Source organism: Sorex fumeus, unplaced genomic scaffold, assembly GCF_029834395.1.
Source record: "Sorex fumeus unplaced genomic scaffold, SorFum_2.1 ptg000061l, whole genome shotgun sequence".
NCBI lineage: Eukaryota > Metazoa > Chordata > Mammalia > Eulipotyphla > Soricidae > Sorex > Sorex fumeus.
In genome coordinates this window covers 33,066,121-33,138,209 of record NW_026606118.1, presented here as the reverse complement: position 1 = coordinate 33,138,209, position 72,089 = coordinate 33,066,121, and the positions used below count along the sequence as shown (strand labels likewise).

General features: G+C 39.9%; 2 protein-coding genes across 4 annotated transcripts; both read right to left on the bottom strand.

Annotated features, from left to right (window-relative positions):
* Positions 1 to 16,770: 16,770 nt before the first annotated feature.
* TAAR1 (trace amine associated receptor 1) lies at positions 16,771 to 33,891 on the bottom strand. Its single transcript, XM_056126363.1, is given in 6 exon segments — positions 16,771 to 16,920; positions 16,922 to 17,235; positions 17,238 to 17,520; positions 17,522 to 17,786; positions 32,823 to 32,898; positions 33,876 to 33,891. Coding segments are annotated over 6 exon segments (1,104 nt in total).
* Positions 33,892 to 46,976: 13,085 nt separating this feature from the next.
* VNN1 (vanin 1) lies at positions 46,977 to 67,376 on the bottom strand. Of its 3 annotated transcripts, none has more exons than XM_056126117.1 (9): positions 67,226 to 67,376; positions 66,958 to 67,124; positions 63,477 to 63,699; positions 61,389 to 61,519; positions 53,400 to 53,592; positions 52,238 to 52,529; positions 51,192 to 51,553; positions 48,073 to 48,243; positions 46,977 to 47,207 (listed from the first exon to the last, which is right to left on the bottom strand). In XM_056126117.1, exons 3-9 carry the CDS (start codon positions 63,687 to 63,689, stop codon positions 46,998 to 47,000), a joined length of 1,572 nt encoding a protein of 523 aa, XP_055982092.1. In that variant the 5' UTR covers positions 63,690 to 63,699; positions 66,958 to 67,124; positions 67,226 to 67,376; the 3' UTR covers positions 46,977 to 46,997. The 3 variants fall into 3 exon arrangements, with proteins under 3 accessions (XP_055982092.1, XP_055982093.1, XP_055982094.1); XM_056126118.1 differs by having other exon boundaries at positions 67,241 to 67,373; XM_056126119.1 differs by lacking the exon at positions 67,226 to 67,376 and adding an exon at positions 67,169 to 67,187 and having other exon boundaries at positions 66,958 to 67,025.
* Between the last annotated feature and the right edge of the window lie 4,713 nt (positions 67,377 to 72,089).

Here is a 72,089-nt window from a genome sequence, read left to right as displayed (position 1 = left end):
ATAATAGAAGTGAAGAAAAACATTTATTTTTAATCACTTAATTTCCAAGAGCAAAATCTGAGAGAAATAATTTTATTTTAATGAAAATGGCACATAGACAAAATTCTGTGCTGAAGGAAACTCTGTTACAATATAATGTAAGATTTAATGACAAACTTAGTATTCCTAGTTTAGCGACTTTGATATTATTAATTAACCAACCATCTCACCTTTACAAAAGTCGCATTCAGTCCTTATAAGCTTAAAATGAAAGTGCACAACTTGATTCCTTTCCCTTTCAGCATTCACAAGATTTAAGTAGTCAATGAACTATAAGAACTCTAAGAAAGTTCTTTGAAACACACACTGTGATGCATACATTATATTATTATTCCTCACATAATCACCATGCAGCAGGAAGAGGCACATAGTATGATACTTTGGTGAGTTTAACTAACAGTATTTTAAAATGAATTCCACTTAGATATATATTTAGACCAATATATAGTATATATTATAAATAGTATTGCTATATAATATTATATATTATATATATTATATAATATAGTAAAATATAGTAAGAGTATAATGCTCTTTATAGTAATACTATTCATCTGTCAAAAGACATAAAATCCTACCATTTCTAACATAGATAAACCTAGAGGTCATTAAACTCAGTGAAATAGGAGAAACACCAAAAGACAAACATATGCATCATTTATATGTGGCAATTAGTGGAAACAAACAACAGATGAACTAAAGAAAACAAGAATGAACTTTGTACTATAATTCCAATTAGTGGTTACCAGAAGATAAGGGGGAAAATGATAAAGTGGAGGTATAGGAGATGAGTATACATTGAAGGTAGAATTGGACTTTCAGTGGTGAACTTATTGTAGAAGAGCACACATTTATTTTCAGTGATATGTACCTAAACTTACATAACAATATAACTTAATGATTCCTTAATCAAAACAATAAATGTTAATGCCACTTAAGCACAATGGCTCTGCATGAATATTTAGCATATTCCTTACACAGGGCATTCAACCACAAACATAAATCTTTCAATAGCTATATGTTCCTCTTCCTTCAGACTGATTGCCTGTGAAAGCTAAATGTTTTATTTATTCAATAGATTCAGTTTTCTGCAAGTGCTATTTTTTCCCATTTTTATACTCTTAATCTTAGCATAAGAATTCTTATGAATCATAACAAAGTCAAATGCCTTTTATGTTTCCACAAGAAGCTCAGTCACAAAAATAAAGGATTTTAAAACTAGTGAATTTTTTCCATTCAATTCATAAATACCATGGTTCAAAACTCGATTGTACTAAATTGTGGAGAAGATGGGATTTCTATATCCCTAAGAAAGAAGAAATGGAGAATCACAGTAACAAAGTTTTTTTTCCCCTAGTGTTCTCTCATTTGTTTACCTAGTCATTGAAGTTCATTGGTGTTTCTATATTATATATTCCTCTGCTTTATCAACCACTCTTATTTTAGTTTTAGATATATAATTGAAGTTTATTGATGGGAGGGATACTGGGATCCGTGGTGGTTGAAAATGGGCACTGGTGGAGGGATGGATATTTGATCATTGTATAATTAAAACCCAAGCACAAAAAATTTGTAAGTCTGCAACTGTACCTTATGGTGTCTCACTAATAAAGGTAAAGGTAAAGGCCCTCCCGTTGATCGTCGATTTGCTCGAGCGGGCCCAGTAACGTCTCCATTGGAGACTTTGTTGTTACTGTGTCTGGCTAATAAAAATAAAAAATAAAAAATGTATATAAAATACCATTTTGCTGGCTGGAGCGATAGCACAGCGGGTAGGGCGTTCGCCTTACATGCGGCCAACATGGCCGACCCGAGTTCGATTCCTCCGCCCCTCTCGGAGAGCCCGGCAAGCTACTGAGTGTATTCGATATGCCAGACACAGTAACAATAAAGTCTCCAATGGAGACGTTACTGGGCCCGCTCGAGCAAATCGACGATCAACGGGAGGGCCTTTACCTTTTACCTTTTAAAATACCATTTTAATAGGTAGTCTGAACATTAGGATTATGCCTCATTTGCGGCTGTTTAATGTCAACCACTTTTCACCCAAGAATGGCCGAGATTAATACCAGGAATTTTACTCCATGGCCAACCACACATGCTAGGGGAAAAGGGAGCTCAGATAGAGAAGGGAACACCAAATAAAGGTGTTGGGAGGATCCTCCCAGGATGGGAGAAGCATGCTGAAAGTAGACTATAGACCAAACATGATTGACACTCATTGCCTCTTTTGCAAACCACAACACCCAATAGGAGAGAGAGAACAAAAGGGAATGCCCTGCCACAGAGGCAGGGTGGGATGGGGGGGGGTGGGGGGTGGTAGGGATACTGGGATCCATGGTGGTGGGAAATGGGCACTGGTGGAGGAATGGGTATTTGATCATTGTATAATTGAAACCCAAGCACAAAAATTTGTAAGTCTACAACTGTACCTCATGATGTCTCACTAATAAAATATATATATAAAAGTAATATCAACCACTTTTTAGATTTAGTAGGGACTTCATATATCCCTTTTTTCTGCTAACTTTTCTTCACTAAGTTATTTGCTAGGACCAGGTATGAAACCCAGGATCTCACATTTGCAAGAAGTATATTCTACTAGTCAGTCACATTCTTGACACCCTTTCTCATTTTCTAGAATTATCTTATCCACCCCTTGGCTATTTCTTTCAGTTGTTCAATTTCTAACAAAAAATTCATCTCAATGAACTAAACATATTAGTAATAGAAATAAATAGTCCTAACACAATATCTGATGCTTTATGAGCACTATCAAAGGTGGCATTTGGATAGTGCCACACCCTACCTTTTTCCTTGTTGTGTATGAGCACCATCATATGCAAGAAATATTTGACCAGAATAAAATTTTCTTTAGATTAAAGAACATCACTGTATCACTGTATCACTGTCATCCCGTTGTTCATCAATTTACTCGAGAGGGCACCAGTAACATCTCCATTCGTCCCAGCCATGAGATTTTAGCAGCCTCTCCTTGCTCATCTTTCCCGAGGCTGCCGTATTGGGGGCTCTTTCAGGGTCAGGGGAATGAGACCGGTTATTGTGACTGTTTTTGGCATATTGAATATGCCACGGGTAGCTTTCCAGGCTCTGCCATGTGGGCGGGATACTCTCGGTTGCTTGCCAGGCTCTTCAAGATATATATATATATATATATATATATATATATTTAAATATATATTTCCCTCTGTGATTTGTTGCCTACTGTCTGAACCCCATCAAATATGGTGTGGTAATTATGGAAAATGGGTAGGGAGTGTCTTATGGTGTGTGCAGAAATATGTTCACTCATATGTGAGGCTCAGCCCGAGCATGTGGTTAAAGAACATAATTGTTGTAAAGAGCCCAGGTAATATTCCAATCCTCGCCATTTTTAGGTGAATTCCTATGAAAAGTAATTAATTTATTCACTATATGAAGAGATAATTTATTCCAGAATTCTAAATCTTTTCAAGAACCATGTAAAACTGCCAAAAGATAATACATTATCTTGCTCACATCTTTAAATTGCTCTGCCTTTTATTTTGCATTTACTTAAAGATCTGCACTTCTTGACCTGTTTGATGACAGATTTTTTGATCAAGTCCTGATCTTCCACATTCCTTTATATTCTCTCTGCATATGAACAAGATATATTTTTTTAAAAAAGGAAAAAGAATCAAAGCTTCCACAATGCTACTGCATTCTTAGAGTAACAATTTATTTCTTCTAAAACCTCACAGACAACACAGATATATCTTTAATTTTTTCACATACCTGTTGCATTGTAGAAGACGCCATTTTTAATGAAACTCTCTACAAAAGGAAATTTCTCTTTTATCACTGTAAAGGCTATGTATATATATATATACACACATATATATACACATACATATATATATCTAGTTCTCACTCTCGGGAAGCCTGGCAAGCTACCAAGAGTATCCTGCCCGCAGGGCAGAGCCTGGCAAGCTCCCCATGACATATTCGATATGCCAAAAACTATAACAATAATGGGTCTCATTCCCCTGACCCTGAAATCGCCTCCAATGCGGCACAGTTGGGAAGGATGAGTAAAGAGAGGCTGATAAAATCTCAGGGCTCGGACAAATGGAGATGTTACTGGGGCCGACTCAAGCAACTCGATGAACAACAGAATGACAGTGATACAGTGATATACATTTATATGGTAATGGAAGACCTGAACAATGTGAATTGTGCTATTCTATAACTTAACCATTATTCTCAAGAGATTTGGGCTTGGATATCTCATTTTTTTTTTAAGAAAGAGCAACAACAGCAACAACAAAAAACCCATCCTCTGCTATTCTAAAGTTTAATAGCCTCATGAGCTGAAGCCTCTCCTCTGTCCTCTCAGGAGTCTCTGCTTACCTAGGCTTGCCTCACCTATAGCACTTAGCGTGTTAACTCTGCTATTAAGTACCACTATAAAAGCATATCAGGACTGGTGAGTAACGGGCAACCCTATGAAACCTGATCCCAAGCACACATGGATGGGATCAGTGTCTCAAATAGAAAAGTGTGTGTGTGTGTGTGTGTGTGTGTGTGTCTGTGTGTGTGCGTTTGTACGTCCCCATCTGGACAAAATGTGAGACTGCACAGTCCAAAGTATGTCTCATATTTCAGTTACTGAGAAACAGGACTTCCCTTTAATGTGTACTGCAAATGTTACCAAAATTCCTCAACTCTCTTAGACTAGGAGCAATGGACCTAATTCTTTTTCTCTTTAAAGAATTTACACACTTCTGTCCAAATCCCAATTGCTGTTGACTTCAAAATATTCAAATATTAAATGATCTCATTTTTTATGTTATTTTTATTTGAAATCCATTTTGCACCAATGAGACAGCCTTGGGAAACAGCGTACCCCCAATGGGTAATATAATACTATCACTATAAGATAATAAAATTGCTTGATTAAGATTATAACTGCTCTGTATGATGTCAATCAGCATGGCTCAAGCCTCCTCCAGCATAGGCATAAGTTGGCATACTCAGGGCACCCTGAGCTTTGAAAAACTTGCATAAATTAATGCTCTTCTGCCCCCCTCTTGAATTCTTTGATAATTTTTATTGTTAACAGACAAACCGCTATTTCTGTTTTACAGTGGAATGGCCCCCACAAATTAAACAGCAGGGCCTGGATAAATCTCTTTCAGGAACTCTTTTGAAAATAGGAATGAAAATAGTAACCAGAACCTTTCTATTTAAGAACATCTTCATATTTGTATTATGGTAGAATTAGAAACAATAGATGTGAAAATATTTTTAAATAAAATTCTATCAGAACTAGTAAAATTATTTGCAATAATTTTAGACTTTCGTTTTGCTTCTGGAGCCAGAAATCAAACAAAATCTCAAATATCAAGGCATGTGCTTACCACTGAACCACATTCTTGGTCCTAAACTTAATTTATATATAGCAAGTCATGAGTACTTAAAGAGTGCACCAACTCTTGTCTCTTTAATAGAAAAACATCAATCATTTCAAATTAGATTGCCTCATTTTGAAAATAAGTACTTAAACATTCTCTTATAATGATGGAGATGGGAAATGAGTAGGAAGGAACGACTGAAAATCTAGTTTTCACTTTTAAGGAGTTAAATAGTCAATTTAAAGTGAGTATTACAGTCTCGGAGTATTATAGTCTCAAGCTTACAGAGCCTGGCAAGCTACCCATGGTGTAGTTACCCCTGACAAGCTACCCGTGGCATATTCAATATGCCAAAAACAGTAACAATAATGGGTCTCATTCCCCTTACCCTGAAAGAGCCTCCAATACAGCAGCATTGGGAAAGACAAGTAAGGAGAGGCTGCTAAAATCTCAGGGCTGGGACAAATGGAGACATTACTGGCACCTGCTCAAGTAAATCGATGAACAATGGGATGACAATGATATAGTGACAGTGATAGTCTTTTATGATTCAATGCTCTTAAGATAGGAGCATGGTACTGCAAGACTGGCATGTATCAAATAAATTGAAACATGACAGTGGTGTTGGGCTTCCTCAAGACTATACCTAGTAGTGCTTGAGGGACATATGGTGCTGAAGGTTAAAATCGGGCATTATATGTAAAAACATCCTCTCCAGCTCTTTATGCTATTTCCCTAGCTCCTAAATTTATCTTTATAATAAAAAATAAAAGCCATAACAAACTATGGCAAATTTTTACTCTACAATAAAAGAAAAGGTTTGTAAGCAGACAGCCTATTTCACAAGAAAATATTAAAACCATTCCCTTTGATCTTATAAGTAAGGTCAAATAATCCTATGAAGTTACTCTATATTTTTCTACCATAACAATATAAAATTCCTTCTACTGTATAAACCCAAAATGAAAATATCCAAGGACTAAAAAAAGTGTAAAATGGCTATTATTGACTAATGATATTAATCCTTATATAAATATAAAAAATATATAATTTTGAGCTGGAGCGATAGCACAGCGGTAGGGCGTTTGCCTTGCGCTCAGCCAGCCTGGCCGAGCCGAGTTCGATTCCTCCACCCCTCTCAGAGAGCCTGGCAAGCTACCGAGAGTAGCTTGCCAGCACTGCAAAGCCTGGCAAGCTACCCGTGATGTATTCAATATGCCAAACACAGTAACAACAAGTCTCAAAATGGAGGCATTACTGGGCCTGCTTGAGGAAATCGATGAACAACAGGAGGACAGTTTGTTTGTATATAATTTTGGAATTAATATGAGTGAATAAACTGAAGTTTGTAGAAACGAGTATGCAGAGATATATTGCTTTTCTATATAACAGCAGCAATTTGCAATAAGACATTTTAAAAGTTCATCTTTATAAGTAAAATAAAAAGTTAAAGGTCGTAAAAGTAGAGAGAGAGTATGAGGAAAATTGCCTGAAGTAGAGGCAGGGGGAGAGTTGGGATGGGGGGAGGATACTGGGAACATTGGTGGTGGAAAACGTGCAGTGGTGGAGGGATGGGTATTCGATCATTGTATGACTGAAACTCAAACATGAAAGCTTTGCAACTGTATCTCACAGTGATTCCATTTTAAAAAGAGTTAAAGAGCTTTTAAGAGATATAAAAAGTTTTATGACAAAAATATGTAAATGAGGATATAAATTTAAAATTTATATCATGCTCACAATGATGGGTCTCATTCTCCTAAAGAGCCTTGAATATAATCTCAGGGCTAGGATGAAGGAGACGTTACTGGGGTCTGCTCGAGGCAATCGACGATTAACAGGATGATTTGTGATTGATTGTGATCATGCTCAGGAATAAGAGGAACCATTGTAGTAAATGTATCAAATGTCCTCAAAATAAATAAAAACATTATGGTACAAGCAAGATCAAAAGTACCACAGATGTTTTGAGGGTGTTTAATAGCACACTGGTATTTTAAAAGAATCAGTTGTTACTATATGAAGAGTGAGCTGTAGAGCTTTACACTGGAGGAATAAAACCAGTTGTACGATTTACCCAGTCATTGAGAAGGAAATTTAATACTAGTATTAAGAGGTATTTGCCACTTTAAGTTATGTGAAGAGTAAGGGAAAGAAGAAGTTAAAATTTATTCTGAGACTGTCATCTTGAGCAATTATATGGATGGTGGTGTCAGTCAATAGAGAACACAGGGTCAGAGAAATGGCCCAGAGAAATTAAGTAGAAGCCCACTAGTTCAATGAGTGAAAATAATAACACTGAAAGCCCACCTGGCACCTCCCTGGTCAATAAATCCTGAGGCCATGACTTCAGCAACACTACTGCAAGATGCATGTTGTAATTAGCAATATAAAGTAAATTAATTACTGCCTGCTAAGGGAGCAGGCATGGTGGGTAGGTGGGAGATTAGAGACATTGATAGAGATAAGGGCACATTGGGGCTGGGAAGGTGTTGGAATACTGAATAACTGAAATAACTGTATTTGAAACAACTTTGTAAACCAATACAATTTGAATAAAGTTTTTTAAAAATTTAAAAAAATAGAGAACACAGGAAGTAAATGTTGAATAATGAGGTAGTTTACTTAAGCTTGGTACATACAGATTTGGGATACCCAGTGAAAACAAGATTCTTTATATACTGATAAAAAAAAAAAACCTGTGTTTTAATTATCTAGACAGACAAGAAGAAATACCAAAAGAAAGCAGTCTGACTATAACTAGAAACATTGGTATATCGCTGTATAGTTAAATGGAAAGAATGAAGTAGTTCTGCCAATTAATACTATCCCTGAATAGCTCACAATTGCTATTCAGGGATATATTATTAAATTCTGTCTTTGCAACTATGAATGAACAAAGTGAAAAGTAACAAAATAGGCTGCAAATAATAATACAATGTTAGCTCTTAGACTATAGTCTAAATTTTGTGTTTATGCTATACAAACAACTTAGATATTATAGCATTTTACTCAAGAAATCTAGTTCCATGAAAATGACAGAGTTTAATAACATGGTCTTGTTTATGTCTTTATCCTTAACTTCCAGGTAGCACAAAGATTAGTATATAGTAGATAATCAATACTGTTACATGAATGACTGATTTAATAATTGAATGAAATTAGCAACCATGAAGGTCATAAATCTTGCAAAGGAAAATACTGGGGAATTTAAGGATGTTTAGTAAGTGGTCTTCAGGTGAACATTGCTGAGTTGCTAATAATCCTGGGTATCTGAATATAAATTCCTACCAATGTTTCCCAGGAACATCACAAGCAATGATATTTGGGGGTTTTGTTTGTTGGGGTATTATCTGATAGTGGTAACAAAAGTAAAGAAGCAATCAAATGATTACTCAGGTAATTAATTACCAGGTAATAGTAACCATTTTTCTCTTTCCTTTTTAAATGGAACTGATATGTGGACTAGCTTTAAATATTCAACTTTTACTTTGAGATAATCTCACCTCTAGTCTACCACAGTACTGTGATGCTTTGTTTGAATGGATTTTATTTGATTGTTTTGCAATATGAACCACAGAAGGGAAATCAATAGTCAATGTGACCTTCTTACCTCAACAAATTATAATTTTTGGTGCTTAGGAGACCATAGAGACAATATTTCAAACAGTAGGGCATTTTAAAATAAAGTTATTATGCATTTTGAGTATATAATGTCATTGTTTGCAAACTTGACTGTTTAAAATAGTCTAAAGAGAATTGTTAATAACAGTAATTAAATGTGTTGATTGGACATTTACTAATGCCCACAGCACTTCATTTATAGTGTGATACTTTGAAGTTATAATTCAAGTCCATGGTCCACGTCTCATGCTTTGCTTTTACTTGCCAAACTTTCCAGTAAATAGAGACCAGAGGGCATCATTAACACCTCTGATCTTCTGCCTTGGTGAGAATGGGAAACAATTTCACAAAAGTCTTTGGGGAAATAGCTGTCCTCAGTGGTGATAGGAAAACATTTATTCCAGAACTTTATTTGCAGAACCAAATGCTTGGGGAATTCTCAAATTATTAATCAAAGGCAAAGTGCAAATATAAAAAAGAAAACTTTAGCTGACGCAAGAGAAACAAAAATAGTGATCTCTATCTCAGTTTAACTTATTATGTGATGTAAATATGTTTACAGTCAGCATCAAGAGAAAAAATAATCACCAAAACAAAACAAAACAAACAAAAAATAAAACAAGTGAACACCTATTCTTAAAATTTTATGCCAACTCTATATAGCAAATAAAGATCTTCTAAACATTGTACAAAGTCAACATTTTATCAGCAACTAGACTTTTTATGGGGGGGGGGGGGCGGTGAGGGACTAGTGTTTGATTGAGCTTTGCCATTTGTTTCCAAAGGATTGTTGTGATTGTGCATTATATTCAGTTATTGCCTTTTTGATTTCTTCAGTGATTAAACTGACTAGATACACCATTGGCATACTTATAAATTACCATTAAAACACTGATGACAAAAGCACTTCATTTGTTATGGAGTTATGGAAAAGTTAGAATTGATTTAGGGCTTTCATAACTATAAGTTTTGTAATATAGAAGCAAACACAGGTTTGTTAAATAAGACCATTGTTATAACTTTTCATCTATTATTGTTGCATGCGATGTATGTGAAGTGGTAAAAGTGATAATAGCCTTGAGAATGCAGTCTACCACCTTCTAATTCACACAAGAAAATGCCTATGAGGTTTAGGATTGATGATGTTGGCCTTGAGTTAGATAGACTTTAGCATAATCCCACCAGCTACTGAGTCCCATTGATAATGTGGATATTAATCCTTGCCACCCAATTTCATAGAGAGAAATTTCCCCCTGGAAACAGGGTGATGGAGTACGGAATTGCTCTTTGTAAAAAAAGGAAAATCAGTAACGTTCTGTTTAAGATTTTTATTTCTTCAATCTGTTGTCTAACCTCACATTAAATAATCTTAGAAGGAGAAGGAGTCATGGAATAATTTAATTTGGGAAACATTTGAGAAGAGTTTCTTTTATTCTTTCTTCCCACATTCTTTAAACACTGTAGTTTACAAATGTATTTGCTGATGTATTTGCTGCAGGCTTTCAGTATTCCAACCCCAATCTCATCATCACTATGATCTTCCTTCCCTTATTGTCTCTATTTTTGCAACCACTACATTCCCATCCAGTGTAGTGAGCTCATATTAGGGTGTTATATTGTAGAATTTGTAGATTTTGCTCCAAAAATATCCAGAATAAAAAAACCTGAGTGCCCAAGAACAGATGGCTGGTTAAAGAAGCTTTGGTACATTTACACAATGGAATACTGTGTAGCTGTCAGAAAGGATGAAGTCATGAAATTTACATACAAGTGGTACTACATGGATAGTATCATGCTAAGTGAAATGAGTCAGAAAGAGAGGGACAGACATAGAAAGATTGCATTCATCTGGGGAACATAAAGTAACAAAATAGGAGACTAACACCCAAGAATAGCTGAGATAAGTACCAGGAGGATTACTCCATGGCTTTGAGGACAGCCACACACGCTAGGGGAAAAGGCAGCTCAGATAGAGAAGGGAGCACCAAATAAAGGGTGTTGGGAGGTTCCTCTCAGGATGAAAAATGTGTGATGAGAGTAGACTATCGTCCGAACAAGATTGCCACTCAATGTCTCTTTTGCAAACCACAGCACTCAAAAGGAAAGAGATAACAAAAGGGAATGCCCTGCCACAGAGGCAGGGTGGGATGGGGAGAATTGGGAAGGGGAGGGATACTGGGATTGGTGGTGGTGGAGAATGGGCACTGGTGGAGGGATGGGTATTCGATCATTGTATAACTGAAACCCAAGCACAAAAATTTGTAAGTCTACAACTGTACCTCATGGTGCTTCATTAATTAAAAAAGAAAAAAAGAATCATTGAGGTAACAAAGAGGCAGGAGGAAAACCCTGATGAAGAAGTAATTGTCAAAGTCATCATTCCCAGAGCTGAGAAGTGCATGAACCCAGATTCAGGAGACTTGAAGGGTACCAGCTAAAAGAAATTTGAGTAAAAATACCACAAGAAACATCTTAATCAGAATGGCAAGAACCATGAAATTCTGAAAGCAGCAAGATCAAAGATGTAAATTACTTATAAAGGAACTATGGTGTGAGTTCACAACATGTAGGTGTGAGATAGTGCATTTCTTGGCTGAGAACTCTCTCCCCAGCCTCCCAGCAGAAAGACAAAGAGACTGGGGACCATGGATTGTTGGTAAAAGTGGCCAATTTAATGCAGAGCTTTTAGCATACTTATAGAACATCTGAAAGGGTTTGAGTTATAGGACTGCACATAGATGTGATTGATCATTTACAAAGGTAAATTTCCATTTCAGTGGAGGCAATTGTCTTGGAGGGATTAACTCAAGGAAACACTCTGTCTCCCAGGGACATCTATATTGCTTTTCTCTTTCCCTTAAGTTGTACATATTAAACAATTAAGTTTACTGCTTATGAATACTTGCAGTTATTTTAGATAAACACAATAAGAGATATAGATTCCAAAACTTAGTTCTCTGGGCTCCAAGGGCAAGGCTGCTGTGCTTCTACCATAAATTCCAGACTAGGTACTCAGGCCAGTTCAGCTTGCCCTTTCTCTTCGGGTTCTTGTCTCTTACATCATAACAACTTTCATCGACTGTCCTTTTATGCATTCTAGACTGTCCCATTTTGATGCTGGGGTAGCTTTGTCGCTTGCCTTAGGTCCATCCCAATCCTGCAGTGGGGCCTCCCTTTTGGAGCATTATGATCTACACCAACTGAAGCCTGAGTCAAGTAATTGTGACAGATGCCCAGGAGTAGATATATTTCAGAGTCAATCAACTTCCAAATATTAGGAGCATAGCATTAATGATCTTTCTGTGTTTAAGCAAAGAACATTGCTTTACAGTAAAATATGAAAATGCTGTAGGGGAAGTAGAAAAGCAAGTAATTCACTACAAATACAAAGTCCAGAGTCACCTAAGTAACCAAGCCTCTCTTGAGGAATTATAAAGCAAACAGGTAGCTCTTGAGTCAGAGAACCAAGAATCCTGACAAGACTAAGATCAGTCTGGTCATGATCTTCCCACACCAATGAATGAAAACCTGTATATTATCCATATTTTCTGCTATCAGTTCTACTAAAGATCACAGTCTTCTTTCTCATCTGAGTATTTAAATTCTAGAAAACGACTGAATATCATAGTGTGGGTTATTCACTCACTTCTTTAAAAGAGAAAGGTCAAGGTTAATACCATCATTACAGTTCCAATAGACTATACTATAGCTATATTGCATTAATATATCACATTCCATTGCATTAATGTATTACGTGACAGAGGGGCAGATGGTTTCATTAAAGCTAATTTTATTAAAGCTCCCAGAATACTTTTAGTTAGAATGGAAAATTTCTCAAAATCCTTTTTGGACTCCAGTTCAGAAATTGACTCTGAATAACCAAGAAACAAAAATACTTCCTGAGTAGTAATTTAAAATTGATACAAGACAATGATGTCTCTTACTAGTATTATCACTATGCTTTAGAAATTCTGACTAATGGAATACAAGGAATGTCAATGCAAATGATTACTGAAAAAGAGATAAAAGCAGTATTGTTAGAAGATAATATGACTATATATGGAAACCAAAACAAGGCTGGAGATATAGTACAATGAATAGGGAACTTGCTTTGCACAGTCAATATGGTTCTATCCCCATCACTGTGTATGATACCCTGAGGACAGTCAGGAGTGATTCCTGAGCACAGAGTCAGGAGTAAACCATGAACACTCCAGGGGTGACCTTAAAATTGAATAGGGGGAAGGAAGAAAACAAAAAGAAGTCAGCAGTAAAGCTAAAATAAAATTTATTGTACACAAACACTAATGGTTATATAGAAAATATGACTTTGAATGATTTATTCATAGTAGGCAAATATACACTAAGAAGTACATATACCAAAGAATAATATTAAGAGAAATATGTGGGAGCGAATGAAGAAAACCAAAGAAACATCCTGTAAAATACAGAAAACAATTTACTTTGACAAATTTGACAAAATGGTCTCAAGGGTGGGAAAAGTCAGCTAGTTTTTTTGATATTAGGAGTAATTGGGCCAACTTGTTCTACACATATTAACTGAAAAAATAAGTTATGATTAAAAATAAAAGTAAAGTAAAGTAAAGGCCCTCCCGTTGATCGTCGATTTGCTCGAGCGGGCCCAGTAACGTCTCCATTGGAGACTTTGTTGTTACTGTGTCTGGCATATCGAATACTCTCGGTAGCTTGCCGGGCTCTCCGAGAGGGGTGGAGGAGTCGAACTCGGGTTGGCCATGTTGGCCGCTTGTAAGGCGAACGCCCTACCCGCTGTGCTATCGCTCCAGCTTAAAAATAATTAGAACAAAAATCTAGTTAAATACATCAGTGAAATTAAACAGACCTAAAACAGACTATAATAAATTAATGATTTAATACACATTCACTGGACTGGAGTGATAGCACAGTGGTAGGGCGTTTGCCTTGCGCACAAACAGCCCGGCCGAGCCAGGTTTGATTCCTCTACCCACCCCTCTCGGAAAGCCCAGCAAGCTACCGAGAGTATCTCGCCCGCACGGCAAAGCCTGGCAAGCTACTCATGATGTGTTCGATATGCCAAACACAGTAACAACAAGTCTCAAAAAATGGAGACGTTACTGGGCCCACTCAAGCAAATCGATGAACAGCGGGAGACATTGACAGTGATACATATTCAATGGATCATTTGTGAACAAAAATTTATGTGGAAAAAAGAACATTTAGCTTATTTGAAATTAGCTGTCCAATCCTAACATAATTATGAGCATAAATTACTATTATTGAATAAATATAAATCTTTTGTACTACTCAACATGATACAGACTATATAAAGTTTGTATATGAGCTATTTCTATTTCTAATTAATACTTATAATTAAGAATTTTTAATCACTTTCTCATCTGAAACTATTATTTGCTCCCATTTTGCTTTTATCTTTATAGGTATGGTATGTCTACTCTGATTATATATGATTATATTTTGCATTTATCTGCTTTAATATACAACCACTTCTCTTTTGGTGTGGTACAAAACCCAACAAATGCATATATTTCATTGAGCTTATGTTTTTTTTTCCTTCCTAACATGGCAGGTATAGAAAAACTTCAAACACTGTCTTGAGTTTCAACAGCAGGTAACAGTGAAAAAAAATTTAATCTATACTATTTTTATTAAGAGAGTTTTAATTTCCTTAGTGAATAATAATTATTATTTTTAAAGTATTTGTATATCTGTACAATGTGAAATGATAGTCATCAAAAACATCATTCCTAACAGTTGTACCTAATATAGTTCATTAAGGAAATGAGCTTTGAGTGGTATATTCATTATGTTTGTATAATTTAATTAATGTTTATTATTCCTTCATTTTCCTAACTACAAATGAATATGAGATCAGAAAAATCTGTTCTAAAAGATAAAAATTAAGCTATTTAAATATTGGAACATATGTTATTAAGCATTGGTAAAAATTAGAAAATTATATACAATTTAATAGCATTTGATATGTATGGTTGGCCACATTACAAAGACATACATTCTAGCAAATTAATGACAAACTTACTCTAATTTGAACCACCCAAAGTTGCCAATATTTTACACTACTAAACTACTGAATAAGGTACCACTGTCAATTTCAAGGTAAATCATATCCAGGCAAGAAATATTCTTTAGGTTGTAGGGATTCATCTGGGAGATGCAAATCAAAACAACAATGAGATATCATTTTAGACCACAGAGACTGGCACACATTCAAAAGAACAAAAGCAACCAGTGCTGGCATGGATGTGGGGAAAAAGGGACACTCTTTCACTGTTGGTGGGAATATCCACTAGGTCAGCCTTTCTGGAAAACAATATGGACAGTCCTTCAAAAACTAGAAATTGAGCTTCCATATAACCCCGCAAAACCACTTCTGGGAATATATCCTGAGGATGCAAAAAAGCACAGTAGAAATGACATCTGTACCTATATGTTCATTGCAGCACTGTTCACAATAGCCCAAATCTGGAAACAACCCAAGTGCTTAGAACAGATGACTGGTTAAAGAAACTTTGGTACATCTACACAATGGAATACTATGCAGCTGTCAGAAGAGATGAAGTCATGAACTTTGTTTATAAATGGATAGACATGGAGAGTATTATGCTAAGTGAAATGAGTCAGAAAGAGAGGGACAGACATAGAAGGACTACACTCATTTGTGGAGTATAAAACAATATAACATGAGGCTGACATCTAAGGATAGTAGATACATGGGACAGATAGATCGCTCCATAGCTGGAAGCCTGCCTCATGAGCAAAGGGGAGAAGGCAGCTGGAATAGAGAAGGGATCACTAAGAAAAAGATGCCTGGAGGAATTGGTCAGGATGGGAGATGTGTGTAGAAAGTAGATAAAGGACAAAACATGCTAACCTCTCAGTGTCTGTATTGCAAATCATAATGCCCAAAATTAGAGAGAGATTATGAGGACTCCTGTCTGCCATGGAGGCAGAGGGAGGGTGGGAAAGAGGGGGGCATACCGGGGATATTGGTAGTGGGGAATGTGCACTGGTGGCGGGATGGGTGTTTGATCATTCTGTGATTGTAACCCAAACACGAAAGCTTATAACTATCTCACGGTGATTCAATAAAATTTTAAAAAAAAGTTGTAGGGCTTCAGAGAGATATACCAGTAATTAAGGCAATTTCCTTGTGTGCAGTTACCCCCTGTCTGAGACCTGGTATCACCTGCTCTCCTGAGCATCACAGGACATGACCATGAGGATCTACCACGTAAGATTCCCCTCAAAATATTTAAACTGTAGGTCTTAATTTTTGAAATTGCAGACCTTGAAGATGACTGAACATGCATGGCAAATATCACATTTACTATGTCCCAAATTAAAAGAGATATAGCATCATTATCTTACTATACATTCATTGACTCAAATAATTGATAATACCCATGCAATTTGTGCAATGTGCTTGAGTTTTAAATGTATTTGCTTATTTATTGGTTTTAGGACCACACCTGGCAGTGTTCAGGCCTTATTCCTAGCCCTGTGCTGGTGAAGCTCGGGATCCTATGGGGTGCTGGGAATTGATACTGGGTCGGCTGCATGCAAGGCAAGTACCTTAACCTCTGTGCTATCTCTGATCTTTACAGTAAGCTATAGTTGCTTTTTTTTGTAAATATGCTTACTTTTTTTTCTAAAATAGTAAATTACAGTAATTCTATGGATTTGACTCCAAAAGTAATATGCACCTAGAAGAGTTTTTTTGGAAAACTTTACCAGATAGAATCATCTTCAGTGCTTTTCTGAACCAGGAATAGAAAAATGCATAAACCGTTGGATTGAAAGTCGAATTCAAACTTAGCCAAACCAATCAGTGTATCATTTAGGGCAGGTGGAATGGTATAACCCAAGAAAGGATCCAGAATCAGGCAGAAAAAGAATGGACACCAGCATATTAGGAAAACTCCAATCACAATCCCTAGAATCTTAGCAGCTTTCATTTCTTTGCTTCGTGAATTTCCAGTTTCCTCTTCCAATCTTGGTTGAAGTTGATTCATATCATTAATTAATCTTGCTTGTCCCTTACCTATGAAATATATTCTATAATAGATACAGCACATAATAGACCCAGGTATATAGAAAGAAGTCATAAAGGCCAGTATTTCAGAAATTTTGCTGAAGAGCAACACCCTTTACAATTAATGAGTTTATAATAGATCTCTTTAGCTCCTTTGAAATTTAGTTCCAGAAAGATCAGTCCAAAAGCAAAAATATCAGGAACACTCCAACTAATGAAGATTATCACAAAAACAACCAACATGTTAATTTTGGTTTTGTATCTCAGTGGTTCACACACAGCATGGTAGCGGTCAATGGAAATGAAGGATAAGTGGAAAATCAATACTGAGCTCAGTATAATATCTGAGCTGTTGTGAATTTTACAGATTTCTCCAAAATGCCAATAATTGCTCAACAGTTCTCACCATACTAAATGACATGACTAGACTCCCCAGCAGAAAATCCACAGTGGACATGGAATGAATGAGTCAATTAGTTGGAGTATGAAGTTGTTTGAAGTGTGATATGGAAATAATTACTATCATATTTCTAACTAGTGTGATCAGAATTATGAGCACCATTAAACTATAAAGGGAAACACAAACATAATTTAACCTGCTGCTTTTCACACAAGATATATTAATTATATTGTGGCATGAGGTCAACTTTCTCTTTCTCTTGCCCCCATGCCTGGCTGTCCTTGCCAGGGCCCCTTGGTGGGGAGCGGGTTGAGTTTCCCTCCCCGCCCCGACCAGGGCTCCGGTAGCCGAAGACCTCCAGAACCAGCCACCACCATGCTGAGACCACTCTCCACACGCATGAAGGTACCGGCAGAGGAACAAAGGCATGCGGGTCCTCGGGCTGAGATCTCCAAGCCTGCTTGGATTGGGGCTGAGCATCCTCCACCCAGATCCTCCATATTCCAGTAGGAAGGGATCACACCCACCAACTGGCCCCCTGGCGCCGTGTAATCCCATCAACGGCCAAGACCCAGAGACTAAAAAACCCAGCTCCCGGACATCTTATTATCTCATTCTTACTTTGGGCAAACTGGCAGGCTACCGAATGTAACCTGCCCACACGGCAGAGTCTGGCAAACTCCCCGTGGCGTACCCAATATGCCAAATACCAGTAACAATGATGAGTCTCATTCCCCTAACCCTGAAAGATCCTTGAATATGGCACTTTTTAAAAAATCTCAGGGCTAGGACGAAGGAGACGTTACTGATTGCTCAAGGCAATCGACAAACAACAGGATGGTTGTGATCGTGAGGTCATCATTTCTTTAGACTCTCCACAAGCTTCTTTTTCCCTTTATGTGAGGAATGTTTCTCTGAAATCCATAGTCAGGATGGAGTTCTTTGTTTTGTTTTGTTTTTCACATATATCCCAGAAACCTACAAGGGAAAAAAAAAGAGAGAGAGTAAACCAAAAGCAATTTGATTCCTCTTATTGCTTAGACATGTCTACTACTTTTGCTGAAGACAATTATTTTGGTAGAATTTTTGTTCAGAGGACTGGACCAATAATATAGCAGGTAGTGTGCTTGCCTTGTATGATGCCCATCTGTGTTTGGTTACTGCTACTTCATATGGAGCCTCATCAGTTATCCCTGAGCACAGAACCAACAGTAAGCCCTCAGCACTTTTGGGTGTCTCCCCAAAATAAACCAAAAAGTAACTTTATTTTAAAGTTTAGCACAGTTAAAAAAAAATTCGTCTTTACTTGGTGTCAGACACTGCACTAGAAACACAGAGATAAATTATCCATTTGCAATATATGGAAGTGCCACTTTTATAGGTCAGAGAAATCGAATAATAAAATTTTCTTTTATGAAAATATCATCTGCCTAAAATAAAGTCTTGTGGAAGAAGCTTACATTCCAAAGAACAGAAATGAATTGGCACAAAGTTAATTATTAAAATGTTACAGAAAATAATAAAATATTTTAAATATGCCTCTTTAAAGAATAGTCACTAATTCTTTCTTATTCACTTTCATATATAACTCTTATTTTATAATTGTGTTAGGTGTAAGCTTTAAATTTAAATTTGGAAAGCACTCACATGCACCTTCCTTGCATTTAACATTTGAAATTTGTAATATCAACATTTTTTCCTCATGAGAAAAACATGACATGATTTATGAACCTAATTTTCTGGCAAGAAATTGAATGTTAGTTCATAAAACCATTAAAGTTGGCATATGACCTGAGGTCACAATTACTAGTACAGTTTTTTGCTATTGTTAATCAAGTTTTCAAGATAAATTACTTACAAGAACACTAGCTTTGAAATTTTGTATAAGAAGGCATGTTTTTTAAATAACAGCAGTTTCTAATGAAGTGGAATACATACTCCATTTAATTATTAATGATTTTAAACATGTAGAGCAGAGCCTGTGGGCTGGCACGATAGCACAGCGGATAAGGTGTTTGCCTTGCACGCGGCCAACCTGGTCAATCCGAGTTTGATACCTCGCCCCTCTCAGAGAGCCTGGCAAGCTACCAAGAGTATCTCGCCTGCACGGCAAAGCCTGGCAAGCTCCCCATGACGTATTCGATATGCCAAACACAGTAACAATGAAGTCTCACAATGGAGACGTTACTGGGCCCGCTGGAGCAAATCGATGAACAATGGGAGGACAGTGGACAGTGCAACAGTGAAAGTTCCAGAATTTAGCAGAGAATTACAGAATCAGATATAAAGAAAGAGACTGGGCAAGAGCAATAGTACAGTGGGTAAGGTGGTCCTTGAACAAAGTTTGATGCCCAGCTTTCTGTACAGTATCCGCAGCACTAGGCTGAAGCAATAGCACAGCAGGTAGCGTGTTTGCCCGGTCATATGGAATGCTGGGGATCAAACCGAGTCAGTTGCATGCTAGGCAAATACCTTCTCCACTGTACTCTCACTCTGGACCCAAAATCAATCATATTTTTTGATTCATTGTGGAGAATAAAATTTTTCCTTGAAACTTTGAATAAAGACTGGTGACATAGTATAGGTATTTTTCAGAATTCAACGTGGCTTGGCATGAGACACAGTCAACCTCAAGCAGAGAAGTCAGTCAAAGTAGCCTGGGCGGGATACTCTCAGTAGCTTGCTTGGCTCTCTGAGAGAGATGGAGAAATCGAACCCGGATTGGCTGTGTGCAAAGCAAAACATCCACGACATTGGCAACTATCACCCCATCTGCCTGTTGTCTGTCGTCTACAAGGTGTTCACTCAAGTCATTCTGAATAGGATTGGCAGAACACTAGAGAAGGACAACCATGAGAGCAAGCCAGGTTCTGAAAAGGATTCAGCATGATTGCCCATATCCACATGGTAACCAAGCTCATTGAGGTTTCTCAGGAGTTCAAGATGCTGCTCTGTCTAATGTTCATTGATTTAAAGAAGGCCTTTGATTCTGTTGAGACTGAAGTGGTCATCGAAGCCCTAGCCAAAGAGGGCGTTCAAACATCAGGATCCTCCATGAGCTGTATTATGGATTCACTACCAGGATCTCACCATTATACAAGGAAGTGATCATTCATGTCAAGAGAGGGGTTCAGCAGGGTGATACCATTTCACAAAACTCTTCAGTGCCACCCTCAAAAACGTCATATGATGACTGGAATGGGAAGGAATGGGAGTGAAGATAGACGGCCGGTAACTACACCACCTCCTCTTCTCTGATGACATCCTTCTAATAACACCAAACATTAGCCAAGCTGCACAAATCCTGGCCGACTTCGACCATGAGTGTGGAAATGTCAAACTGCAGCTGATCTCATGAAGACAATTTTATGAGAAACAGACTCGTTCCTGACATTCCATTTGCTCTCAACGGAACGAACATCTCCAAATGCAACAGTTATGTGTACGTAGGTTGAGAACTCAACATGAAAACCAACCTGGCACCTGAGTTGTGCAGGAAGAAGAGAGCAGCTTGGAACACCTTCAAGAGCATCAAAGAAATAGCTAAGAGGATGAAGAACCTCTGGCTCCCATCACATCTCTTCGATTCCACTATTCTTCCTGCATTAATATGCACCTCAGAGACCTGGGTCCTACAAAAACAGGATAAGAACGCTATTCGGGTCTCCCAAAGAGAAATTGAAAGAGCTATGCTTGGAGTAAACCGTTTCACTCAAATGAGAGAAAGAATCCGGAGTTCCAACCTCCATCGATGATCAAGAATCAGGGATGCTGTCTCGTTTGCCAAGGCATCAAAAATCACATGCACTGGACACATAATGCACTTTGGAGACGACCACTGGACTAGAGCTGTTATCCACTGAATTCCATTGGACGTCAAAAGACTGCGTGGCCGCCCACCTACAAGATGGTCAGACTTCTTCGCCAAGACCCTGAAAGATCAGTTTGAGGCTCTTCATGTTCGTGGAGCAAGCAGATGTCATTGGGCTATACTAGCACAAGACAGGGACAAATGGAGACATTACTGGCACCCGCTCAAGCAAATCGACTAGTGATGGTATGTCAAGTGATCAAGTGATCAAGTGATCATGACAATATGAAATAACATGAAATCAACATTTCAGAACTGGAAAGGGTCCTCTTCAGAAACTGAAGCGCAAATACTACACTCTCACTCAAGTATGATATATGAAAAAGCAAAGCAAGACGAACAGTGTGTCCAATGAAGATAAACCCTTAGATTTTAGCCACAGAGCTGATATTTAGGGAGAAAGAAATTGGATTGAAAATATTGTCTTCTTCACAGGAATATTGGTGCTTTGATAGTAGGAGTAGAATGGAAACACTGTACTCTAAGACATATAAGCATGTTAGTTCTTGTAAATCACTTTCAATTTATGATATTTTAATTAAAAAGAAATTTTAAAACCTATCTCATTTTTATAAATAGCATAATTATAAGGGTATGCTAATAACATTTCCAAAATATTTAAAAGTTGCTTCTCCATAGAAGTGAATAATATTAATTTAGCATTTATTGGACTGGAGTGATAGCACAGTATATAAGGCATTTGCCTCGATTCCTCCACCCCTCTCGGGAGCCTGGCAAGCTACCCATGACATTTTCAATATGCCAAAAACAGTAACAACAAGTCTCACAATTTGTTGTGAGACATTACTGGTGCCTGCTTGAGCCAATCAATGAACAATGGGAGGACAGTGCTACAGGACAGGGCTAGCATTTATTATGAATATAATTTTTCTTTTCTTTCTTTTTTTTTTCCTTTTTGGGTCATACCTGGCAATGCTCAGGGATTACTCCTTGGCTCTGCACTTAGAAACTTCTTAGAAATCACTCTTAGCAGTGCTTGGGGAACCATATGTAATGCCGGGGATTGAATCCGGGTCAACTGCATGCAAGGCAAATGCCCTCTCTGCCATGCTATCATTCCAGCCCATAAATAGAATTTTTCTATATGTTTACTTTGTATTTTTTTCTTTATCCCTGAAATAACCAAATGAAATTAATGTCATTATTCTCACTTTGCAAATTATGATGTATTTGGGAAAGTTTCTAGAGTCATATTATCAGCAAATGGCAAAGCCATAAATTAAATCAAATTTATCCTTTTAAGGAAATTCCACACTGCCCTACGAGAAAAGTTACGATCTTTTTTTAAAAATGATATCATAGGCCATCTTTGAAGCCTTAAGCATAAGAGAAAGAACACATGGAGGGTGCGGGATCCCGGAGGAAAAAAAAAAAGAAAAAAAACAGGTTCCAAAAAGAGCCGAGTTCACCCGCAAGTTCCAGATGGAGTAGGCGCCGCATCTCGCCTCCCCCAGATGGAACCCTGGTGACCAGAAGCCTCTACAAACACAGCTCGAGTATGCGGGAACGAGGACTTTTTCTCAAATCTGCCGGACTACACCTCCCAGGTAACCTCTGATTCCGGAAGTCACGCCCACAGCCCGCCCCCCAGCGCCATCTTTGAAGCCTTAAGCATAAGAGAAAGAACACATGGAGGGTGCGGGATCCTGGAGGAAAAAAAAAAAGAAAAAAAACAGGTTCCAAAAAGAGCCGAGTTCACCCGCAAGTTCCAGATGGAGTAGGCGCCGCATCTCGCCTCCCCCAGATGGAACCCTGGTGACCAGAAGCCTCTACAAACACAGCTCGAGTATGCGGGAACGAGGACTTTTTCTCAAAACCGCGCGCTTACGCGGCCGCGCGACATCTCTCTATATACAAAGTGATCAATGAGAAGTAAACCACCCAATCTTTCTCCCTGAAAGTCAGAGTTAAGTTTGGAGCACGGCCACAGCCCCAGAAACACAAGGACTTAATGCAGAACCCAGCAGCTTAGAGCAGAAAAGTGAAAGGACTATGCGTTAATCCAGGCCATCAAGTCTGCCGGAGGGGAAAGGGTGTTGCCCCATTCACCCTCTCTTCTCTGGAAAGAAGGATGGCGGCCGCATGGGAGCCTTGTGGACAGCAGGTATGAGCCGGGGGTGTGGGGGCGACTAAAACCTCATGGGAAGGGGGGCGTTCCGGTCCGTCCTTCACGCCCTACCGAGGTCACCAGTTGCCCCCCACGAGCGGCTCTCCAGCACGGCCACAGCCCCAGAAGCACAAGGGCTTAATGCAGAACCCAGCAGCTTGGAGCAGAAAAGTGAAAGGACTATGCGTTAATCCAGGCAATCATTTCTGCCCAGAGGGGAAAGGGTGTTGCTCCCTTCCGCCCTCCTCCCTCTGGAAAGAAAGATGGCGGCCACATGGGAGCCTTGTGGACAGCAGGTATGAGCCGGGGGTGTGGGGGCGACTAAAACCTCATGGGAAGGGGGGCGTTCCGGTCCGTCCTTCACGCCCTACCGAGGTCACCAGTTGCCCCCAAAGCGGCTCTCCAGCACGGCCACGGCCCCAGAAGCACAAGGACTTAATGCAGAACCCAGCAGCTTGGAGCAGAAAAGTGAATGGACTATGCATTGATCCAGGCCATCAAGTCTGCCGGAGGGGAAAGGGTGTTGCCCCATTCGCCCTCTCCTCTCTGGAAAGAAAGATGGCGGCCACATGGGAGCCTTGTGGATAGCAGGTATGAGCCGGGGGGGTGGGGGCGACTAAAACCTCATGGGTCGGGGGGCGTTCCGGTCCGTCCTTCACGCCCTACCGAGGTCACCAGTCGCCCCCCGCGAGCGGCTCTCCAGCATGGCCATGGCCCCAGAAGCACAAGGACTTAATGCAGAACCCAGCAGCTTGGAGCAGAAAAGTGAACGGACTATGCGTTGATCCAGCCCATCAAGTCTGCCGGAGGGGAAAGGGTGTTGCCCCATTCGCCCTCTCCTCTCTGGAAAGAAAGATGGCGGCCACATGGGAGCCTTGTGGACAGCAGGTATGAGCCGGGAGTGTGGGGGCGACTAAAACCTCATGGGAAGGGGGGCGTTTCGCTCCGCCCTTCACGCCCTACCGAGGCCACCAGTTGCCCCCCACGAGCGGCTCTCCAGCACGGCCACGACTCCAGAACACAGAAACCAATTTCTTAACTATCTGACTTTCAGTAGAAATACTTCCAGGGTCAATAGGTAAAATAGCAGAAATCCAAAACCAACATTTAATTCTTGAACCCAGCTGTAGAAAGCAAATCACTTCACAATGCTTTTTCAGCGTGTCTGATTTGGGGGGGGGGAACTCTAAATAATAGTGGTGAATCTTTTATTGAAACAATCTAATCAAAGTGGATAGAGTGTTAACTAGAATTCATCTGCCTCACAGGGACGGGGAGGGGTGGGGGGTGGGGTTTTATTGGGGTTCTTCATGGGAAAAAATAAGTATTGGTAAAGGGAAATGTGTTTGATATTTGCATGACTGAGACATAAACCTGAAAGCTTTGTAACCTTTCCCACAGTGATTCAATAAAAAAAAAAAAAAAAAAAAAAAAAATGATATCATCGTCCCATGTAACTACTGAACTAAAAGAAAAATTATAAGGAAACAGACCAAATAAAGGTAAGAAGTGAATGCAGAGATTTTTATAAATATCATTGCTTTCTTCCTATCACATTTTGTTATTTTGATTTCTGGGCCACATGGTACTCAGAGATTATTCCTGGCTCTGCACTGAGGGAACCGTCTGGGTCTGCTGCATGAAAGGGAAGCACCCTCCAAATTGTACTACCACTTTGGACCCTCTATTATTATTATGGGTTTTTTGATAAGGGAAAGAGATACTCATGAGAAGTGAGTCTTGCCACTAATATAACTAGAGCAGTGTTTTTTGATAGTGGGAAAAGAGAGGATGGGCCCCACTCTCAAGATATTAGTATCTTATTGACTGTTGCATCTGTTAGAGTGGGGAAGGGATATCGTATGGGTGTCTGGTGGGGAGAAGACAGGATGTTGTTAATATCCTTGAAGCAGCTAAGATGGTGAGTTCTTTCACTATTCCTTCAAAGTGTATATAAAGTGTATATATATGCTGTGAATAAACAAGTAATCCTCTGGATGGTTTTGTGATCTAAGAATATCTTGCTAAGGAACCTGGGAACCATTTATTTGCAATATCAGTATTCAGGAAAATTACACCCCTCACTTTCAGTTCCTCCGTGATGGTGATAATTTGCACTTAATCCCAGTGGAAACCTTGCTCCCAATGGGCAAAAAAGTTTTTTTGTTACAAAGAGAAGTTTAAGATCAGTTAGCTTATACAGATAGTCACCCCGACTCTAAGTGAATTTAGGATAAGCAAAGTGTGATGGACAGAGAGCTATTGTTCCTCTGACTCGAGGACTGTAGCACTGTAGCACTGTCCACTGTCCTCCCGTTGTTCATCGATTTGCTCAAGTGGTCCCAGTAACGTCTCCATTGTGAGACTTGTTGTTACTGTATTTGGCATATTGAATACGTCACGTTTGGCTTGGCAGGTTTTGCCGTGCATGTGAGATACTCTCAGTAGCTTACCAGGCTCACCGAGAGGGGCAGCAGAATCAGGCCAGGCTGACTGGGTGCAAGGCAAATACCCTACTGCTGTGCTATCGCTCCACCCCTCTGGAGGACTGATGGTGGAGCGATAGCACAGCGGTAGGACGTTTGCCTTGCACGCAGCCAACATGGCCAACCCAAGTTCGATTCCTCCGCCCCTCTCGGAGAGCCCGGCAAGCTACCGAGAGTGTCTCGCCTGCACGGCAGAACCTGGCAAGCTACCTGTGATGTATTCGATATGCTGTGCCTGGATGTTTAATCATGTTGTGTTGCTTGTCAATTGATGTTTATCAATCCTCCTCCCAGAACAGATATTTGACCATTCTCTTGCTAATAAATATTTCACCAATCAGAACTGTCATTGTCACTGTCCTCCCATTGTTCATCGATTTTGCTCAAGTGGGCCCAGTAACGTCTTCATGGTGACACTAATTACTGTGTTTGACACATAGAATACGTCACAGTTAGCTTGCTAGGCTTTGCCATGATGGGCAAGATACTCTTGTTAGCATGCCAGGGCGGAGGAATCAAACCTGGGTGGGCCAGGTCGTTTGCATGCAAGTCAAACACCCTATCTGCTCTCTAAATGGCAAAGCTATAAATTAAATTAAATTTATCCTTTTAAATAAAGATATCGCTCCAGCCCTGTACTGACTGAAAATCTTATTTTTATAAGCCAATTCAGTCCTGCTTCTGCTAAATAAGCACTGACTCACCAAGCTTTCTCTCACCGGGTGCTTCTTAGGTGTGTGTCACCTGGATGGCAGCAGTTCTGCCTTCTCAGCTAAATGTTGGGCTTTGAAAATTTAAAATTTTTTTTAAAATTCTTGAATTACCATAAATTCATGAGGTTGGATTCTCAGATCAATTCAAGGCATTAATTTTAAGACATGGATTGAGAGTCTAATGAATCCCTGTATCTACAGAGGGAACTGGCATGTTGGAGAACCAGAATTGTCAATGATATGTTCCAGTCCAAATAAAAGCAGGTTGAATGTCCAAGGAGAAATAATGCTTCAGTTTGAGGCAAGAGACAAGAATAAGCCTTTGTTCTAGATCAAAGGGAATGAAACAGAAGAAATTGTCTTGTTATGGGATTGTGAATCCTTTTGACCTAAACAGTTCTTCAATGGATTAGATTAGGTCCACCCACATTAGGGAGGGAAATATGCTTTTCTTGGTCCACATATTTCAATATTAATCTCATCCAAAACTAGTCTTAGAAATGCAGAGTAACATTTGAAAATCTTGGCACTCCACATTTTAGTGAACTTGAAACATAAAATTAGCTATCACAGTGCAGGGAATGTGCACTTAGAGTTGGGGTGAACATCTGTATAAACTAACCAATTTTAAAGGAAAAATACACTTCTTACAACAAAAAGCATTTTTGCCCATTGGGAGCAAGCTTTCCACGGGGGTTAAAGCCTCTAGAATTGTGAGAAAGTAAATTTCTGCTATTTTCTTAAAAAGCATCTCTTCTTTTCAAATGTACTAGTTTGCTAGGGCTTCCACGACAAATATCATAGTATTTATGAAAATAAAGCAGGAAGCGTTCAGCATAAGAGAAAGAACACATGGAGGGTGCGGGATCCCGGAGGAAAAAAAAAAAAGAAAAAACAGGTTCCAAAAAGAGCCGAGATCACCCGCAAGTTCCAGATGGAGTAGGTGCCGCATCCCGCCTCCCCCAGATGGAACCCCGGTGACCAGAAGCCTCTACAAACACAGCTCGAGTATGCGGGAATGAGGACTTTTTCTCAAATCTGCCGGACTACACCTCCCAGGTAACCTCTGATTCCGGAAGTCACGCCCACAGCCTGCCCCCCAGCGCCATCTTTGAAGCGTTCAGCATAAGAGAAAGAACACATGGAGGGTGCGGGATCCCGGAGGAAAAAAAAAAAGAAAAAACAGGTTCCAAAAAGAGCTGAGATCACCCGCAAGTTCCAGATGGAGTAGGTGCCGCATCCCGCCTCCCCCAGATGGAACCCCGGTGACCAGAAGCCTCTACAAACACAGCTCGAGTATGTGGGAACGAGGACTTTTTCTCAAAACCGCGCGCTTAAGCGGCCGCGCGACATCTCTCTATATACAAAGTGATCAATGAGAAGTAAACCACCCAATCTTTCTCCCTGAAAGTCAGAGTTAAGTTTGGAGCATGGCCACAGCTCCAGAAACACAAGGACTTAATGCAGAACCCAGCAGCTTAGAGCAGAAAAGTGAAAGGACTATGCGTTAATACAGGCCATCAAGTCTGCCGGAGGGGAAAGGGTGTTGCCCCATTCGCCCTCTCTTCTCTGGAAAGAAGGATGGCGGCCGCATGGGAGCCTTGTGGACAGCAGGTATGAGCCGGGGGTGTGGGGGCGACTAAAACCTCATGGGAAGGGGGGCGTTCCGGTCCGTCCTTCACGCCCTACCGAGGTCACCAGTCACCCCCCATGAGCGGCTCTCCAGCACAGCCACGGCCCCAGAAGCACAAGGACTTAATGCAGAACCCAGCAGCTTGGAGCAGAAAAGTGAACGGACTATGCGTTGACCCAGGCCATCAAGTCTGCCGGAGGGGAAAGGGTGTTGCCCCATTCGCCCTCTCCTCTCTGGAAAGAAAGATGGCGGCCACATGGGAGCCTTGTGGACAGCAGGTATGAGCCGGGAGTGTGGGGGCGACTAAAACCTCATGGGAAGGGGGGCGTTCCGGTCCGTCCTTCACGCCCTACCGAGGTCACCAGTTGCCCCCCACGAGCGGCTCTCCAGCACAGCCACGGCCCCAGAAGCACAAGGACTTAATGCAGAACCCAGCAGCTTGGAGCAGAAAAGTGAACGGACTATGCATTGATCCAGGCCATCAAGTTTGCCGGAGGGGAAAGGGTGTTGCCCCATTCGCCCTCTCCTCTCTGGAAAGAAAGATGGCGGCCACATGGGAGCCTTGTGGACAGCAGGTATGAGCCGGGGGAGTGGGGGCGACTAAAACCTCATGGGTCGGGGGACGTTCTGGTCCGTCCTTCACGCCCTACCGAGGTCACAAGTCACCCCCCGCGAGCGGCTCTCCAGCACGGCCATGGCCCCAGAAGCACAAGGACTTAATGCAGAACCCAGCAGCTTGGAGCAGAAAAGTGAACGGACTATGCGTTGATCCAGCCCATCAAGTCTGCCGGAGGGGAAAGGGTGTTGCCCCATTCGCCCTCTCCTCTCTGGAAAGAAAGATGGCGGCCACATGGGAGCCTTGTGGACAGCAGGTATGAGCCGGGAGTGTGGGGGCGACTAAAACCTCATGGGAAGAGGGGCGTTTCTCTCCGCCCTTCACGCCCTACCGAGGCCACCGGTTGCCCCCCGCGAGCGGCTCTCCAGCACGGCCACGACCCCAGAACACATAAACCAGTTTCTTAACTATCTGACTTTCAGTAGAAATACTTCCAGGGTCAATAGGTAAAATAGCAGAAATCCAAAACCAACATTTAATTCTTTAACCCAGCTGTAGAAAGCAAATCACTTCACAATGCTTTTTCAGCATGTCTGATTTGGGGTGGGGGTAAACTCTAAATAATAGTGGTGAATCTTTTATTGAAACAATGAATCTAATCAAAGCAGATAGAGTGTTAACTAGAATTCATCTGCCTCACAGGGATGGGGAGGGGTGGGGGGTGGGGTTTTATTGGGGTTCTTCATGGTAAAAAATAAGTATTGGTAAAGGGAAATGTGTTTGATATTTGCATGACTGAGACCTAAACCTGAAAGCTTTGTAACCTTTCCCACAGTGATTCAATAAATAAATAAATAAAAAAAATTTAAAAAATAAAAAAGAAAAGAAAAGAAAGCAGATTTCCCTCCCTAATGTGGTTGGATTTAATCTAATCAATTGAAGAACTGTCTAGGTCAAGAACTGTCTAAAACTAAGATTACAGTGTTGACAGATTTAATTGTCCTGAGGTTTCTGTCCTTGTCATAGGTAACTGTTTTCTTCCTGTGTCTCCCATGGTCCTACACACGCCTGAATAACTCTTTATGTGTCAAATATCGTCTTATAAAGACATTAGTCAGTTGCATTAGTATCCACCATAATAGCTCCATTTTACTTTTTTAATGTTTTTCTTGTTGTCTTAGGCTTATAATAATATGGGAATCAGGGGCCTAGATACACATCTATATGTACCTATAATTCTCACCACTCTCGCCACCAAAGTTCCAGTGTCAGCTCACCTCCAAAAAGATTCTTCTATTGATTCTCCTGATCCCCTCCTTCCTTAACTTTTGTCACCAGTTTTCACTGAATCTAGAAGTTTGCTGAATTTTGCCAATTTGTTTGCTCAAGTTACTCACTTTCCAGATAAAAGTGAGATGATCTGAAATTTCTTTCATTTTCTAATTTCCCTTAGCATAAGTACACAAGATCCATTCGCTTTGTCCCAAAATGAACATTTCATTTTTTTATGTTGTGGCTACCTCTTCATTCCTTGGGGTAGAGAGATGTCATTTTTCTTGCAAGTGTGAGGCCCAGGATTAGATCCACTGGCACTACAAAAATACATAAAATCACTTTCAGGACATTGTAAGGATCAGGACCGGAGGTCCTCTTTCAGAGTCTTATCAAATGCCTTGGTTCCAGCTGAGTAAATGCTAGAATGATTCTGGATTTAAGCATAAGCTTACAAACTCAGTTGTAGCTGAGACTGAGGCAAGAACTTTTTAGGTCGTTTCTTAATTTTATGGCTTCTTGCTGCCACTTCATTATTACCAAGTGGTAGCAGTGAGATTTTTTTCCCCAAATTTGTCTAAACACAGAGCTCCAGTTCCTAATAGTTTGGGGGAAAAGAAGGAATTTCTTTTTCTTCTATCTTCTTAAAAACTCTCCAAAACACATGATGGGAAGGTGAGATTATCTACCCCCTAACTGAGAACTTTATTTAACATCCATCTATGGTTAGTTGAGTGGGAGATTATTAATTTCAAGTAAATAGATGAGATTTTAACATAACAATTATAAATTTGAAGCATTTTAAAATAACATTTTTAATTATCATAATAAAAATTACCACAGAACATTTTCATCTATATTCTCTTGTGAAACTTAATTTATTTCACTAAAATTATTTGCAATGTATGTATTTAGGAAATGTTTTGTGCTGCAGATTTTATATTTTTTGTTGTTATAATGTCTATATAATAAATCTATATAATAAGGAGTTTTTAGTTCTAGGTACACATTAAGAGAGAATTTTCAATTAATGTTCAGTCAGTGAAACAGCAAATAAACTATTAGTTAATGAACTATGATAAAAAAAAATTTATCAGAGGCAGAAAATAAGAAGCTGATTCAAATTTAAAAGCAATTTTAGTTAAATCAATATCATAATCTAATAAAACACCATTTCATAACATTAATATACTCATAATTTAAGGGCTGGAGCGATAGCACAGCGGTAGGGCATTTGCCTTGCACACAGCCAACATGGCCGACCCATGTTCCTCTACCCCTCTCGAAGAGCCCGGCAAGCTACTGAGAGTATCTCGCCCGCACGGCAGTGCCTGGCAAGCTCCCCATGACGTATTCGATATGCCAAACACAGTAACAACAAAGTCTCCAATGGAGACGTTACTGGGCCCGCTCAAGCAAATCGATGAACAACGAGAGGACAGTAACAGTGACTTCATAATTTAGTTCAATGTTTATTTGATAAAATTATCTACACATCACTTTGCTGAAACATTAACTGTTTCTCAGATAAGCTACCACCATATAGACAGGTGGACTTAATTTGTTTTGGCAGTAATTCAGTTTTTAGAAGGTATTGCTGGCTAAACATCAACTAATGCTAATAAGAACTTTCAATCTGTTTCTATGACTAGACCACTAATACAGAACAGATATCAAAATAAAGTTCAAATCAATTCACTATTCTGTTAACGTGTTTTAACCAATACTTCTATATTTATCTCTGAAATTCTGAAAAATTCCTTTACTATGTCACCAGTCTGTATTCAAAGTTCCAAGGAAAAATTTTACTCTCGGAGAGCCCGGCAAGCTACCGAGAGTATTGGATATGCCAGACACAGTAACAACAAAGTCTCCAATGGAGACGTTACTGGGCCCACTCGAGCAAATCGACGATCAACGGGAGGGCCTTTATTCTCCACAATGAATAAAAAAATATGATTGATTTTGGGTCCAGAGTGATATTATACTGGAGATGGCATTTGCCTAGCATGCAACTGACCCCGGTTTGATCCCGGGATCCCATATGGTCCCTCAAGCACCACCAAGAGTAATGCCTGAGTACAGAACTAGGAGCAACCCCAGAGCATTGCCCTGGGTGTGACCCAAAAAGCCAAATACACACAAAAAAAAATATGATCAATTAAATTCAACCTTGTTTCAGTGTATTTAATGCTTTAATATTAAGCATGAACTTCACATTCATCTCTATTTGTCACAGCATAGACTTCTAATTAGTAAACTTATATTGAAATCTGAAGCTATTACTATCACAAAGATGCAATTCAAACCTATGAACAACAACCTCATGCACTGTAGGAAGTATATGGACATTAATCTCATTCTCTGTACCAAATGCTGGCTTGGTTGGGAGTCGCTGGCCTTTGGAGCTTAACCAATGTTTTGGGGCAAGAAGAGGAAGAAGAGATGGTAGAGGAAGCTCTAGGCTCTGTGCATGATAAATCTGAGAGATGAAACTGCTGTTTCGCCTCACTACTCAACATTAAAAACTTCAGGAGATAACAACAGATTAAAGAACTGAAGAGAATAAGAATCAGCCTAAAACCACTTCTAAAATGGACCACTCAGAACTCCTGTGGTACCACTGAACTTACCTGCTGTTGCCAATAACTGGAGTTTCAGGATATTCAGTCCTGAAGCAGTTCCTTCCTGAGATGGAGAAATTGTCCTCTGAAGAGAGACAAAAGCTGTGAAAAGAATGAGCTCATTCAGGCAGCCCACGATGGAGTGGCACAGTGGGGCCAATGTCCAGTAGATGGCAGTGAAATTTCATTTACTCTCTTTAACATAAATTTATTAACATAAATATTTTTAACATAAATAAATTTCATTTATTCTCTTTCATAGAGGTGGATAGCTTCCTCTATGAAACTTGATGGTTGGATTCCTTTTCCTATGAACAATGGTACGAGTTGTTGTTCTATCCCCCATAGTAGTCAATGAATTTCAATTATTTAGGCTTATAGTCCTACTTCTAAAACACATCTTTCTACACTGGAGGAGATGGTTAATTAAGGTAACATGGTATTTTTAGGAAAGAGCTCATCCCTAGGTAGTATCACATCAGAAACATGTTTCCTGAATTTAAGCCTCTTATTCTATTACTTTTTAACCCTATTTTTTATAAAATAGTTATAAAGAGTGATTAAAATGTTATTGGTGCAATCAGGATACAATACTGCACAAATTAATGTTAATCCAACCTATATAAATTTTGCTACAATTGAAAATTAGAGATTATTAAATTATTTTGTGTTTACTGAACAAAGTAATGCAGAAGTTTCTTTATTCAATGCCTTTTTAAAAAATTTTTATTGAATCACTGTGAGATAGTTACAAGCGTTCATGTTTGGGTTACAATCACACAATGATCAAGCATCCATCCCTCCACCAGTGCACATTCACCACCACCGATATCCCCGGTATCCCTCCCCCTTTCCACCCTCCCCGTACCTCCATGTCAGACATGATTCCCTGTAATCTCTCTACTTTTAGTCAATGCCTTTTAAAAATGAATATTCAGAGTGTACTTTGAAAGAACTTGCACATAGTAAACAATAGAACACCACTTTTTCTGCCATGTTTTAAAATTATGTAACAACTGTGTGTTGTATGTATTTGCTCTGACAACATCTAAGGTGACTTACCTGCAATAATGCTCATCTCCTAAATCTTCTCTTTACAACCATAAGTCTATGCGAATAACAGGATAGGGCAGAAGTGATTTGACTGTCAGAGTTAGGTTGGAGAATACCGTAGATTTCAGTCTGGCCTGAAATAGTTTCTCTCTATTTTTCTCTCTGATTCTCTTTCTCTCTCTGTCTTTCCCTTACTCTCTTCTCCCTTTTTTCTTCCCCGTCCCCCATCTTTTGCTACCTCTCTCCCTCCTTTTTTTTTTTGTTAAGGTAAAGAGTAGAAGCCCTTGCCAACTTCCAAGAGGAAACTGAAGCCTGCATACAATCAAGTGAATAAGCTAGGGGCAGTCTCCAAGCAAACCTGGTGATGTGTTAATAACAGGGAAATTACAGTTTCTAAAAGAAACTCAAAATTAGAAGACTCAGCTAACCTACTTCAGATCCTAACATTGAATTTTGTTCCAGAAACTATATGTCAATAAATATTTGTTGTTTTAAGCTATAAAATTTTGGAATGATATGTCACAATGGATAACGGATCCATCAGTGAATCTTAAACAAAAAAAATAAGCCTTTGGGCATTATTGAAGCCTATTTTAAACATATGAAGACCAGAGTATATTTGTGCTTTAATATGTTGGTACCTGCAGAAAGCGCCTGTGGCCCAACATGGACGTGGTTTAATTGACACATTTGTAGAGTCAGCATCTTAGATTTATTATTTTTTATCATTTTTTTATTAGTGAAACACCATGAAGTACACTTATAGACTTATAAATTTTTGTGCTTGGGTTTCAGTTATATAATGATCAAGTACCCATCCCTCCACCAGTGCCCATCCTCCCCCACCACGGGTCCTAGCATCCCTCCCACCCCCCATCCTCCCCCCCCACCCACCCCACCCCCTGTCCCACCCTGCCGCTGTGGCAGGGCATTCCTCCCTGTTCTCTCTCTCTTCTTTTGGGTACTGTGTTTTGCCAGAGAGGCATTGAGTGGCAGTCATGTTTGGTCTATAGACCACTTATAGCATGTCTCTCCCACCCTGGGAGGGTCTTCACAACACCCTTTATTTGGTGCTCTCTTCTCTATCTGAGCTTCCTTCTCACCTAGCACATGTGGCTGGCCTTCAAGTCATGGAGCTAAATTCCTGGTACTAATCTGAGCCCTTCCTGGGTGTTAGTCTCCCGTTTTGTTGCTTTATGTTCCCCAGATGAATGCAATCTTTCTGTGTCTATCCCGCTCTTTCTGACTCATTTCGCTTAAGTTGTATGGCAGTCAGGTTTTCCCATGAAGATTCCTTTTCCTCAATACCTTAGAAGCTTTCTTATTTTCAAATGTCTTTCAAAGGTTTAGCTAATGTTACTAAATAGCACGAGATAATTTTTGTTCAAAATTTATTATATGAGATAGAAAATTTTGAAAACCAATACCCCAATATGCTTATTTCATAACTTCCTAGAGCAAATATGGGTCATTGTTGCTAGTTTTCTGTAGACCCTTGCTGAAATGAATGTTTTTTTTTTTGTTTTGGGTTTTTTTTTTAGTTTTTATTAGTGAAACACCATGAGGTACAGTTGTAGACTTACAAATGTTTGTGCTTGGGTTTCAGTTATACAATGATCAAGTACCCATCCCTCCACCAGTGCCCATTCTCCACCACCATTGATCCCAGTCTCCCTCCCACCTCCCATCCCCCCACATCCCACTCTGTCTCTGTGGCAGGGCATTCCCTTTTGTTCTCTCTCTCCTTTTGGGCGCTGTGGTTTGCAAAAGAAGCATTGAGTGGCAATCATGTTCAGTCTATAGTCTACTTTCAGCATGAAATGAATGTTTTATACATTGTCTACTTTACTTTAAAGTTAGGGGAATAATCATAAGTTGAGAAAAGTTTTGCTTTAAAAGATGTTTTGCATGTGATAGAGAATGGGGCAGTCTTCTGCCCCAGCGCCTGGCTGTTCCTCGCTGAGACCCCTTGGAGGGGAGCAGGTTGAGCTTTCCTCCCCGCCCCAACCAGGGCTCCAGCAGCCGAAGACCTCCAGGACCAGCCACCACCATGCTGAGACCACTCTCCGCACACATGAAGGTACTGGCAGAGGGACAAATCCACGTGGGTTCTGGGGCCAAGACCTCCAAGCCTACTCGGATTGGAGTCGAGCATCCTCCACCCAGATCCTCCAAATTCCAGTAGGCCGGGTCACACCCACCACCTGGCCCCCTGGCGCCATGTAATCCCATCAATGGCCAAGACTCAGAGACTATAAAATCCAGTTCGCGGCCGCGCCACATCTTATCAGGACATCTTTTTATGACATCTTATTATCTCATTCCTACTTTGGACAAACTGGCAAGCTATCAAATGTAGCCTGCCCACACGGCAGAGTCTGGCAAACTCCCCATGGCGTACCCAATATGCCAAATACCAGTAACAATGATGGGTCTCATTCTCCTAAAGAGCCTTGAATATAATCTCAGGGCTAGGATGAAAGAGACGTTACTGGGGCCTGCTCGAGGCAAACGACGAATAACAGAGAAGGGGCCATTATGAAAATGATGGTTTGAGGGCATCGCTCTGGATGGGAGTTGTGTGCTGAAAGTGGGTAAAGGACCGAACATGATGGACTCTCAGTATCTGTATTGCAAAGCAAGACGCCCAAAAGTAGAAGAAGAGAGAGAGAGAGAGAGAGAGAGAGAGAGAGAGAGAGAGGAGGAGGAGGAGGGAGGAAGAGAGGAAGTGAGAGAAAGAGAAAGAGAAGGGAAGGAGAGAGGGGAGAAGAGAGGATGAGAGTGGAAGGAGGGAGAGAGGAAGTGTGAGAGAGAGAGGAGGGAGGGAGGAAGGAAGGGGGGAAGAGAGAGATACAAAGAAGAAAAGTACCTGCTATAGAGGCAGGCTGTGTGGAGGGAACGTGGCAGGAGGGATAGAGGGGATATTCGTGGTGGGAAATGTATACTGGTAGAGGGATGGGTGCTGGAACATTGTATGACTGAAACTCAATCATGAAAGCTTTGTAACTATATCTCATGATGATTCGATTTTTTTTTAATTTTTAATAGCACAGGTAAAGGTAGGGTGTTCGCCTTACAAGCGGCCAACATAGCCAACCCGAGTTCGATTCCTCCGCCCCTCTCGGAGAGCCCGGCAAGCTACCGAGAGTATTCGATATGCCAGACACAGTAACAACAAAGTCTCCAATGGAGAAGTTACTGGGCCCGCTCGAGCAAATCGACGATCAACGGGAGGGCCTTTACCTTTACCTTTACCTTTAATAGCACAGTGGGTAGGGTGTTTACCTTGCATGAGGCTGACCCAGGTGACCCAGGTTCAATTCCTCCACCCCTCACAGATAGCCTAGCAAGCTACTGAGAGTATCTTGCCCGCACAGCAAAGCCTGGCAAGCTACCCATGATGTATTCGATATGCCAAACACAGTGACAAGTCTCACAATGGAGACGTTACTGGGCCCACTTGAGCAAATCCATGAACAGGAGGACAGTGACAGTGACAGTTTAATAATTAATTAATTAATTAATTAAAACACTGTCCTCCCATTGTTCATCGATTTTGCTCAAGCAGGCCCAGTAACGTCTCCATTGTGAGACTTGTTGTTACTGTGTTTGTCATATTGAATATGTCACAGGTAGCTTGCCAGGCTTTGCCGTGCGGGCGAGATACTCTCAGTATCTTGCCGGGCTCTCCAAGAGGGGTGAAGGAATTGAACCTGCCTCAACCGGGCCGGCTGCATGCAAGGCAAATGTCCTACCACTGTGCTATTGCTATTGAGTAAAAAAAAAAAATGTTTTGTAGATGAAAACTTGTCATTTGCTTCAAAGTGGATGGAACTGGAGCTATTATTTTATGTAAAATAAATACAAAGACGGACAAATTCTAGATGTTCTTACTCACCTGCAGTATACAGAAAAACAAAAGGAGAAAAGAGCTGGTATCAGCCCTTGGTCTTATGTTACAAAACTGGGATGAGCAAGGGGGTCAGAGAGTGAAAGGGGGACATAAAGAGCTGGGGTCAAAGTTACAAAAGGGCATTCCTGGAGGGTCCTGGGCATGTTGATGATGCTGAGATGTGGCAATGTGGTGACTGAGTACTTGGTCAAAATCATAAAGGCTAATGGTAGACATATTGCATAAGCTATTATTATTATTTTCAAATATTTGAATATTCTTCTGTTTGCTATGTTGATTATATATATCAAGAGATTTTGCTGTTAGTAAAAAAAGGAACACTTACTGCAAACTTTCATCATTTTCTGCTTTTATAGATCAAGATCTTTAATGATCTGGTGATTTCAGCAGCACTTTATCAGCAATGCCTCTCTGAGAGCTTCTAGTTGAGTCTAGAGACAGGCTAGCAGCATTGCCAGTGGAAAGATTGGGGGGCAGAAAGGTAAAGTGTGTGGAGAAAGGGAGATCGAGAAAAACTACTGCCCTCCCTTTTGATCCATCTTGACCTCGTGAGGGAAGTGCCTGTGGTTGGTTAAGATTGGTAAAATCTGAACAAGCACTTCCTGGCTTAGACACAACCACTGTGCCAGTCACACGATGGCAATTCATTGCCAAGCTGTATCTGAGATTCACTTAATCCACATAGCTGGCAATGGGTCTCATCATTCAAATTCCAGCAATGCCATAGTCTGAGGAAGAAACAGGTTTTGTTGTTTTGCAAGAAAAGAAGTCAATTTTCTCTTCCAATCAGGTTTCCCAGGTTCTTCTTCGCTCAAACAGTGAGTTAAAGAAATTTTACTGAAAGGGTTAAATAAAGGGTGTGAGAACTTAAAAGAATTGGAGTATGAACTTTGCATGCAAAAGGCCTTGGCTCAGTTCCTAGTACCACTTGGTTTACTGAGCAACATAAGGAATGACCTCCAAGCACAAAGTTAAGCGTGGCCCTCCCAGGGGGAAAAGGGTGCTCTCCCTCCACCTGCTCCCCCTTGGCGGCTCGGTGTCTGCCATCTGCCAAAGGTCACTGGACAGTCAGGTTTGGGCCCACAGTGACGAGACACGCAGGGCCTCATGGGATGGGGGTGGAGCCAGCCCTTTCCTCCCTGTTCCAAAAAGACCCTGAGTCGCCGCCCATGAACGGCCTCTCAGGCTCCTGATCAAGCTGCTAAACGTCCATGATCCCAGAGACTCAGGAACAAATCTCGGAACTCAGCAGGTTTTGGCAGAAATCCCTCTGGATTTAATTGTTAAAATTTCAGAATTCCAAAATTGGCAGTCACTGCCGCAGCCGCGCAACATCATATGTTATTCATAACCAGCAATAGAAAACAAATTGTCTACTGTTGCCATTTTGGCACATCTGAGTGTTGGGGTAAAATCCCAAGTAATAATGGTGCGTCAGGTGTCAAAATATTGAATGTAGTCAAAGTAGAGAGAGAGTAATGTGGAGATCTTCTGCCCCACAGGTAGGGGGAGGGTGTAAGATGGAGGTATACTGGGGTTTTTGGTGATGGAGAATGGGCACTGGTGAAGGTATGGGTGTTTCATTGTATGACCAAGACTTAAACCTGAAAGCTTTGTAGCTGCTCTCACAGTGATTCAATAAATAAAATTATAAAAAATGAAAAAAAGTAAGGTGCAGTTCATGCCCAGTTCAATAAGACTAATCAGTGATTGAATAAATAGCAGTACTCCTACATTAATAAAAAAAAAAAAGAGTGGCCCTAATTTTATTAATTTCACTAATGGGAAAGGCCTAAAGGCCTAAAAATAGGGGGGGAAAGGGAAGGAAGGAAAGAAGGAAGGAAGGAAGGAAGGAAGGAAGGAAGGAAGGAAGGAAAGAAGGGAGGGAGGGAGGGAGGGAGGGAGGGAGAGAGGGAGGGAGGAAGGAAGGAAGGGAGGGAGGGAGGGAGGAAGAAAGTAAGGGGAGAAGGGAGATGGGGGCAGTATGAGGAATGAAAATATATTCAAGAGAGCATGCATTCCTCTAGAGAGGGGAGAGCATTTCTTTGTGTATTGTAGCTGGCAACATCCTGATTTTTCTCTTTCCAGAAGTTCATTGTCATACCTGACTACCTGCCTGCCCCAACTAAGTCCTCTTCTCAGAGACTCATTGTTCCCAAATGATCAGATACAGAGAGAAGGGAGAAAGGGTGTTGGGATTTATATTAGTTTGCTAGGGTTACCAAAACAAAGGGATATACACTGGCTTTCTTAAACAACACAATGTATTTTCTAATGATTCTGGAGTCTAGTAGTCCAAGATGAAAGTATCCCAGGGTTGGGCTAGAGAGATAGTGCAGAGAGTAAGGTCTTGCATGTTGCTGACATGGATTCAATCTCTGGTATCTCCTATGGTTCCCCAAGTACCCTGGGTTCAAAGCCGGAATAACCCCTGAACAGGAAGGGGTTTGGTCCAGAAAACAAAAAACAAAAGAAGCACACACAAAAACCCCGTGTCCAAGGTTGACTTCCCTTGCAGATAGCAATCTTCCTCTATATCTTCACAAGGGCATTGTTTCCAGACTTCGTTGACTCTCCTAAGAATACGAGTCACACTGAATTGGAACTACATTAATGATTTCATTTTACCTCCTTAAAAAATAGATCTCGGGGCTTGAGTGATAGCACAGCGGGTAGGGCGTTTACCTTGCACGCAACAGACCCGGGTTCAATTCCCAGCATCCCATGTGCTCCCCTAAGCACCACCAGGAGTAATTCCTGAGTGCATGAACCGAGAGTAACCACTATGCGTCACTGGGTGTGACCAAAAAAGACATCTAGAGGCAGCCACTTTCTGAGATGACAAGTTAAAACTTCAATATAATAAATTTCTGTAGAACCAATTTATTTCATATGAGAACTGAGACACATTGTTCAGGTAAACAAAAGTTTAAGCAAATAAAATCATTTTAACACTTCAGTAGAATTGAATAAAAAGCATTCAATTGTGTTGAATTGTATTCAAAAAGTATTCAAAGTGTCTTTTAATAATAATGAAAAGCACCCCAACTGGCCCCCTGGCGCCGTGTAATCCCATCAACGGCCAGAACTCAGAGACTATAAAACCCAGGTCCTGGAAGAGAACAGCACAGAGTCTCCTGCCCCCCGTGCCTGGCTGTCCTCGCCGGGGCCCCTTGGAGGGGAGCAGGTTGAGTTTTTCCTCCCCGCCCCGACCAGGGCTCTAGCAGCCGATGACCTCCAGAACCAGCCACCACCATGCTGAGACCACCCTCTGCACACATGAAGGTACCGGCAGGGGAACGAAGGCACGCGGGTCCCGGGGCTGAGATCTCCAAGCCTACTCGGATCGGGGCTGAGCATCCTCCACCCAGATCCTCCAAATTCCAGTAGGCGGGAGTCACACCCACCAACTGGCCCCCTGGCGCCGTGTAATCCCATCAAGGGCCAAGACTCAGAGATTATAAAACCCAGCTCCTGGAAGTGCGCGCCGAGCAACATCTTATCATCTCATTCCTACTTTGGACAAACTGGCAAGCTACCGAATGTAACCTGCCCACACGGCAGAGTCTGGCAAACTCCCCGTGGCATACCCAATATGCCAAATACCAGTAACAATGATGGGTCTCATTCTCCTAACTCTGAAAGAGCCTTGAATATGGCACTTTTTTTTTAAATCTCAGGGCTAGGACAAAGGAGATGTTACTGGGACCTGCTCGAGGCAATCGACGAATAACAGGATGGTCTTGATCGTGATCGAAAAGCACCCCACATTGTCCCCCAAGCCTGAATCAGGTGAGGCAGAAGCAGTGGCAGCTGATCTCTGTTCATTCAAAATTACAGGGTTCCTTAATATTTTCAAGAATGAAAACACTGAAAGATAAAGATACTCAGACTCAGAGTTGAATGTACCAAAAATTTATTGGAATGCAGAAGAGCAAAGAAAAGAAACGCACCAAGGGGGAAAGAACTTAGTAAAGGACTAAGCTAAAGATGGCTCTTTTTGTTGGATTTTTATGGGAAAACCAGGTCTCTGAGCTACAGGAAATGCAGGGAAGTTAAAGATAAGGGTTTTCCCTAGACCCTTTAAAATGAAAATTGAGCTTTTGGCAAATGTTACAAGAGATGCAAGGATCTAACAGATCCTTTTTTTGGCCTTAGTTATTTCCCTAAGAGGGTTGAGTTTTCCTCTCCACCCTGAGCAGCTGAAGACTTCTGGACCCAGTCACAGTCATGCTGAGACCACTCTCCACCTGCTAGGACGAGCCTCATGCATGAAGGAACAGGCAGAGGAACCCAGGTGTGCGGGACCCGGGACTGAGATCTCCAAGCCTGCTCGGATCAGGACTGGGCCTCCTTCACCCAGATCCCCCATCTTCCAGTAGCTAGACAGTTAACACCCACCAACTACCATGTAACCCCATCAATGGCCAAGATCCAGAGACTATAAAACCAAGCTCTCGGAAGGGCAGCTGCAAATGCAGCTGCTCGATCTCTTATTGTCTAGTTCTCACTCTCAGAGAACCCGTCAGGCTACCGAGAGTATCTTGTCCATATATATGCCTAACTGGGAACACCTGTAAAGGTGATTAGAGGCTGCCCCCAAAGCCTCCATCCCTCTTGGAGAGCCTGGCAAGCTACCGAGAGTATCCTGCCCACGCAGCAGAGTCTGGCAAGCTACCCGTGTCTACTCAATATGCCAAAAATAGTAACAATGATGGTCATCATTCCCCTGACCCTGAAAGAGCCCCCAGTATGCCATTGGGCTACACTAGCATGTGACAGGGACGAATGGAGACATTACTGGTGCCTGCTTGAGCAAATCAATGAACGGGGTGATGATAGTGATAGTGATAGGTATTTCCCATTATCCCAGCCTCCCTCCTGTGAGTTTAAATTCTGGGGAAGAATTTTTATGATGGGCAGTTGTTAACTGCCTACTTATCAGAAAAAGTCTAGGAATTTGCAGGAAGTCAAAAATGTAGGATTGGCCAGCCAAAAACAGGCTGGCTTACAGCTGCTTGTAAAGGTAAACTGAGGTTTCTTCTTTCAAGTCCACCTGAGTGTAAATTCAAGAGCAAAGACCTGAGCACTGCTGTCTGTGGTCCTTAAAATAAGCAAACCAATAAAACTGCCGATAGATTTTATTATAATAACAAATATTTTAACATTGCTCTTTCCTGAAATCAACGTCGCAAATTTCCTATACAGTGGAATATTTTTCTTTTTTTTTTAATTGAATCACCGTGAGATACAGTTAGAAAGCTTTCATGTTTGAGTTTCAGTCATACAATGATCAAACACCAGTGCACATTTTCCACCACCAATGTCCCCAGCATCATCCCCCTCCCATCCCGCCCCTCCCCTGCCTCTACGGCAGACAATTTCCTCCATATTCTCTCTACTTTGGGGCATTATAGTTTGCAACATAGATACTGAGAGACTACCATGTTTGATCCTTTATCAACTTTCAGCACATACTTTTCTTCCCAAACAATAGAATTTTTTAAAGTAAGTCAAAAAGCATATAAAGGCTATTACAAACATACAAATATGTACTAAGGAAACTAGATTTTTAAAAAGTATTCAGAACTAGATTTGGACATAGTAAATAGCATTTTCTTCAAAAGTAAACTCATTGCTGATAAGTTTAGCTTTAAAATTAAGTATTCTAAGACAGATGAGTAAGGTTTTTATATAGGAAAACATAAGACAATGCATTAATGTGATTATATATTCATAGTATACTATATTTACATGAATATAATATACTGTAAGATAACATATTAGTTGGTCTTGAGGAAAATTTTGAAAATAAAACTAATATTTTCTCTAAACCATTTTGCATTTCAAGTGCAACAACAAATATATAGTGTGGCAACTCAAATAGTTGCCAATCATATATTAAAAATAAATATGCTTGCAGACCACAACACCCAAAAGGAGAGAGAGAACACAGGGGATTGCCCTGCCACAGAGGCAGGGGGGGATGGGGGGATGGGGGTGGGGGGGATATTATCCATGGTGGTGGAAAATGGGCACTGGTGGAGGGATGGGTATCTGATCATTGTATAATCGAAACCCAAGCACAAAAAATTGTAAATCTACAACTGTACCTCATGGTGTTTCACTAATAAAAAAAAATATAAAAAAAATAAAAATAAATAAATAAATTTTTTTAAAAAATAAAAAAATAAAATAAATATGCACAAGGGAGCCTTGTGGACAGCAGGTATGAGCCGGGGGTGTGGGGGCGACTAAAACCTCATGGGTCGGGGGGCGTTCCGGTCCGTCCTTCACGCCCTACCGAGGTCACCAGTCGCCCCCCGCGAGCGGCTCTCCAGCACAGCCACGGCCCCAGAAGCACAAGGACTTAATGCAGAACCCGGCAGCTTGGAGCAGAAAAGTGAAAGGACTATGCGTTAATCCAGGTCATCAAGTCTGCCGGAGGGGAAAGAGTGTTGCCCCATTCGCCCTCTCCTCTCTGGAAAGAAAGATGGCGGCCACATGGGAGCCTTGTGGACAGCAGGTATGAGCCGGGAGTGTGGGGGCGACTAAAACCTCATGGGAAGGGGGGGCGTTTCGGTCCGCCCTTCACGCCCTACCGAGGCCACCAGTTGCCCCCCACTAGCGGCTCTCCAGCACGGCCACGACTCCAGAACAAATACTTCCAGGGTCAATAGGTAAAATAGCAGAAATCCAAAACCAACATTTAATTCTTGAACCCAGCTGTAGAAAGCAAATCACTTCACAATGCTTTTTCAGCATGTCTGATTTGGGGGCGGTAAACTCTAAATAATAGTGGTGAATCTTTTATTGAAACAATGAATCTAATCAAAGCAGATAGAGTGTTAACTAGAATTCATCTGCCTCACAGGGATGGGGAGGGGTGGGAGGTGGGGTTTTATTGGGGTTCTTCATGGTAAAAAATAAGTATTGGTAAAGGGAAATGTGTTTGATATTTGCATGACTGAGACCTAAACCTGAAAACTTTGTAACCTTTCCCACAGTGATTCAATAAATAAATAAATAAATAAATAAAATTTAAAAAAAAAATAAAAAAATAAAATAAATATGCACTTGTTTGGAGCATCAATTTATTTCATATATTTTGTCATAAGTCAAAGGAATCATTTTGTGTTACAAATATGAAACAAATAAATTGTTCTTCTTTCTCTTGCATAGAATAACTATAAGAAAGGCATTCAAGAAAAATTTGCCCACTGATTTTTATTAAGATTTTCATCACTAAAATCACTGATATTTAAAACTTTATAGCAAAATCCAGCAGAATATTCCCATAAGACCAGAATATTCCCATACATAAAAAAGATAGTCTTTTTTCCTTTTTTCACCATAGAATCTATGTCACTACTCCATTATGGCACTGGAGCCTAAATATAACCATCAATAATACCTAAATGAATAAATATATTTGCGCTTCAATAAAACAATGTAAGGATACTAAAATTTTAACTTAATATAATTCCCATGAATCAGAAAAAATTAGTATTTTCTTGGTGGGGGGACACCTGGTGGTGCTCAGGGACTACTCTCAAGTCAGTGCTTAGGGGCTGCTCTAGGCAGTGCTTGGGGGACCAAGCAGTGTCAGGGGTCAGATACAGCCTCTTGCATTGAAAGCATGTACTCTAGTCCTTGAACAGCTCAGTGTTTGTTTTCTTTTTCAATCACTGAAAAAACTGTAAAAATATTTCTCAGCTTATAGGCCATATTTAAAAGTTGTATAGGGGCTGGAGCAATAACACAGTGGGTAGGGCATTTGCCTTTCATGTGGCAGACCTGGGTTCAACTCTCAGTATCCCATATGGTCCCCTGGACACCTCCAGGAGTATTTCTGAGTGCATGAGCCAGGAGTAACCCCTGTGCATCGCCGGGTGTGACCCAAAAAGCAAAAAACAAAAAACAAAAAACAAAACAAGACCAAAAAATGTTATATAATAAGCACCTGCTTTAGAATCACCATATTAATATATTCACAGATTTATAAGATAAATAAAACACTAAGCAGATAGCAAATCTTCACAAGAAGCACACATCATGAGAAAACATAAGTGGCCTCTCTCAGATTTCTGTAAGCCTCGCTGCCTTCTGAATACCTAACTAGAGACTTCAGCTCAGAGCCAATGAAGTTGACGTCTCTGGTTTCCAAGTTGAAATATGCAATGTGACAGAGCATTAATAAATGTTTGCACTTTGAACAGTTAGAAGTATTATGATTTTTTTTTAAAAAAGAGCATCACAATTGGTTTTAATCTAGCAGTTGTCTATAACTATAAGAGCTGACCTGCATACTTGCTTTTGATGGACCAGAAATGTGTGATCTCAAATGAATTAACTGACTTAATTCTTACCAAAAAAACTAAAATCAAAGGGCTAGTTCAGAGGATAAGGTTGCTTTTGTGGGCCAGGTTTTGGTACTCAGAACCCCATATAATCACTAAAACTCTGCTAGGATTTATTCCTGAATTCAGAACCAGGAGTAAGACTGAGCACTGCTGGATATGGCCACTCCCCACCCCCACCCCCCCAAAAGAAAACTAGAAAAAAAAACTAGAGGAAAAAAGAATAAATGGAATATACATTTATTATTCTCTTTTACAGAATAATAAATTTCTGTAAAATATCGTTTGGAACAATAGCACAACTGGTAAGGTGTTTGCCTTGCACGCGGCCAACATGGCCGACCTGGGTTTGATTCCTCTGCCCATCTCAGAGAGCCCAGCAAGCTACTGGGCGCATCATGCCCGCTCAGCAAAACCTGGCAAGCTAGCTGTGATGTATTCAATATGCCAAAAACAGTAACAACAAATCTCACAATTTGTTGTGAGACGTTAGAGGTGCCCACTCGAGCAAATCAATGAGCAATGGGAGCTCAGTGCTACAGTGCTACAGATATTTAACTTCCTAATATTTGTCATTATATCTGGCATGTGCGAGTGTGTGTGTGAATAAAAATATAGATGGACAAACACCTTTTGGGGAAGGAGATCATACTGGCTAGTGCTCAGGTCTTACTCCTTACTCTGCACTCAAAGATTATTCTCAGTGGGGCTTGGGAGAACATATTGTGTTACTGGGATCCACCCCCACATTAGCTCTGTGCAAGCAAGCACCCTACTTATGCACCAGATAAATGCATTTCTATATAAGGGATCATAGCCATTACCAAATCACAGAGACACTCTTCTTAGCCTAATTCTTTAATTATGTAAAATAAAAGAGAAAAGACATAAATATTCCACTAAAATGAGTACATAAAATGTATAACCAGAAGCATTACTCTTCACGCTAGAGCCTGAGTTATAAAATATTTCATCCCCATCCCTCTCATACAACCTCCCAAACAAAGTCACTGATAGCAGAGGTCCAGAAAGTGGCTTCAGACTGAACAAGCGTCCATCACGTGACACCTAAAGGAAAAGACAGCAACAAAAGGTTGATTGGGTCTGCTTTGAATATTCAGCCTCACAACACACATTAAAACTCTGGTGCAACTCTCCCCTAGTATTTTGAGCACAGACTCACTGTTCTCTTCGTCCTTGATCTTTGTCCTTTCAAGATTCACTCAGATTGCTGCCCTGTGCCTCATCCCATTTTCACTTCCCTTTAAACTCCTAGTAGTTAAATCTTAACGCTGTAAATTTTGTTTTGTTTTGTTTTGGGGTCAGACTCAGTGATTCTCGGGGCTTACTCCTGGCTGTGTGCTCAGGGATCATTCCTGACCATGCTTGGGACCATATAGGGTGCCAAGGATCAAATCTATGGGCCCAGATTACATCTCTAACTCTATAATTTTTGCTTTTAATTTTGATACTTATTTGTGACTCGCAATTTTAAAAAACGCATGATTTGTATCAGCTGACTCCAAAACTTTAACAGTACAGTATATAATTCTTTGCTTTCGTACATGGGTTCAGTAATTGCTTCTAACTGCAAAAAAAAATCTCATTCGTTCAGTTGTACTTAAGAGTGTCTGATTTAGTATGTGTATTTCACTGCATGCAAGAGTGCAGTTGTTCAACCACAAATGTAACCAGGTATTTTTTATAAATGCTAATGGGCTTCATCTAGTAGGACTGATCCTTCTCAACTGAAGATTTTTATGGCATTTGTAAGAACTTGTGTAAGGTAGGGGGAGAGAGAGAGAGAGAGAGAGAGAGAGAGAGAGAGAGAGAGAGAGAGAGAGAGAGAGAGAGAGAGAGAGAGGAGAGAGAGAGAAATTCTTTACTTCTTTGTCCATGAAATGGCATGGCAATATTAAGTAAAGATACTTACCTGGAATTCTCCAGGTGCAAGCTTAACTTCACTCAGCAGAACCTCAGGGAAGACATATTGAGTTCTGAAAGTGCCGCTGAGGGAGAACATTTCAAATCTGGTGGAAGCAGTTTCCACGGAGCTGCCACAAGTGACTAAGTCTGTTGTTTTACACTTCAGCAAAGTACAAACCTAAAAAGTAATTTAAAAAGTACAGAATTCTAAGAAAAGTAACTGTAACACTTCTTTACCAAAAAAAATAGATATTTTTATTTACATTAAAATAGGGTTTTTTTGGTAAAAATAACTACACTTCGTTAGACTACATTAGTTTATTGCTGAATAGCTAAGTAGCTTGTAATTAAAATAAAGACTTCAGAACTTAATGATTTCTGCAATTTACTGCTAAACAGGTTACAAACTGTATGAAGAAACCGATCTTCAAACTATGACTATGAACAATACGCTTATTGTTTCAAGTTTGCAATGCTTTGACTTTGAAGAGCTTGATATACTTCATCTTAATTGAGACTTTTAAAATCTTTATTTTATTACATATTTTTGGGGGGTCACACCCAGGCATTGCACAGGGGTTGTTCCTGGTGGTGCCCATGGGTGCTCAACCATATGGGATGCTGGGAATCGAACCCAGGTCGATGGAGTGCAAGGCAAACGTCTACTTGCTGTGCTATCTGCTCCTGATTCCTCTATCCCTCTCAGAGAGCCCAGCAAGCTACCGAGAGTATCCTGCCTACATGGCAGAGCCTGGCAATCTCCCTGTGACATATTGAATATGCCAAAAACAGTCTCAAAATGGAGAATTTACTGATGCCTGCTTGAGCAAATCGATGAACAATGGGAGGACAGTGCTACAGTGCTATTGCTATTTTATAAGATGGAGGAGTATTACATTTATAATAAACCCCTTAGTTGATTTGAGGGCTGGAACGATAGCACAGTGGGTAGGGCGTTTGCCTTGCATGCAGCCGACTCGGCCGGCCTGGGTTCAATTCCTCTGCCACTCTCTGAGAGCCCAGCAAGCTACAGAGCGTATCTCGCCTGCACAACAAAGCCATGTCAAACACAGTAATAAGAAGTCTCGCAATGGAGATGTTACTGGGCCTGCTTGAGCAAATCGATGAACTACGGGAGGACAGTTGATTTGAAGCTACCATGTAACCTGCAAAAGTCACTTATTTTGTGTCTAAGCAGGACAGAAAGGTTTTTAATGGGCTACATTTTCCTACATAGCTATTTAAATGCAAAACTTAGATATATTAATACCTCACAATATAAAGTTCTCAGAAGACAGGTATCTAGATAGATAGATAGATAGATAGATGGATGATAGATAGATGGATGGATAGATAGATAGATATAGATAGAGATATAGATATAGATAGATAGATAGATAGATAGATAGAGATAGATAGATAGAGATAGAGATAGATAGATAGATAGATAGATAGATAGATAGATAGATAGATAGATAGATAGATATGGCCAAAACTGAACTGAGCATCTCTCCACTGCCACCAATATGCTCCTCTTCTCCATCAGGGCCATAACGTCAGCCCTTTACTCTGATCAGAAACCAAATACATTCTAAAATCTTTGTTTCCTTTCCTGTTCCATATCAATTGAACTACTAAGGTCTAAGGCCCTCCCGTTGATCGTCGATTTGCTCGAGCGGGCCCAGTAACGTCTCCATTGGAGACTTTGTTGTTACTGTGTCATTTTTTTTTCTTAAAACCTCTTGAAACCATAACATCCTCTAATATAATCCAACTAATATAATCCTGGCCTAGGACTCAATATGACTATTTCAATATCTAATCTATTCTACTTGTTCCTAAATCTATCATCCACAATGCTACACAAAAGTGAATCCTATCAGATCATTTTTTAAGCTATCAGATAATTTTTTAGCTAAACGTCTTGGAACAGATGATCATGACTGAAAAAAATGGTATCCTAATCTTGACAGGAAGGATCCTTTGGTTATGATTCTGCCTCTAGGTTCATCCTCAGTTAATCCTTGCTTTTAAGGATTATACCTTGAGAACACCAATACCTTCTCTTCCTTTCATACTTATGATTTCATTATCCACATAAATGCCCGTTTTCTTTACTTTATTCAGAGTTGACCACACACTCTTTCCCACCTGGTCAATAGCGTAAGTTCTTCAGTTCATGTGTCATGTTTCAAAAAAAATTCCCTAGATCCTAAATTAGTTTCAGTAAAGTTCCTTGATAGAATATGCTTTCTATGTTGCATCGTATGCCAACCTATACTGAAATAGACTATTGGAATATGTCACTAAAGTCCTCCAATACAAAGCCTATACTTACTCATTTTATGCAATTAGAACCATTATACTGCTGGAATATAGGAGGCACTCAATGAATGTCAAAAGGACAAATGCTAATAGAATATTTAGCATATAGTAACAAAATATTATAAAATAAGGTAGGCATTTGTGAACATGGAAAATGTTCAAGGGAAAAATGAGCAAATTTATTTAGGCAGGAAATGTCAAATGTTAATTATCCATTAAAAATGTACTACTATGTTATTTTGTGTATTTCTATGTTATTTTGAACTCTGGTCATGTAAATAAATAGCTGGTCATGTTCTGCCTTTGCCCAACCAGTATAAACTGAAATAACATCCAAGATGGCAAGTTTCAGCAAATAAAAATACAAATGAGCAACTAAATTTGCATTTTAAATAAATAGAAAAATTGAACATGCATAAATACCACCTATTAAAAGTGAGATACTCTAATCACTGTCACTATCCTCCCATTGTTCATCATTTTTCTCAAGTGGGCCCAGTAACGTCTCCATTGTGAGACTTCACGTTACTGTGTTTAGCATATTAAATATGTCACGGGGAGCTTGCCAGGCTTTGCCATGCTGGCAAGATATTCTTGGTAGCTTGCTGGGCTTTCCGAGAGGGGTGGAGGAATTGAACTCGGGTCAGCCATGTTGGCTGCGTGCAAGGCAAACGCCCTATCTACTGTGCTATCGCTCTAAATACTCAATAATAAAAATAATTCTTTGCTCATTTGCAGCTCAAATTTAATTAGGTATTCTCCTTTATCTGATAACTCCTCTGTTACCCAAGTAATCATTACCTGTAAATAATAGCTCCCTTCCACAGTATGTAGTCCATCAAATGCCCCTAGAACATAAACTTCATCTGATCTTTTCTCAGACATCTTGTAGCTGAGATGACAGCAGAGATCTTTCTGACAAACTGTGTAATTTCCTGCTATTTCCGCAAGCTTTACAAAAGTGAATTCATCAAAAAAGATAGTGCCTTTAAATTCTTCATTTCCTCTTGGAAACTCTTTTACACCATTGGCATAGGAAGACCAGTTCTCAACAACTGGGCGGTATGGGTGGGAACTCAATTGAGACAAGATGAGTTTTCCTTCATTTGTCTTCATATCATAATGAAATGCTTTGGGAGAATCAGGTGCATAAATGCCACTTCCTGAAAGTAATAAATCAGAAATGGTATTTAAAACTGGAAAGTGAAAAGAGATTACAAATTTAATGTTATCTTAAATTCTACTGTCATTCTAGTCTCTTGGTTTCTATCTATCTCAGTAAAATGTGCTCACAAATATGTGAACAGATAGCTGAGAGGAAATTCAGCAGATCCTGATTGCAAGATATCTGCCAAGAAGTCTCACATAAATCTTGAAAATCAGAAAGAGCATACATTCAACTCAAATGGACTTAAATCTACAGAGCAATTTAAATTTCAAATAATTTGGACCAGGTTATCAGCAAGACAATTAAAAAATTATCATTGAAACATTATATTAAGGGAACATCCTAACTAGAAAAAAGATATTTTAAATTTATTTGCTCTTTTTATTTCTCTAGGTTTATACATCTTCGGGCTAGAGCGATAGCACAGCGGTAGGGCGTTTGCCTTGCACGCAGCCAACATGGCCGACCCGAGTTCGATTCCTCTGCCCCTCTCGGAGAGCCCGGCAAGCTACCGAGAGTATCTTGCCCGCACGGCAGAGCCTGGCAAGCTCCCCGTGACGTATTCGATATGGCAGACACAGTAACAACAAAGTCTCCAATGGAGACGTTACTGGGCCCGCTCGAGCAAATCGATGATCAATGGTAGGGCCTTTTATACATCTTCAAGGTTATACATTACCTGTCATTCTTCTTGAGGGATTATGTAAATTTGAGGCAAGAAAATTGACCCCCATGCCCATTGCCCAAGCTGAGTGAAATTCAATAGCTGTCAAATGTGGCAAAACATTCATCCAAGCTGTTGGGAAGACAATAGAGTCCACGTGGAAGTCTTTTACCAGGGTAACAGCAGGATCATGAAAGAGAATATCGAAGCATGTGAAAAGACCAAATTTTCCAAAGGAAGTGTTGAAAGTCACAAATTCAGCCTCCTTAGGTGTGTTGAATTGGTCTTCACCCATGAAAAGGTTTTGCTGCAGTAAACAGAAGAGGAAGAAGAGCAAAGTCTCATTTAAGAAACTGACCTGGACATAACTGTGTCTGAAAAGGCAAACTCATCTTTTTAGCAGAGTCCATTTTAGTAAAACAACCAACTTCAGAGGAAAAGCATGTTAGAGAATCAGAGATTACTCAGTTACTTGGAGCTTCGTTTAATTTCTATATTTTATGAAAATATACCTCAAAATTACATTTATTAAGACCTCCTCAAATTTTATAAGACGGTAGAGTAGAATAAAATAGCTTCTCTAAGCCCAGAATATAACTATTATGTGAATAAAGGCTATTCTATGCTGCTGTCCTATGCTGTGATATAGTTCAAGTGGTAGAGCATATTTCTAGTTCCTTTCACACACAACAAACTTTTGTTTCTGAATATACAACAAATTACTTTAATCTCTTAAAATACTCAATAATTCACTCCTTTCTATGCTTTGTTCTACTCTGTTTTTATTCAAATGCTTTGTTCTCTGTTCAGTATTAACAACAATCTTTCCCCATGCCTTTTTTTTTTTGCTAAGCATTCAGCAATTGAATTGTTTGCAAATTGATCATGTCTTATAATGTCATGCCACCAAGTTTCCTGAGAATCAAGCATTTATCTTCTAAGAGAACAATATAATCTATGAATATATTATTATACTCTGCTTAATACTCTGCCATATTTTAAATTTAAACTGAGAAAACTTATGTTAATTGAAGCAAATTAAATGCCTTTTCCAACAATGTTATCATTGGGAAATACATTCCTAACAGTTCTCTTAACTATATTTAGTAGATAAGTAGATATACATGCCACAGGCAAAAGAAATAAGGAAGTTTGGGCAAGACATATGATTTCTCACCTTATGGTAGCGTGCCACCAGCTTACCCTGAGCATCAAACACAACATTAGTGTTGTATTGGTAACGACCATCAGGGGGGCACTGAGGATCACTGGCATTGCATGTTTTCTTATCTCCAATATTTGCCACAACATAAATAGAGTTGTTCTTGGCTAGGCAGCTGAGTCTTTCTTGTACTGGGGTACGGCCAAATCTGTTATGCATTCATTATAAGAAAAAAAAAACATCAAGCTTATTTCTCAGAGTGATGATTGCCTGCATCTATTATTTGATATATACAAAAGTAAACTCTAAATAACAATAGCTAGGAAAGAAAGATTGAAACAAAAAGAGAGCTCAGAGAAAGCTAATGCTTTATAATTTGCTGCAGGTTGACTTAAGGTTGACCTTGCCACCACTTTCTACTTTCAAACTAACAAGAGAAAGTTAAAGCTTTGAAAAATTTGATTGCAAAAAATTATTCTAGGATAATCATTAGGATTATGTATTTTTATAGCACTTATCACAATATTGAATGATAAAATTATTTATATTTTTATAAGCATAGCCTCAGTGATGCATTCATCTTACAAAATCTACCATATCTTATAGATATTATAGGTCAAAGATATACATCTACTACTATAATTAAATCCATGCCTTGCAGGAAAAATGTATCCAAAAATATTCCCCCCATCTGCACTGGCAGAATGTTTGATTTGTTAATTTCAGAAATTGGAGTAGAGCTGAAGGTTTACAACTTCCAGAAAGGGTAAGAGACAAGTGCAGTGAATTTCATGAATTTCAGCTCTTTAGCACAGTTGCAATTACCCATAATAAACACTCCTCCTACCCATAATAAGTACTCGAAAGTACTTATTCAAGACTACTATTTATTATGGAGATTGAAACCATAATGAAATAATACTTCATATACTATAGGATGACTATTATTAAAAACAAATCAAACAAAAACAAACAAAAAAAACCCCAAAAAACAAATTGGTGAGGGTGAGGAAGAATCAGAACCCTAGGTAGGGTAATGATAGTAACACTGTATCACTGTCATCCCGTTGTTCATCAAATTGCTCGAGCGGGCACCAGTAACGTCTCCATTGTGAGACTTGTTATTGTTTTTGTCATATCAAATACGATATGGGGAGCTTGCCAGACTCTGCCGTACGGGCGGGATACTCTCGGTAGCTTGCCGGGCTCTCCGAGAGGGACAGAGGAATCAAACCCGGGTTGGCCTTGTGCAAGGCAAACGCCTTACCCACTGTGCTATCGCTCCAGCCCAGGGTACTGATAGTATATATGTAAAATAGTGCAACAATTTGATGATTTCTAAAAATGTAGATATAAAACTATCATATAATCCAGCAATTGCACTCTGCGTACATAGCAAAAAAAACTAGGGTCTCTAATATACATTACATATTTATGTTCATAGATTTATTCATATTAGCTTAAAGTAAGAAGCAATCCAAGTGTCCACTGATAGAAGAATGGATAAATAAAATGTGTAATATTCCAAGAATATTATTTAGTCTTTAAGGGAAGGGATTTCAGACACATACAATATCCAGCATGGATGATCCTTAATCACCTTTTGCTAAGGGAAAAAGACAAGAAGATCAATACTGAATAATTCTATGTAAGTGAGGTAGTTAGAACTGTCACATTCATAAGAGACAGAAGGTAGAGTTATGGTTGGTAGGGTCTGACTGGGAGAGAAAAATAAGTAAGGACTGTCCTTTCCCCCCCATCCTTATTGAAAAATAATTGACATAATAACATCATGTAAATTTAGAATGTTAAATATGATGGTTTATGGTTTATGTATGTATTTTGAGGAAAAGTATGGTCTACACTACTTCACCTCATAAAAGTACCATTTTGCATTTGTTGTTATGGTGAGAACATTTAAAATCTGTTTTCATAACACCTTTCTCAAAGAAAAAAGCATGGTTAAAAAAAATCAGCAAACTCTACCCTAAGTGCCCAGAGTTTGTTCTTGCTATAAATCACAACACTACCCTTTGCCCTATATCACCTTATTTCCCCTATCTTTAGTCCCTGGCAACCACTGTTCTCTCTGTTTCTGCAAGCTCAGTATTTTTTCAAACTACATGTAAACGAGGTCATAAAGCTTCTCTCTTTTCTGTCGCACTCATCTTATTAAAAATAATGTTCTTGGGGCTGGAGCAATAGCACAGCGTGTAGGGTGTTTGCCTTGCACGCAGCCGACCCGGGTTCGATTCCCAGCATACCATATGGTCCCCTGAGCACCGCCAGAGGTAATTCCTGAGTGCAGAGCCAGGAGTAACCCCTGTGCATCTCCGGGTGTGACCCAAAATAATAATAATAATAATAATGTTCTTAAGGACTATCCCTGTTATTACAAAAAAGAGGGTTTCCTGTCAGGGCTGACCAGAAGAGAAAGGCTGAGCAAGCTAATGTAAATGTTCAATGAATGAAAATGTGGTGCCCTCTGCTGGCAATAATAATGAATATTTTCTTTGAGTATTAATTTTGACCTTCAGATTTGCAAGCAAATGTGTACAATTAATTAGAGGCAAAACTACAGCAACCACCTATACAACACATTCTTGCAAAAGCCCAAGAATGATGGAAAACCACATATAAAATGTCTTGACTATATTTAAACACAGAATGACCATAAAATGATTTCCCTACATCTGCTTCAATTAGTTATCTAAACACGGTCACGGTCACGGTCCTCCCGTTGTTCATCGATTTGCTCGAGAGGTACTGGGTCCGTTCGAGTTATCTAAACACTTAAAACATAATTACCTCTAGTATTTTTATCATATTATCTGAATGCTAGACTAGGTACACAAAATAAAAGTCTAGTTTTGGGGGTTTCTGAAGCAGTTCTATTATGTATTTTCTTCCTATCTATTAATCTTTAAAGTATATCATATATTCTAATGTTTTATTTAAGTTACAGTCCATGTATTGTTTAGTAACACTGCACTGTAGCACTGTCCTCCTGCTGTTCATTAATTTGCTTGAATGGGCACCAGTAACGTCTCACAACAAATTGTGAGACTTGTTGTTACTGTTTTTTGCATATCGAATACGTCATGGGTAGCTTGCCAGACTTTGCAGTGAGGGCAAGATAGTCTTGGTAGCTTGCTGGGCTCTCCAAGAGGGGCGGAGGAATCGAACTCAGGTCGGCTGCGTGCAAGGCTAACACCCTACCCGCTGTGCTATCGCTCTAGCCCAGGTTGTTTAGTATGACCAGGAAAACCTTCACTTTTCTTTCAATTAGAACACAAGTCCAGATTTGGAGTTTAATGTATAAGCCTTAAATCTGCCTGTAATCCATAATATTATCTATGTCCTTAAAATGTGCAGACTCTTGGGGCTACTGGGAAATAAAGGAAGAGAAATAAATTATATTTTATGTTTATTTGCAAAGTGTTCAATATCTAAATTAACCTTTTGCAGGAAGGAAGATGGGAGATGTGATTGGCTAGAAGGGAGGCTTGTAAGACTTATCTTGGGGGAAAAGAGTGATTAAAACCTAAGCCATTCTTGGGTGTTAGTCTCCTATTTTATTACTTTACGTTCCCAAGATAATAGCCGAGATAAATACCAGGAGGTTTACTACATGGCTTGGAGGCCAGCCGCACACTCTAGGGGTAAAGGCAACTCAGGTAGAGAAGGGAGCACCAAATAAAGGGTATTGGGAAGATCTGCCCAGGATGGGAGATACATGCTAAAAGTAGACTATAGACCAAACATGATTGCCACTCAATTCCTCTTTTGCAAACCACAACACCCAAAAGGAGAGAGAGAACAAAAGGGAATGCCCTTCACTGGACGGCTACATGCAAAAAAATAGGCTCAGAACTCTGCCTAACACCATGTACAAAAGTAAGATCAAAATGGATTAAAGACCTCAACATCAGACCAGAAACCATAAGGTACATTGAAGATAAAGTTGGCAAAACCCTCCATGACATTGAAGCTAATGGTATCTTCAAAGATGCCACGCCACTGGCCGAGCAAGTGAAAACAGAGATAGATAAATGGGACTATCTTAAACTAAGAAGCTTCTGCACCTCCAAAGAAACAGTGACCAAAATACAAAGACAGTCTACAGAATGGGAAAGGATATTCGCCGAATACACATCTGACAAGGGGTTGATATCCAGGATATACAAAATACTGGTTAAACTCCACAAGAAGAAAACATCCAACCCCATCCAAAAATGGGGCAATGAAATGAACAGAAACTTTCTCAAAGAAGAAATCCGAATGGCAAAAAAGCACATGAGAAAATGCTCTACATCATTAATCATCAGGGAGATGCAGATCAAAACCACAATGAGATACCATCTCACACCTCAGAGACTGGCCCACATTCAAAAGAACAAAAGCAACCGATGCTGGCGTGGATGTGGCGAGAAAGGGACACTCCTTCACTGTTGGTGGGAATGTCCACTGGTTCAGCCCTTCTGGAAAACAGTATGGACGATTCTCAAAAAATTAGAAATTGAGCTCCCATTTGACCCAGCAATACCACTCCTGGGAATATATCCCAGAGAGGCAAAAATGTATAGTCGAAGTGACATCTGCACTTGTTTGTTCATTGCAGCCCTCTTTACAATAGCCAGAAACTGGAAGAAACCTGAATGCCCAAGAACAGATGACTGGTTAAAGAAACTTTGGTACATCTACACAATGGAGTACTATGTAGCTCTTAGAAAAGATGAAGTCATGAAATTTACATACAAGTGGTACAATATGGAAAGTATCATGCTAAGCGAAATGAGTCAGAAAGAGAGGGATAGACATAGAAAGATTGCATTCATCTGGGGGATATAAAGTAACAAAGTATGAGATTAATACCCAAGAATAGCTGAGATCAGCACCAGGAGGATTACTCCATAACTTAGAGGCCAGCCGGGTATCCTAGAGGAAAGGGCTATTCAGATAGAGAAGGGAGCACCAAATAAAGGATGTTTGGAGGATCCTCCCAGGAGGGGAGATGCATGTCGAAAGTAGACTATGGACTGAACATGTTTGCCACTCAATGCCTCTTTTGCAGACCACAACACCCAAAAGGAGAGAGAGAACACAGGGGATTGCCCTGCCACAGAGACGGGGGGATGGGGGGATGGGGGTGGGAGGGATATTATCCATGGTGGTGGAAAATGGGCACTGGTGGAGGGATGGGTATCTGATCATTGTATAATTGAAACCAAAGCACAAAAAATTGTAAATCTACAACTTTAAAAAAAAATAAAATAAAATAAAGGGGAAAAAAATAAAAAAATAAATAAAAAAAAAATAAAATCTACCATAAAAAAAAAAAAAAAAGGAATGCCCTGCCACAGTGGCAGGGGGGGATGGGGGGTGGGAGGGTGGGAGGGATACTGGGATTGGTGGGGGTGGAGAATGGGCACTGGTGGAGGGATGGGTACTCAATCATTGTATAACTGAAACCCAAGCACAAAAATTTGTAAGTCAACAACTGTACCTCATGGTGTTTCACTAATAAAAATAAAAAATAAATAAAAAATTTAAAATGTTAAAAAAAAAAAAAAACCTAAGCCATCCCAAAGGCAAGGAGGCCTTTGACACAAAAGACCCATCTCAGAGCAGGAAAACTATTGAGATGCAGAATTCCAGCTAGGGAAGGATGGTTCCCTTGACCTAAAATTTTAAGCCCTCTGTGGTTCCACAATTTTCATGTTTCCTGTTCCATTTTTTCTCTATATCATATACCTGCATATCATGATAGATTACTGTATAGTCAGATATATTATTTTTTAGTTAATCATCTCTCCATACTGTACTATAAGCCCCATGAGAAGAAAACTGTAGTTTTGTTTACTATATGGCCCAGAATAGGATCTGGACATATTGGTTTTTAAAACTTTTGTTGAAGAAATGACTGAAGGTGAAGAAAGAAAATTCCATTGAGCTAATGACATTTTCTTTCTAGCTCAATGGAAACAAAGGGGGAAAAAAATAAATCTCTGTAAAGTGGACTATCATGGTGGAAATTTTCAGGAGATCTTTAAAATTTTTGTTCTAGGAAAAGACCTTCCCTTTAGAAACAATTGAAGTCAATTCATAATGGAAGGAAAACAGTGCACTTGTCCTTTAAAAACCAAAGGTATGGGGCTGGAGAAATAATAAAGCAGGTAGGGAAAATCTGTTTTTTTTTTTTTTCCTCGCAGGTTACCAAGCACTGTAGCACTGTTCTCCCATTGTTCATCAATCTGCTCAAGCCGGCCCAGTAATGTCTCCATTGTGACAATTGTTACTATGTTTGGCATTTCCAATACGTCATGGGTAGCTTGCCAGGCTCTCAGTAGCTTGCCGGGCTCTCTGAGAGGGGCAAAGGAATTGAACCACGGTCGCCCTGGTTAGCCACGTGCAAGGCAAACGCCCGACTGGCTGTGCTATCACTCCAGCCCTACTATCGCAGGTTACCAAATCTGGTTCAACTCCCTGCACCCTATATGGTCTTCCAAACCTTGCCAGAGGTGATCCCAGACTGTAGAGACAGGAGTGAGCCATGAACATTACCAGTATCTTCCAAACAAACAAAGAAAGAAAAAAATAAACTTCAAAATCCCAAAGGCCTTACATAAGAAATGCTAAATAAAACATTTTCTAATACAAAACAAAAGAAATAAGTAGAAGACTAAGTCAAATAATATTGAATTTTGTTACAATTAAGGTATCTTTTATAAGTAGTATGATTCTGTGAGTGGTTCTTTGTAAAAAGGCTCATGATTTTTAAATGGTACATTTTAAAAGAAGTATGATACTTAACATTTGAGACTATAGATTTATGCTATTGTTTTGTTTCTATTAAAAGTATTAGTGCCAATTTAATTACACTTCATGTTTCTTTATTCTAGACATGATCTTACCCATAAACATATCACCTCCTAACAATAAGATTAAGTTTTAAGGGTTTCATATGCAAAATCATATAATTATCTTATTAATAAGAAGGAAAAAGTATAAATACAGAACTGACATGTGATTTTACTTTTCCATTTTTCAGAGTTTCAAATTATAAACTCACAGAGTCAAAGAATTTTCTATTCACTGTAAAGGAAGAAGATTGAAAAAGAGTTTGAATCCGGTTCTCTCACTTTCCAACTAACCTGTAACCCTAAACAAATGATATTTTTATTTCCCTAAATTCATTGTGTCCACAGAAATATACGTTTATTGGATGTGGTGATTTCTTTGTTACATTTCTGGACTATTTTGTATGATTTTATCACTTACATTTGCTTATCTATTCAGAAATGAAAATTAATTGTATTCTTGAAACGTATTGTATAAAACTTACTGTAAGGTTTGCTCAGGACCAAATGGCCACCTCCTGATGAGATAGCAACATTCCTGAAATAAAAAATCTCCCTGTTTGGTGTCGGAGTGATAGTACAGTGAGTAGGGCATTTATCTTGCACACGGCCAACCCGGGTTCAATCCCCGGCATCCCATATGGTTCCCCAAGCACCATCAGGAGTAATTCCTGAGTGCAAAGCCAGGAGTAACCCCTGAGCATCGCTGGGTGTGACCCAAAAAGCAAAAGAAGAAAAAAAAATCACCCTGCCACCCAGCACCGAAGACAGGATTCAGGGCCCATCTGGCTCCAGGAAGACTCCAGGCTGCATTCCATGCTTCCTCACATTAACTCCTACAGAAAGCGGAAGTCCAGACCAAACACACTGGTTCCACTGGTCTCTGGTCCCTTTTCCTGCCCAAGACAATTTAAAATCCCACTTAGCCTCTACTCCAGCCTTGCCAGAGGTTCACAGATTTCACCCAGGGCACATCCCAATAAACTTCTTCAATTTCTTCACTTTACTTGTCTCTGTCCCTCTGTGCTGACTAAGGTCAGTGATCTCTCAGTAGAACTTATCATCTTATGTACTGTCATCTACAAAGTTTTCCTAGGTACAATTACTTCATGCTTATAATTGAATTTCAATACTTTTTCTTTACCTTCTGGGATTATTACAGGGGATCCAGTTCACTTGAGGATCAGGAATGTCCTCCAAGTATGGATAGATGGATTCCCTGTTGAATCTTGTACCGTAAATGCCATCCTCAGGAGTCACAATGATCTTCGCACCCTAAGTGAAAAATTTTGAGAATAGATTCTCAAGTTAGCAAAGAGTCAACAGGGTGATTGTTAGAGAAACTTGGTTCTGAGTGGCACTTTGATTTCCCAGTGCTATCTTTTTAATCTCTTTTGTATTTTCAGAATTTGATTGCCAAAAATTTATTTTGTCAACCACCTTCATTTTCTAACCCCATATTACTCATTTCTTCCTAACTTCTCATTGTTTTAGACATTCATATTTTCCAGGCTATCCAGAGTTTTGCCAATCACTGCAGGCTTGAACTGTAACCCTAGCTCTTTGCGAAATCATTCCCCCTGCCTGAACTCTGACCCTTTGTTGTGTCTGGACACACTTAGGATTGCTGTTTCATGTCGTCCTCTGCTCCCACCTTCTCTGTTCCATAGCCAGTAAACATTGTTCCTGTCTCTGAGGAGGGCTACCTGAAATAAGCTGGGCACAGAAGTATTGCCTGTATGACCTTCCCTTGGAAGAGTCACCCTGAAATATGCTGTGACCTTTGGCACGATAGTTTGACTAAGAGTGAAAAAAAGAATTCTTTGAAACTCTGAAAATTTCTGATTTGTAACAATGCATGTCCTACCACATAAATAGTTGTATGTCCTGTGTTTTCATGTGTGACTAAGGATCCTCTAAATGTCTTTCGCGATCTATGAATAGCTTACTTAAACTCTGTTCCCTCAAACCAAACTTAGGGTGTTTCAGTCAAATCAAAAAGTTATTAAGCATTGGGGCTGGAGCAATAGCACAGCAGTAGGGTGTTTGCCTTGCATGCAGCTGACCCGGGTTTGATTCCCAGCATCCCATATGGTCCCCTGAGCACCGCCAGGGGTGATTCCTGAGTGCAAAACCAGGAGTAACCCCTGTGCATCACCAGGTGTGACCCAAAAAGCCAAAAAAAAAGAAGTTATAAGCATTAACAGAGATAATTTAACTCATAAAATAAAGCATAAATACAGGTTAAAGTTTTTAAAAACAAACTGTAGCTACAGTTTAAGTGTCTAGGTTTTATTCTCAAAAAACTTTCAAAAACTTGCCCCCTCCCATCCTAAAATAGCAAACTCTTAAGAGCACAAAAGTATATCGAGGCCACTAATGCTCTTCATTTTTATTTTATTTTTTAAATATTTTTGGGTTGCCAAAAGTAGAGAGAGAGTAGCACTGTCTGTAGCACTGTCCTCCCGTTGTTCATTGATTTGCTTGAGTGGGCACCAGTAATGTCTCCATTGTGAGACTTGTATGGGGGAAATTGTCTGCCAGAGATGTAGGGGGAAGAGTTGGGATTTGGGGGGAGGGGGGATACTGGGGACATTGGTGGTGGAAAATGTGCATTGGTGGAGATTGGGTGTTGGATCATTGTATGACTGAAACTCAAATATGAAATCTTTGTATCTATATGCCATGGTGATTCAATAATATATATATGGGGGGGGGGGGGGCTTCTCAGTGGTACCCAGGGTTTACTTCTGATTCTACACTCAGAGTTCACTTGCGGAAGGCTACAGAGACCATATGATGTGCCATGAATTAAATTCAGGTCAGTGCAGTGCAAAGCAAGCTCCCATCTCCTGAACTATCTCTCTGACCACCCTCACTAAAACTCTTAATAGTACAAGATCCCTGCATCATTTACTGTCCACCCTCCATCAGTAGCAGGAAAGAGGCAACAAAACTGTAGAATTTGCGGAAAGTCTCTCAAATCAGCTGCCCCTTAAAGATAAGCAGGACCCTTATCTCTAAGCTTTGCTCTCAATTCTAAGCAAATGTCCTAATATCCTTGCTCCAACAACTTTGATAGGGAGGGAGGGTGGACTGTGACTGTAAAACAAGGCTCTTAGGCACCCTGGTGCATGTGTTACCCCAGAAGATAATTAACCTCCCCAGGGTCGCTGAATCCTCAGACCCCTCCCTCTCTCATTCCAGAAGACTACAACCTGGAGGGTGGTACCTGAGTGGCTGCAGATGTGATTGCTCCCTCCAAACGATCCAGATTTTGGTTCATTAATACCAAGGCCTCTTCATGGGATACTGGTCTGAGAGTTTCATTGGGTAATATCACCGCATGCTCATAAACCGCTGCAATAAAGGTATCCTGCGTGTTGACTTTTAAGACGCAAAGAACCAAAATTATCACGGTCACTTGAAACTGAGAAGTATTCATACTGGGATTCCTGGAAAATAGAGCACATCCTGATCGTTATAGAGGGCAAGCACAACAAATCACACTCTTCCCAGCACTTATCACTACAGAAAACCTTGCCATTTTTGCAGGATTATTTTAAAGCACTATTAAGCATTATAATGGCCTACCCATGCTGCAGGTATTTCTGGGGTTCGGGTGAATAGTCTATGTCTATCCATTTGTCAAAGTTCTGCAGACTGGGCAGCTTAACCACAGAATCAATTTGTTTCCCTGCTCTGGCTGCCAGACATTTCAGAGGAAGTTGGGGCTTGCATGGTTAATTCCTTTTGCAGTCTGTTAGTCAGGCTATTCGGGCTCCTTTCCTTATAGACAACTATCCTTTCCCTGTGTCTCTTTACATGCCTTTCTTTCTGTGTGAACTTCTGTGTTCAAATTTACCCTGTATATTTGTTTCTTAAGTTTTACTTTTTGGCCTGGAGAGAGAGCTAAGTGGGTTAAGCCTATACTTTCCATAGGAGAGGGTCAGAGTCAGTCCCCAGTACCACATGGTGCCCTGAACACTGGTGGAAGTGACCCCCGAGCAGAGAGACAACCTTTCAACAAAAAATGCAGACAAAAATATTCATTTCCAGGCAGGAGCGATAGTGCAGTGGGTAGGGCATTTGCCTTGCATGCAACTGACCTGTGTTCGATCCCTGGCATCCCATATGGTCCCCCAGCACTACCAGGTGTGATTCCTGAGTGTAGAGCCAGGAGAAATCCCTGAACATCACTGGGTGTGATCCAAAAAGCTATATATATATATATATATATATATATATATATATATTATATTCAATTTCTCCCTCCATTTTATTGCTGTTTTTGTGCTATCCTTGCAATTTTGGGAGTCACACATTTGATTTGCTTGCACACTCGGCTGTGATGCTCATGCACTTAGTGGCAGGACACTAGAGATACATAATTTGGGTCCTGGAAGACATCACAGTGGCAGTGCAGTAAGGATCCCACTTGGTAATGCAGAGCTCTGCCAAGGATCAAACTTTCCTCCCTCCTACCTGCAGGTCAAGTGCTCTAACCCCGAGTCACATTCCTAAGCCCTTCAATTTTCCCCTTTTTATATGGACATCAGTTCTTAAATCCAGTTCATAATCGGAAGAATAAATAGCTCCTGATGTTGAAATTATTATAATCTTATTATGTGAATATTAAAGTCGCATACTCTGTTTCCTCAAAATAGGAAAACTGCGGGCAGGAACTGCGGTTATTAACAGCAGGATGGAAGGAGTCACTTTTTTTTTTTAATTTTTATTAGTGAAACACTTTTGAGCTTCAGGCGCCCTCTGGTGGTAGGCTCTGAACTCAGATCCTCCTTACTGGCCACAGAGGCCAAGGGCATTAACTAAAACTCAGATAGGGTATCCGATTTGTCTGAGAGCAAGAGGGCAAGAGAACCCAACCGAGACTGAACTAGGGAATACTAATAACCTAATCTGAATGTGACCAAACAATCATCTCTATATTTTTTTTATTCTGTTCATTAAAAGTAAATCAGTGGGTCCAGCCCATCCGGGATGGGAGAGGATTACACGAGGGCATGACAGAGGCAGAAGTCTTTGGGGACTATCTTAGAGGCTGCATCCATAAAGGTCATAGAAAGGGAAGTGTTAAGAATAAGAGGGAGACTAAGAGGTACAGCTGAAGAGTGAGACAGGAAGATTGAAGAGAGGAAAATAATAACATAATAGGGGAAAGAGTTTAGAGATCCTCATATGAAATGCACAGGCATATGTTTTGATTCAATAAATTGTTTTCCTGTTTACAGAAATAGCGTTCGTGATCACCCATTCTATTATTAGGATATTTTATTTTTCATCCTTCATATTGTTCGATTTGTAAATGTGTATGTCAGGTTTTATTTACTCTGGTACAATAGCAAATTTACTCTGGGTCTACCAGAGTAACTAGGGGATTGCTATTACCCAATTAATGCTCCTGAATCTGCAGCAAACACCAGCTCTGTCTGATTGCTGACCTCCTTTCCATTCCCAGGGGATAAAGATACAATCGATAGAAATTTCTCCTTATCTGTGGTTTTGCTTTCTGTGCTTTTAGTTATCTGTGACCTGTTCTACAAAAAAATTGCAAGAGTACATGGTATTCGGTAGAGATCTGAGTGCATTTTTTTGATGTAGCAGTCCAGTTTTGCTGACTATAACACCAAAAAAGAGAGAGAGAGTAAAAAGGAAGGTGCCTGCTACAGAGGCGGGGGGGGGGGGCGGTGAAATGGGGGGTGGCAGGAGGGATACTGGGGACATTGGTGGTGGAGAACGGGCATAGGCGGAACGATTGGTACTCAATCATTGTATGACAAACATAATCACAGACGTTTGTAAGTCCGTAACTGTATCTCATGGTGATTTATTAAAAATAAATACATAAATAATAAATAAAATAAATTCTTTTTTAAATTATGATAGTAAAATGATATACTTTGAGATGTAGAGACTGCATTATATTATGGCTAGAGCGATAGCGCAGTGGTAGAGCATTTGCCTTGCAAGCAGCCGGCCCGGCCGAGCTGAGTTTGATTCCTCTGCCCCTCTCAGAGAGCCTGGCAAGCTACCGAGAGTATCTTGCCCGCATGGCAAAGCCTGGCAAGCTACCTGTGACGTACTCAATATGCCAAACACAGTAACAACAATTCTCACGATGGAGACATTACTGGGCCCGCTCGAGCAAATCGATGAACAATGGGAGGACTGTGACCGTGACTATGGTATTTGTAATTATTTTATCATTAGTTATTGCTGTTCATTTGTTAGTGTGCCTAATTTATAGTTACGCATTATCAAAAGTACAACATCTAGGAAAAACATAGGTTTTAACTGACTTCAGTATAGTCACAGAGTCCAGAGTAGATGTTGAAATATAAACTCACATATAATAGAGGGTATGGAAGTTATTGTATCTCACAAGGAGATATTATTATTAATTACCAGTCTATAATAAGAAACTATGAAATAAAAGTAACAAATGGAGTGATTCACCAAGACATTAAATAAATTACACTTGACACTGTTAGGTTAATTAAAAGTTTAAAAAAACAATAGTGATCTCTTAATTGGTTTCCCATCTGTCATAGAAAGGTCATGAATTCAACTCTCCGATCACACAAAGGAAAAACTGAATAACTGAAAATCAACAACTTTTTGCAGTTACTTAAAAGAACCGAGGTCACAGAACAAGCCACATGCCCAAATAGAAGGGAAGGACTAAGGCTTACCTGCTGCAGAACGGACACCGGACCCAGTGATGGTGCGCTCACTTATACTGCAATTGATTTGGTAGAGGCTGCAGAATGCACAAGCTTGAGAGCTCAAAATTAGGGCGGGTCCCAGGTTAGGGAAGTCTCTATATTCAGTTTTACTTCAGGGAACCGCACCTATTTCTCTGGGCAAAAATAAATAAATAAATAAATAAACAGTAAAAGATACCTTCAGAGCTCATTGCAGGAGGAAAATATAGTTATTGGTAACGAAAGACAGAAATACCAGAGTCTAAGAAACCTGTGTGAAGCCCAGCTCTTGATCCTCTTGAGCTTCATGTGTAAGCCAAAGGGTGAGGGTTGAGGGAAGAAAAGCAAAGCTGAGAAGCACTTGTGAAGATCACAGCCCAGAAGCAGACTCTTGACAAAATAGAGGCTTAATCATTAGACTGTTTTCTAACACTAGTTAGTAACACAATGGGAGGGATAATCAAATAGGACCAGAAAAACAAGAACCCACTTCATTATCGTTATCAACTGAATCTGACCCTTGGACTGGGCCAAGTCATGTACTTTGTAAGAAGTCAACAAGGATGAGACTGACTTCTTAAAAGGACAGATAAAGATCACTTTTACTAACCTTTTTATAACATTTCAGCCATTACTTAATTCTTTATGATCTTATTACCAAACCCTACATCAATTATTCCAGATACCTGTGTTAATGGGGGGTGGGTGGAGGGCGGAAACTTTTCGTTCAAGTGCTAGAAACCTCAAGAAAATGGTGGACTGCTTGTCCTCAGAAACTTTGAAACCAAAAGAACAGAGAAAGGTGGTCACACAGAGATTGGGGGACTCTGCTACGTATCAGTGGGTACCAGCATGAATAACGGCCACTAATGGAAACATTCCCTTGAGACACTTTCTATATATTCCCTCTATCTGCAAACCCAAAGTAAAGGCTCAGGCTTTGGAGGAAGGGTGAACTTATCTCTAGGCTTTTGAGCAAGGATAGATATACTTGTCTATTATTGCTAGTTGCCTGGTTTCGACTTTCATCTTCTTTGCCTCTATAAAATCCTAGTGTCTTGTCCATTCTTAGAACACCTTTTGAATTTTTAATCTGAGAGTAGCTGGCCTGAATTACAATCCTTAGATTCCAAATAAATGTACTTTTCATTCTATTTAAAAAGTTAACAACACTAGATAATCTTTCTCTCCTAAATGATTTCCAACAATCTGTACTTTTGACCCACCTACCACTCAGAATTTAGCAGAGAAAAGGTCCTCGCGTTGATAATTGTGGTCCATGCTAAAGGATGCATCAGCTGGAAATGGAACAAACAGGGATGTTACAAGTACTTCTACGACCACACTTGAGTTATAGTGATCCCTAGTGCCACTATGTCACCTTCAATAAGCAACCTGCAGCCTACCATGCTCTTTAAATGCCAGCTTTCTACCGATATAAAATAAAGAGACTATAGGATTTGTTTCCAACAAAAATTATATGCAGAGAGTAGCCTAGACCTGTACCTGCAGTCTCCTCCAATCAAACCTGCATGGATCTGAAAGTTGCCTCTTGAAAGGGAACATGTGATAGCCCACAGTCTCACTAGGAGCAAGACCCAAAGAACTTCAGCAAAGACACTATTTCAGGCATCAGACTGAAGATAAATGATAGCAACTGCTTCTGAACACAAGCTAAAGGAACAGGAGAAAAGGAGCAGAGTGTACCAGGAGGGAAAGAGTGGATACTGTCTCCTGTATCCCCTAAATCCCCAGTATCTAGTGTACTGTCTGGTACACAGTAAGTTAATACATGTGATGTGTAAGGAAATAAATTGATATTTGACTCAGTACTGCCACTAACTTGCTGTGGGGCCTTGTCTTTGTTGATCTAGCTGATCTCACAGGGTGATTTGGAACTTAAGAGTGAGTATTTGCAGATATCTTAGAGAACTTTAAAGAGCCATCACCAGACACCTGTGTGTACATATACGTATAGTGTTGCGATTTCTTAGTAGAAAAGTATATTTGATTTTTTTTTCCCCACAGAGCTCTTATCCTCTGTGAGAACAGAGAAGCCTTTGATTACGTCAATGATGGGACTTTCAGAACATATTTGGGTCTAGGGGTTAGTTTAAGGATAACCAACAATGTCATAAAATGGTTGGACCATTGTCTTATAACTGGTAATCTAGTAAGTTAAAATGTTGCTTGGGTTTCTATGAACTGCTGTAGAAAATTGATCACCTACAAAGAGGAATCGTGGGAACGTCTGTTTTATTTATAGGAACATGGAGGCACTAAGTTGGTAATGGGCATATGAAGTGGGATGTAAGAGACAAGTCCTGTTGGATGTGACTTTGCCTGTTGAGTCCGATATTGTCTCCAGGTACAGTACCAGGATTGAGGTGAATTGCAGGATACTCAACTAATTAAAAAGTATTGTTGGGTATTTGAAAATAAACACATACTTGTGTCAGAATGACAGTTGCTAATGAAAATTGAGATCAGAGTAACAATTATAAAATGCATGATAATAGACAACTGCATCTTTGTTGTTTCCAATACATACATGTCTAGCTATTTATATTTAGTGGTCCAGAGTTTGTGAAAACCTAAATTAGATTTTATATAACATATAATCACATTAATATGCTAGACAAGGCTGTTTCTATTATTAAAAAAAGTGTTTCCTTGAAAAATTAATTCAACTCACTGGTTAGTTATAATATTGTGTCTAATAAATACTAGTTGAAAAGAATAGCTTTAACCTCCAAAGAAATAATTTAGATGAGGAAGATAATATGAAGTAGAGTTTAACAGAGTTTGTCATTTATATCATGATACATAGAAGGAGGGAGAGATACAAAAGATGTGAAAGCTATCTTCAAAATAGAGCTTTAAATGTCAAGGGAAGGGGCTGGAGAGATAGCACAGCGGGTAGGGCGTTTGCCTTGCACACAGCCAACCCAGCTTCACATTCCCAGCATCCCATATGGTCCCCTGAGCACCGCCAGGAGTAACTCCTGAGTGCAGACCCAGGAGTAACCCCTGTGCATCTCCAGGTGTGACCCAAAAAGCAAATAAATAGATAAATAAATGTCAAGGGAAAAAAATTTTAAGATTTATTATTAGGATTTATTATAATTTATTATTAAAAGCTGAGACACTAACAAAATTTCATAATTCTGCATTTCTCTATACTAGAGACAATGGGCTGAGGTCAGCTTATAAGAGACATATAGAGTGAAAGATGAAAAGGAAATCAGAGCAATCAGGTAATAAAACAATTATAGACATCTTTTAGAAGAGAGAGGGAGATAGCACAGAAGGAACCAATATGATGTCATAAAGAGCGAGGATGCCATGTCCCACAGAACCAAGTTCTAAGGCATAGATACCTGCTCTGAGTCAGACCCACCCCAAAAGACTCCAGGAACAAAGGCAGGAAAAAAAACAAAAGAAAGTGAAAAGAAATAAACGGAGTGAAAATAAATATGCAGAGAATCGAGAAAGCAATTGTCATATATTTTTCAAATGTGGAAGATATCTACAAATTTGGGCTAGTATCAAATGCTCCTGCATTTCCAAGACAGTGTCCTTGCTCTCAAGGGTGTCTCATCACAGAGTTAATCAGTGACCAACCTCAGTGAAAACCCAGAGTTTTGGGTTGAGGGGCCAAGGGTAACTGGGGGAAAGGTGGCAGACAACGTGGCCCTTTATAAATTGCTCCCAATGTAACTCCAGAACCAGATGACTTAATACAATTAGTTAAACTTTACCTAGAATAATTTTAGGAAGAAACAAATTGTGGTCCAAAAAATTAGATTATTTCTTTTTAATTTGACATTCTAAGAATCTAATTGTCATATAAAGTAGTCGAAGGGATGTACATGATAACCATTCAGTACCTGTATTGAAAACCATGATGCCTAAAAGGAAAAAGAGAGAGACAGAGGGAGCAAGAGAGAAGTGCTTGCTACAGACATACAGACACAAGCTGGACAAGCTGGGCGAACGGGGGGGTGGGGAGGCAGCAAAAGGAGAAAAGGAATTGGTGTTGGGTAATGTACACTGGTGGAAGGAAGGGTTTTGAAACATTTATGACTGAGCAACTTTGCAACCATGTATCTCACAGTGATTTAATTAAAAAGGCGGAGATTTTAAATTATTATGTTTCTCTCAATCTAAAAATAAAATCAAACTTTTGTCATGGGAAAAAAGAAACGTGATTTTCCAATGGCTCAGACCATTAAAGTACACTGATTTTACTTCGAAATTTCCATCTAATAATAAAGTATTAAAGATTATAATGTTCAGATGTGGATGAAAAATAGGAACTTCACTTAGTTTTCTGTCATAAACAATTGTAATAAAATTGCACAAAGAAAATTGAGGATACATAAAACAATTCATAATACTTAAGAACAAAAATCACAATACTGTGATTCTTGCAGAAATAAAAAGAGTGAGTTTTATTTGTATCCCCTATCTCTTTGTGGCAGAGGATAAAGAAGTCAGAAAGTGATATTGAATCTTTTTCTATACTAGTGACTCTAATTTTCAGGGTCAAGTACTAGAAATGAGAGAAATGCTCATGAAGGATCCTTGGTAAATTGTGTAGAAAATATCTTTGATTCAGATGAGTAGCACTGTAGCACTGTAGCACTGTCCTCCCGTTGTTCATCAATTTTCTCGAGCGGGCACTAGTAACTCTCCATTGTGAGACTTGTTTGTAGAATAACATTGCCACAGGGAGTTCAGGTTTATCGGGTTACACCCATCACAGTGCTCCCGAGTCACTCCCATTCCTCTATTTATCTGTAAACTCTTCTCTGTGCTCTCCTCCCCAGCCAGTTAATCACCTTTTCTCCCTAATCAGATTCTGTTAGCTTGTAAGATCAGATCCTTCGAAGGACACTGAACTTGTATTATAAGTTATGTCCTTGGCATAGTTTACCTTAAAGCAATGTCCTTTCTGTATGGACACAGAAAGACAGTTAATATTATGCTTTGTAACTTGGGAGTTGATTGACTCCAATAATATTCACTCCTGGGCATCTGCTTGCTTGACTCAGTTGCCCTTAGTTCCTAGCACCCCAAGCAGGGTCCCGACGAGGGACTGAATGGACCAAGGGCAA

Excerpts from the sequence above, each read along its gene's own strand:
- VNN1 (XM_056126117.1), bottom strand. The coding sequence starts at position 63,689 with ATGAATACTTCTCAGTTTCAAGTGACCGTGATAATTTTGGTTCTTTGC. Across the intron at positions 53,593-61,388 it reads CCCTGTAATAATCCCAGAAG|ATTTGGCCGTACCCCAGTAC; the intron begins GTAAAGAAAAAG and ends AATGCATAACAG. Across the intron at positions 52,530-53,399 it reads TGGTGGCACGCTACCATAAG|CAAAACCTTTTCATGGGTGA; the intron begins GTGAGAAATCAT and ends TGTTTACTGCAG.